General features: G+C 45.0%; 4 protein-coding genes across 8 annotated transcripts; 2 read left to right on the forward strand and 2 right to left on the reverse strand.

Annotated features, from left to right (window-relative positions):
- The first annotated feature begins 209 nt into the window (after positions 1-209).
- POM121C (POM121 transmembrane nucleoporin C) lies at positions 210-23,340 on the forward strand. Of its 4 annotated transcripts, none has more exons than XM_036408995.2 (13): positions 210-810; positions 2,690-2,905; positions 3,277-3,435; positions 7,013-7,093; positions 8,664-8,835; positions 13,256-13,347; positions 14,135-14,208; positions 14,621-14,745; positions 14,843-14,945; positions 15,191-15,364; positions 16,254-17,903; positions 19,329-19,451; positions 19,742-22,131. In XM_036408995.2, exons 1-13 carry the CDS (start codon positions 248-250, stop codon positions 19,825-19,827), a joined length of 3,618 nt encoding a protein of 1,205 aa, XP_036264888.1. In that variant the 5' UTR covers positions 210-247; the 3' UTR covers positions 19,828-22,131. The 4 variants fall into 4 exon arrangements, with proteins under 4 accessions (XP_036264888.1, XP_045427134.1, XP_036264887.1 ...); XM_045571178.1 differs by lacking the exon at positions 19,742-22,131 and adding an exon at positions 23,202-23,340 and having other exon boundaries at positions 211-810; XM_036408994.2 differs by having other exon boundaries at positions 211-810; positions 19,907-22,131.
- Positions 22,125-31,229, reverse strand: NSUN5 (NOP2/Sun RNA methyltransferase 5). Of its 2 annotated transcripts, none has more exons than XM_036409000.2 (11): positions 31,090-31,229; positions 30,883-31,005; positions 30,120-30,294; positions 29,928-30,036; positions 23,922-24,060; positions 23,718-23,833; positions 23,225-23,403; positions 22,813-23,023; positions 22,590-22,730; positions 22,390-22,519; positions 22,125-22,261 (listed from the first exon to the last, which is right to left on the reverse strand). In XM_036409000.2, the coding sequence occupies exons 1-11, from the start codon at positions 31,180-31,182 to the stop codon at positions 22,250-22,252; spliced, it is 1,428 nt and encodes a 475-aa protein (XP_036264893.1). In that variant the 5' UTR covers positions 31,183-31,229; the 3' UTR covers positions 22,125-22,249. The 2 variants fall into 2 exon arrangements, with proteins under 2 accessions (XP_036264893.1, XP_036264894.1); XM_036409001.2 differs by having other exon boundaries at positions 22,813-22,901; positions 23,265-23,403; positions 31,090-31,214.
- Positions 31,230-35,465: 4,236 nt separating this feature from the next.
- TRIM50 (tripartite motif containing 50) lies at positions 35,466-44,648 on the reverse strand. Its single transcript, XM_036408997.2, has 7 exons — positions 44,486-44,648; positions 43,415-43,825; positions 39,968-40,063; positions 38,905-39,135; positions 38,778-38,800; positions 37,431-37,555; positions 35,466-36,215 (listed from the first exon to the last, which is right to left on the reverse strand). Exons 2-7 carry the CDS (start codon positions 43,811-43,813, stop codon positions 35,626-35,628), a joined length of 1,464 nt encoding a protein of 487 aa, XP_036264890.1. The 5' UTR covers positions 43,814-43,825; positions 44,486-44,648; the 3' UTR covers positions 35,466-35,625.
- A 774-nt stretch (positions 44,649-45,422) lies between these two features.
- Positions 45,423-56,566, forward strand: FKBP6 (FKBP prolyl isomerase family member 6 (inactive)). The gene is made up of 8 exons (XM_045571726.1): positions 45,423-45,563; positions 50,600-50,717; positions 51,665-51,817; positions 52,604-52,806; positions 53,929-54,048; positions 54,473-54,667; positions 54,788-54,897; positions 56,464-56,566. Exons 1-8 carry the CDS (start codon positions 45,423-45,425, stop codon positions 56,552-56,554), a joined length of 1,131 nt encoding a protein of 376 aa, XP_045427682.1. The 3' UTR covers positions 56,555-56,566.
- The last annotated feature ends 13,241 nt before the right edge of the window (positions 56,567-69,807 follow it).

The raw sequence follows: 69,807 nt of genomic DNA on the forward strand, positions 1-69,807 counted from the left end.
GGCTCACCTCTGGATGGGTGCTGTGCGGGTGGATTGCCAGGATGCCTGGAGAATCAGAACTCGGTTTCCAGGGAAGCCGCATTTTTCGAATCGGATCGGGTTACCGCGTCGCCCGGCAGTAGCGTATCCCGCTCCGGGTCTCGCGTCCCAGTCGCGCGTGCGGTGACGCGACCGGCGCCCCAGTGACGCAGGGCGCGGCGCAGTGCACGCTGGGATATTTAAGTCTTCTCCGCGGCGCGGAGCCGCGATGTCTCCGGCGGCTGCGGCGCCTGGAGGAGGCGAGCGGCGGCGGCCCATAGCGAGTGCCAGGGACTGCCGGGGCCGGGGCTGGGGGTGCGGCGGGGCGGCGCTCCTCGGCCTGTCGCTGCTCGGCCTCGTCCTGTACCTGGTGCCGGCGGCGGCCGCGCTGGCCTGGCTGGCCGTGGGGGCTACCGCGGCCTGGTGGGGACTGAGCCGCGAGCCCCGCGGTTCGCGCGCCTTCTCCTCGCTCGTTCGGAACGCGCGGCGTCAGCGAATACTGTTCACTCCGTCTCCGGCCAAGTCGGCGGTAAACGGAAACCTCCTAGAGCCGCGGACCCCGCTCCAAGGACCCGACCCCGCTGAACTGCTCCTTATGGGCAGTTACCAGGGCAAGCCCGGCCCCCCGCAGCCGGCCCCGGTTCCGGAGGCCAGGAACGTGCGGGAGAGGCAGACCCGCCTCCTTCCCACCCGCACCTCGCCGCCGCCGGGTTACTCGGTTCATCGCGTTCATCACATTCACTCCTCTCACCCCACTCCTCTTTTTGGACCCTCCAGGAGGCCCACCCACAGGTAAGATACGCTGATCTTTCCCAGACCCCTCCTCTCTCTGTCGACGGGCTTTGAATTGAGGGCTTGACGTTAATTCCGGTTTTCTTTCAAGTCCAAGGTAGATTCTGTGTCGTTTGACCTCTTTTAAACCTCTTTGTGCATGTCAACCGTTCCCCATCATCACCCCCCTCCCCCCATTTAACCTTGGGAATGAGATGGGTTGCCACAGCTGATCCCTTCCTTCCAATTCTTAAAACTGAATTTTAGTACAGTATAGATTTAGCAGAATACTTGCTAACATTAAGATACCCCTACTTCGGGGAAAATATCTTTATCTTTCGAGTGTAGTCATATAGTAGTGTGTGTGTGCGCTATATATTATACATTGTTATATAAATTACATATATGTGTCACATACATATATGTATTATAAATATAGTATATATATTTTGGACCCATAGAGAAATTTAATCAGTTTAGCTGAGCTCAAAGAGGAAACACTTCGTCCATTGATAAAATTTGATAAAGATGATCAAATTAAGACACTTTCATTTAATCTCAATAGCGAAGAATACAAAAAATTTGATGAGAATAGGTTTTTTTTTAATGTTTTTTATTTTTAGAGAGAGGGATGTATCATATATATGTATATATAATCTATATATATATAATCTGTATGTATAATCTACATATATAAAATCTATATATATAAAAGGCTAATATGCAAAGTGACCCCTCTGGAGTTCCATGGCTCGCTATGATATGTGCTGACCAGCAGGGGCGGCACGGAATGGATGGACGGCCCCAGCCAGCAGTCAGAAGGCCCCAATTGGCCCCAATCACCAGCCAGGCCTAGGGATCCTACCCATGCACAAATTTCATGCACCGGCCCTCTAGTAGAGAAAATTACCAGTGATCAATGGGCTGCCTCCTGCATGCCCCCCACAAGGGAAGGAGCCTGCAACCTGGTCATGTGCCCTGACCAGGAATCAAACCAGTGACCTCTTGGTTCCTGGGTTGACTCAACCACTGAGCCATACCAGCCAGACATAAGGTTCTTGATAAGTAAATTTAGTTGAGAAGATGAACATTTAGGTGTTGAAAAATATTTTTTTTTTAAATATATTTTATTGATTTTGTACAGAGAGGAAGGGAGAGAGATAGAGAGTTAGAAACATTGATGAGAGAGAGTCATCGATCAGCTGCCTCTTGCACACCCACCCTGGGGATGTGCCCACAGCCCTTGACCGGAATCGAACCCGGGACCCTTCAGTCCCCAAGCCGACGCTCTATCCATTGAGCCAAACCGGTCCCGGCCTAGGTGTTGAAAAATATTTAACTTTAGTACATTACTGATGATTTATTGAAAAAATTGAAGGATTTTTGAAGTGTCTCCCTACATGTCCTAATACACACTTTTCTTCCATTGTAGTTTTGCTTGTGTGGGCAAGGTTTTCAATTTCCCTCTCAAATTGTTGAAGTCCATAGTAGGGATGGCTTTTAAACAGCTGCCACTTTCTGACTCTAGATGGAATGATGTGGGAAGTTACTGTAAAAATTCTGTGCTTTGTATTGCTTAGAGTAGGGGTGTCGAACTCAATCAGAGAAGGGGCCAAAATCTAAAATCCAGCCTAAATCACGGGCCGAATGGTTTACTGAACAGTCATAAACTGTCATTGTGATGGAAACGCAGGGGAGTGCAGTGATGACAGCGCGGTGCGGGCCACATTGCAAGGCCTGGCGGGACGGATTTGGCCCGCGGGCCTTGTGTTTGACACATGTGGCTTAGAGGTTTAAGCTTTCTAGAAAATATCTGAACCCACATAGTTTTTTAGTCAGTTAATTTTCTGACATTCTTTTAAGCATTTTGGTTCCATAATATGTCTCCTATTCTCCACAGGGATTGTGGAACTTTATCAAATCGGTTTTTAATAACACCTCGAAGACAGTATCCAATTCAACAGGCCCAATATTCCTTTCTGGGGGTACTTCCCACAGTGTCCTGGAATGGTTATCACAAGAAGACTGTGCTATCGCCTCATAATTCCAAGATGGTGTGCAGTCCAGTGACGGTGAGGATTGCTCCTCCTGATAGCAAATTGACTCGTTCTCCCATGTAAGTATTATTGTTGGAAAAATAGACTCCTTTTTGTGTCCACTTTATTCTTCCATGATTATTTCTTTGACAAGTACTATTAAGAAAAAAAAAGGGGGGGGGGTGGGTACCTGTGTGTTTAAATGAGAAATCTCAAATTTGAGTCATTGAACTATCTTATTTTCTTGTTTTTCTTTTTCTTTTCTTTTCTTTCTTTTTTTTTTTCTTTTTCTTTTTTCCTTATATTGTAGCTTTAATTGCTAAGGGCATTTTCTGTGAATGTATAAATTACACTGTTGCTTATAAGCTAGCTTCTGATTTTCAATGAAGATTGTGCTATATGACAAGGTAATTAAAATATCTTAAGACTAGAATCTTGTCTTTCATTGCAGAACAGAGCAGTTAATTAGCTCAACACTGTCCTCACCATCAAGTAATGCTCCAGACCCATGTGCAAAGGAGACTGTACTGAGTGCCCTCAAAGAGAGGAAGAAAAGAACAGTGGAGGAAGAAGAACAAATAGTCTCTGATGGCCAGGAAAATAAAAGAAGGTAACAGGCTCAGCAGAGTACTAACCAGGCCTCCCACATAGATTCCTGTGGTTTGTTGAAATGCAGATTACTCGCAAAAAAATTACAGAGACCTGCTCCAGTTTGTGAGCCTTAGTAGGTCCCCTTCTTTGGCTTTCATGGAAGAGCTTAATAATGCTGACAGTGAGGCTTTAATGCTGTTCATTTCAGGGTTAGGCATAGGTTAGGTGAATTTATAATTTACCTTTCTCTAAGTCAGTGGTTCTCAACCTTTCTAATGCCGCGACTCTTTAATACAGTTTCCTCATTTTGCTACCCACAGGTTGAGAACCGCTAGCAGGGTCGCCTAAGACCATCGGAAAACATACATATTTACATTACCATTCATAGCAGTAGTAAAATTACAATTATGAAGTAGCAACAAAAATAATTTTATGGTTGGGTGTCACCACAACATGAGGAACTGTATTAAAGGGTCGCAGCATTAGAAAGGTTGAGAACCACTGCTGTAAGTATTGGGATAAGCCAACAACTATTCGTCATGTTAGCCTCATACTTTTGATACAGATGTGTTAAATTCTGTTTTTGAGAAAAAATGTTCAAAGGCTTACCCTCCTAATCTTGTGTTGTTTAGTTATCTGGGTAACCACCAGTTTATATGTGTGATTGTGCTGAAGGGAATGCTTGACAAAGGAAAGTGTAAACTAGAGTATGGTAGTTTTATCAGTAGAGTAAAACCGACTTCATTATTTGGTGGTCAATAACTTAAGGAAAATGAAATAAGGACTCTTTCCTTAGTATGGTAAGAAAGGAGTTTGAAGTCACTATTGAGAATGCAGAATTGATTGTGGCTTTCTAAGTAGTTAAGAATTCCACTCATTTTTTTTAATATAATTTTAAAAATATATATATTTTATTGATTTTTGTACAGAGTGGAAGGGAGAGAAATAGTTCGAAACATCAATGAGAGAGAGTCATCGACCAGCTGCCTCCTGCACACCCCCCACTGGGGATATGCCCGCAACCAAGGTACACGCCCTTGACCAGAATCGAACCCGGGACCCTTCAGTCCCCAAGCCGACGCTCTATTCATTGAGCCAAACCGGTCCCGGCCCACTCATTTTTTTAATATAATAAATTGAGCAACCACAATGTGCCAGAGCCTATTCCAGATACTGTGGATAGAGCAGTGAACAAAACTAAGTCCTCTTGGACCTCTTTGAGGGAAGAAACAAAAAGGGGGAGGATATTAAAACAAGGTTTAGATTATAAGTATTGATATATAGAAATTTTAAAAAATTGGGTGATAGAAATTTTAAAAAGGGGGGTGATATATATATATAAATAAAACATGGTAATGAGAAGGCAGCTTCTTTATATGAGGTGGTCAAGGAATTGCTCTTCTGTATATGAGTGAACCCTTGAAAAATATAATCATTATTCCTATTACCTAAACCAAATTATTCATATCCTACAGGTTCAGGGTTGTCCATCTTTGCTACTTTAGATACCAAAATTAAGTAAGAGAAATATTAATTAATGCAAGTGTATTTAACACTAGGGGCCTGGTCCATGAAATTTGTCCCTCAGCCCAGCCTGCTCCCTCTCACAGACTGGGAACCCTCAGAGGATGTCCTACTGACGGCTTAGGCCCACTTCCCATGGGGAGCTAGTCTAAGCCACAATCTGGCCTCCCTCTGTGGGAGGCAACTGAGCTGATCCGGGGAAGGCACTAGCCCCATCACCCCACTGCTGCAGCCAGCCATCACAGCTGCCAAGGTGTTTTCATCAACATGGACTCCAGTCCTTTCACTGTGAAAAAATAACGTTTTTTAGACATTTTTCAAACTGTGTCTTTCATAAGATATGGCATTTCTTTTTTATTTTTTAATCCTCACCTGAGGATATGTTTCCATTGAATTTTAGAGAGTATTGAAGAGAGAGAGAGAGGGAGAGAGACAGAGAGAAACATCAGTGTGAGAGGGACACTTTGATTGGTTGCCTCCTGCATGTGCCCTGACCTGGGCCTCAGCCAGGGAGGATCCTGTAACCTAGGTACATGACCTTGATCAGAATTGAACCCAAACTCTGTGGTCAGCAGACCGAGGTTCTATCCACTGAGTCAAACTGGCTAGGGTAGGATACGACATTTCTTAGTCCCTCCAGCAGCAGACCTTCATTTTTTTCTCCAGGAATGTGGTGGAAAAACCCTATATCACCTTCTTGGATTCTTACTACCCAAGTTACCAAGAACACTGCAAGTGGTGGCGTACAGGGAGCTTAGCCAATGAGCAGTCAGAAAAGGTGTTTATGCTCGAACTGGTTTGGCTCAGTGGATAGAGTGTTGGCCTGCAGACTGAGGGTCCCAGGTTTGATTCCTGTTAAGGGCATGTACCTTGGTTTGGGGCACATCCAGTGGATAGTGTGCAGGAGGCAACTGATCAATGTTTCTCATCGATGTTTCTGACAGTCTATCCCTCTCCCCTCTTCTCTGTAAAAAGTCAATAAAATATATTTAAAATAAAAGAAGGTATTTCCTCTGCAGCCCATGTGCAGAAAATCCCCTGCATTGTGTCCACAGGGCTAGGAGCATGTCCCCCCGCATTCACTGTGTCCACCAGCCTGGGAGATGTGGACCCAGGCTGCTTGGCACCCCCAGCCACTTGTCCTGCTCAATGCCCATATATGCAAATTGACCCACTATCTTTGTCAGATTAATTTGCATACTCCTGATTGGTTGGTGGGCATCAGAGGTACAGTCAATTTGCATCTTTCTCTTAATAGTGTAGCTAGGAAGATCAAGTTATGATGAATAGAGATGTGATTTATAAGTGAGCAATTTGAGCTAATGTCAACTAGCTAAGCAGGAATGACAGGAGGCAGGGGTGTGGAGATGGGAGAGGAAATAACCATTCTTATGGTCCCAGTAGGTTTTTCATGTTCTTAGGAATGGGTAATTTTACTTGACCCTAGTGAGTCTGTAACTGAAGATTCTATAGTTATCCTTCCCATACTTGGAATAATCAGTGATTATGTGCACCATGCATAGCCCTTCTTAAATGTGAGACGTAAAGTTTTCCCCTAACATACTTACCATATTAACCTCTAGATAACTATGGGATGTGTGGATTGGTTCCTAAAATGTTTTTTGTTTTGTTTTGTTTTATTTTTAATTTGTGAATGTAGGGTGTTAAATTTGTGATTGTAATAATTAATACACTGAATAGTTCTAAAGGTCTTGATGTACAGTAAGTCTTAACATTATTGATAGGTTCTTAGAAACTGTGACAATATATAACAAAATCTATTTTCCCCTAGGCTAATTGATATAAACAATAGTTAAATTCTAATGGTCATCTCATCAACATTATAATGAAATGCCATTGAATGAAATCATGTTATTCAAGGATTTTATGCTTTCCTTATTGCCAGACAATCTTAGAATAAATTTACCTTTCGGGGAATCTTTGGGATTTAAAGCAAACTTTTTCTAGACTAGCATGGAACCTGTCCTCCATAGAAATAGTACCTGCCCCAGGAATATGCTTTAAGGGGGGGAAATGTCATTTCATTTAATTGAGTTTTTGATTTATCACAGGCGCCATGACAGCAGTGGGAGTGGACATTCGGCATTTGAGCCCCTGGTGGCCAATGGCGTCCCTGCTTCTTTGGTGCCTAAGTAAGTGAAAGCCCATTTGGTCGAGTTATACACTGTTTAGAAAGAGGGCATTGCAAAGTTATTGTCCTATAGATGTTCCTATTTGTTTTTTGCATTGCTTTATTTGTTCAAGTTCAAATCTTTTTTAAATCAGAGGGGAGCATTTGAGTAACTTGCCACAATAATGCTCTTATAATTCCTTTTAATATTTTTTAATAACAAAGTATGTAAATAGAAAGATCACAAGGTTTGCACGATGGATAACATATAAAACTGACATTTAAGATAAGAGTTAAGTTTGTACATTTGAGTTTAAATACATTTGAAGAAGAAATGAATTGGAGGGAAAGTGCCTCAGAAATGTGTGGAAAATCTTGGGGTAACTTATATGCTTAATTTGAGCCAGCGGTATAATAGGACTGCCAAAAAACTAATGTGCTCCTATTCTGTGTTGATAGAAAACTAGAAGTGGCAGGTAAGTGGCAGTGCTGCTTTCGTTAGTTCTATTCAGATTGTCCATGGAGTATTGTATTTGCTTTGGTGTACTACACTATAAAAAAAGATATACACAAACTGAAATTCATTTTGAGTGAAGCAACTAGTATGTTAAAGGATGGTGGTGGTAGGTAAGGAGGGTTTGAAGGTACTTAGGTACTAGCCCAGAGGAGAAAAACCTCAAAAGAATAAGGAAATTAGGAAGGGAAAGATAATGGCCTCCAAAAAACTGGAGCACTATCAAATGAAAGGACGAAAACATCTTGCTTGGTATGGCACCAAATAGGCTCCATGGGTGAAAGTTAGAGGAAAGATTTCTCATCCCATATGAGAATAAACTGGTCCACATTTGGCATTCATCACTCTAGGACAGGAGTGGGAAACCTTTTTTTTTTTTTTTTACCAAAGGCTATTAGGATAGGTATAGCATCATTTGTGGGACCACTTAAAAAGTAGCCTGCTATATTTGGTCAAACATTTAATTAACTCCAAATGCCTTGCAGGGCCAGACCAAACGAATTCGTGGGCTTTATATGGCCCTGTGGGCCAAACATTCCCTACCCCTGCTCTAAGAGATAATGAGTTATCTATATTTTAATAGAGGTTGGATGACTATTCTATAGGAAGGATATACAGGAATTTCTATTTCAGTTGGAAACTTAGAAAAAATGGCTGGTTCCTCTTAACTGATTTTTTAAATAGCTTTATTAAGGGATAATTAACATATACTAAATTGTGTCTTTTAAAGAGTACAGTTTAAGTTTTGACGTGTATACACCTATGAAACCATCACCATAGTCAAGATAATGAACATAACCATCACCTCCAAAAGTTTTCCAGTGTCTCTTAGTAGTATCTCCCTCCAGTCTTGCCCCCATCCCCAGGCATTCAGTAATAATACTTTCTATCACTGGAGATAAGTGTGTATTTTCCAGAATATTATTTAAGTGAAATCACACATTTAATTTCAAAATATTTGGCTTTTTCTTCTTGACTTTGTCAGATATATTTAAGAAAGATTTTGTGACCATGGATGAAACCTTAAAAGAATGTTGCCTTCAATAGCACATCTAACTATCTTTTTCCCTTTTATTAGGCCTGGGTCTCTGAAAAGAGGTCTCAATTCCCAGAGCTCAGATGACCACTTGAATAAGAGATCGCGCACCTCCTCTATGAGCTCCATGACGAGCACATACACAGGTGGCATCCTTAGCTCCAGCCGCAATGCCATCACCAGTTCTTACAGTTCTACCCGAGGTTTCTCTCAGGTACATTATTCTTGTGGGTGGCGTGGGCAAAATGGATTCCAAGCATCAATTAATTAATTGATTAGTCAGTGTTTACTAATTACCTTTCTGTCAGATATTGGGATTACCTCTAAATTAACAGAAGATACAAATCCTTGAATAAAAATCAATGGAACAGAAAAGAAAGCTGGTAAAGTAAACCAGTGTATATGTGGGAGCCTGATACAAGACAGAGCCATTGCACATAAATAGGCCAAGGATGAATAATTCAATAAACAGTGTTAATTGGATTGAGGAGGTAGACTGAGTTCAACTTGCATTGGGTCATAAAAGAAATTTATCCTAGGTTGCAAATTTAGTGAAAGTTTTAAAAATAAGAAGTGGCTGTATTTTTGTTTGTTTGTTTGTTTTAGAAAGAGAATGTTGTATAGCCTACAGCAGATCAGGCTTTGTTACCAGACAGACTTGGGTTCAATTTTGGCTCTAACATTTAATCACTATAGGGCCTTGGACAGGTAAATCACATAAATTCCTTTTCTCATCTCTGAAGGATTGTTGGAAAGATTGAAGGTAATGTTCGAAATGTACCCATTACAGTGCCTGTCAATAAGTGGCTACCCAATTACATAGTACAAAAAAAAAAATCATGTGTTGAGGAAGATTTTTGAGGGGAGAAAATTTTTTAGATAAATTTATTCATAAGGCTCTTATAGTTAACATAATTTCAAGATGAAGGCCCAAACCAGAGCAGTTGTGGGAATGCAAAGAAGAAGATAATCATAATAACCTTTACCTCCAGTACTTTCGGCCAGACCCTACCTTAAGCACTTAATGCCTATTTCCTCATTGAATGGTCACAGTAGGCCTATTAAGTATATCGCCATTATCCTTATATTTAAAATGGTTTTTATGTTAAATTTCAAATATACATAGAAGGAAAGAAACTAATGAACCTCCATGTAGCTTCAGTAGTTAGCATTTGACAGTCCTGTTCCATCAGTACCACCCCCAACTACCACACCACCTTTTGGTTTTGCTCTTAAGTATTAACCTGTTAACCGGGGAGTTCCCTTTTTAATTACGCAACCTGTAACGGGCACGTACTCTTTCACTAGGACGTGTCAGTACGTCACACCTGGAGGACCTAATTTCATATGATTATTATTATTTTTTTATTTATACTTAATTAAAATAAATGAAATATATATATTTTTTTGTTTATTTACATATATAAAGCACAAAGGAAAATACAAACAAATAGAAAAGAATACCAACAAAAAAGTGGAAACATCGAATTAAAAAATTATAAATTTGCCAAAACCAGTTTGGCTCAGTGGATAGAGCATCCATCGGTCTGCGGACTGAGGAGTCCCAAGTTTGGTTCCAGTCAAGGGCATGTACCTTGGTTGCGGGCACATCCCTGATGGGGGATGTGCAGGAGGCAGCTGGTCGATGTTTCTAACTCTCCCTCTCTCCCTCTCTGTAAAAAATCAACAATATTAAAAAAATAGAGGTACTTCAGTGTGTTTTTAAACTTTCTTAATATTAATGGTCACTATTATACCATTACTGGAGGCCCAATGTACGAAAATTTGTGCAAGGATGGGCCTTCCTTCCCCTGGCTGTCAGCATTGCCTTCCCTCCGACCCGGAGCCACCTTTCTGCCTTTGCTCTGGCCTGGAGCCGCCTTTCCGCCTTCCCACGCTGCCCAGAGGCCTGGAACTGCTGAGGTGGTGCCATGGCGACAATGCAAATGTCCCGCTGCGGGTCACTTGGTGCCTGCATATGCAAATTAACCCACCATCTTTGGGTTAATTTACATACTCCTAATTGGCTGGTGGGCATCACGAAGGTACAGTCAACTTGCATCTTTCTTTTTTATTAGTGTAGATTCCACTCAAACGGTAATAATTATTTAGTACTAGAGGCCGGGTGCATGGATTTGTGCACTGGTGGGGTCCCTCTGCCCGGCCTGCTGGGATCAGGCCAAAAACCAGTTCTCCAACATCCCCACAAAGGTCCCAGATTGCGAGAGGGCAGTTCTCGAGTGCCACACCTGGGAATTGGGCTCCCTCCTCTCTGGTTCTGGTGAGTCAGCAGAGAACCACAGCTGACAAATCACCGCAGATCAGCAATTCCTGAATTGAGCGTTTGCCCCCTGGTGGTCAGTGTGCATCATAGCTATCGAACGGAGCGGCGGCTTCCTGGTAGTCATTGTGCATATAGCTAAATTGACTGCCATCATACACAGATTGGCTATCTCTTTTTGTGACTTGCTTTGTTATATCTTTAGGCCACTTATTATTTTATATGTTCATTATATTTATATGGAGTTGCAAATTTTTTAGTTTTGACATGTTGAAGATATCAATTCATCACTTTAATTGAAAATACTTACCTTTTAGTTTGTTTATACTTTTTTGTTTGTTTGTTTCCTGCCCATAAAGATTTTTATTTCTAGATTATGGAAATATTAGTGTCATTGAAAATACAAATGGTATAGCCGAAACCGGTTTGGCTCAGTGGTAGAGCGGACTGAAAGGTCCCAGGTTCGATTCCGGTCAAGGGCATGTACATTGGTTGCAGGCACATCCCCGGTAGGGGGTGTGCAAGAGGCAGCTGGTCAATGTTTCTCTCTCATTGACATTTCTAGCTCTCTATCCCTCTCTCCTCTCTGTAAAAAATCAATAAAATATATTAAAAAGAAAGAAAGAAAAGAAAATACAAATGGTACAAAAGATATACATATAGTAAAGCTTCCTTCCACATGGTAATATTTTTGTGTGGAGAGATTCTTAGTTTTTATGTAACATTCTGTCAGTTTTCTTTCTTTAGTTTCTGGCATAAAAAGTCTTTTATTCTATCCCATGTTATTTAACAACTCATCAATGTTTTTATAGTTCTTTTGTTTATTGCACTTTTTACATGTAAATTGCTATTGCATTAGGATTATGTGTGTATGTACAGTTTAGAAGTAGAGATACGTTTTTACCGTGGCAAAACATTCAAATCACCATTGGCACTTTATTAAAAATGTAAGGTGTGAGGCCCACGATTGATTTATTCCCAGTGACCATCCTTTCTTATTCTATATCAGAGAATAACATTTTCTTAAAAATGTTATTTATTTCAATCTAATTCTGAGCCTTGGGTTTTCTGATATTATTAGTTTATGGAACTCTATTGTTTTATCACCTGTCTTTGATTTTTAAATCCTTTTTAACTTTTAAGCATTGTTTTCTTCCTTTTGTGTTTATATCATGTAACTGTTACAGAGTAAAAAATCACTAGAAGCTTCCCAGTAGGAAAATGTGATAGTTTAGTACCATTGTATTAGGCTAAAGACTTATTTACGGAATGTTTGCTCTTTTTTTTTTTTTTTAATATATTTTATTGATTTTATACAGAGAGGAAGAGAGAGGGATAGAGAGTTAGAAACATCGATGAGAGAGAATCATCGATCAGCTGCCTCTTGCACACCCCCTACTGGGGATGTGCCTGCAACCAAGGTACATGCCCTTGACCGGAATCGAACCCGGGACCCTTCAGTCCCCAAGCCAATGCTCTATCCACTGAGCCAAACTGTTCTCGGCGAATGTTTGCTCTTTGTCAGTTACTTTGCTGCTAGCCCCTTTTGAAGGAGGTGGAGATGAAAACAGACCATCTTTGCCCTAGCCAGTTTGGCTCAGTGGATAGATCGTCAGCCTGCAGACCAAAGGGTCCTGGGTTTAATTCCAGTCAAGGATATTTACCTTGGTTGCAGGTTCCTCCCCAGACCAGGCCCTGGTTGGGCGCGTGCAGGAGGCAACCAATTGATGTTTTTCTTGCACATCAATATTTTGCTCTGTCTTTACCTTTCTCTTCCACTTTCTCTAAAAATCAATGGGAAAATATCTTCTGGTGTGGATAAAAAACAAACAAACAAAACAAAACGCTATCTTTGCTGCCAAGGGACTCTGCCTGGCAGAAGAGACAGATGTATAAATAATTATCATATAATGATAAGTACCATAGATGTTGTAAAAGTCATAAATGTCATGACAGCATATTTTTAAAAAGTTAATAAAGTAAAGCTGAAAATTTAATGAAGGGAAACTAAGTTTATGGGCTTCTCTTCACTAGAACAGTTTCTTAATGTACTCTATTTCTACAGACAATATAGAGTAATTTATGCATCATTCAATTAAGTCATTGAATGTAATGTTCCTTTTTAATATATACAAAAAGTACATTGATTCTTCCTACACTTATTAGCATTCCATTACTTTTCAGACTTTTTTTTATTCCAACTGACTTTCTTTTCAGGATCCTTCCTTCACCAAGAAATATTTTTTAGTCACTTACAAAGGGGACTTTATATGCAATATGAATAGAACCACAAAGTTATATTAAAGGTTGAATGCTGAAGTATCACCTAATGTTACTTTTATTTGACTTTTAGCTGTGGAAGAGAAGTGGTCCAAGTTCATCACCCTTTTCCAGCCCAGCCTCATCCCGCTCCCAGACACCAGAGAGGCCAGCAAAGAAAATCAGGTAATCACTTACTTGCTGTATGGATTATTGGTTAGGAAATGAGGGAAATTTACTTGGCTCTTAGGCTTTCTGATTTAGAGAGTCAAATTAACATCTAGAAGGACAGGCAAATACCAAGCAGAATTGCTCTTATTTTTACAGTTTGTTTTTTTTTTTTTAAATATATTTTTATTGATTTTTTACAGAGAGGAAGAGAGAGGGATAGAGCTAGGAACATCGATGAGAGAGAAACATCGACCAGTTGCCTCCTGCACACCTCCTACTGGAGATGTGCCCGCAACCAAAGTACATGCCCTTGACTGGACTGGAACCTGGGATCTTTCACTCCACAGACCAACGTTCTGTTCACTGAGCCAAACCGGTTTCGGCTTACAGTTCTTTATGCACTGAGTGAGCAGAATGAATAATATCAGTGGGCAGTAATCTTCATGTTCTTGACTGCAGCTGACTCTCCAGGCCTACCTACAGTTGACTAGAATGCCACTCTCTTAGGGATTATATCTGTGCCTAGAACACTCAGTAACATGGAAGGTTGTAAGGAAGGTTTTGAAGATAATTGATTTGTATTTGTTTTAAGACAGTGGTTTCTCCATGGTTTCCATTAACTACCTCCCTTCATTTTTGTGGGAATTTTCTTTTGACTCTTTTTTTTTTTTGTCCTGGCATACTTAAATCTCAAGTCATGGTTGTTCTAGACTTTGGCCAGTTGGGAATTGGGAGGATATGTTATTCAGTATTTATTGTCAGGAAGTCTTTATAAACTTAATTTTGTGGTTTTCTCCTACAGAGAAGAGGAACTTTCCCATCATTCTAGTCCTTCAACTCCATTAGTAACCGACAAGGAGTCCCAGGGAGAAAGGGGTAAGTTAATAAACAGGCAAGAGTGGCTTGTGGTGTTTATGAAGGATGTATAGACTAGTACCTATTCAAACCACACTTTGAGCATTGCTGTATAGAGGGCCTGGTATATACAGAGACAGAAGTTCCTGTACTTCGGATGTTTGTAGTCTAGTAGGGGAGGAAGGGGATAAACAAATGCAGTATGACTCGGGGTAACTGGGATGGGGATAAGCTTAGGTTGAGGTATCTGTGAGCAATCCAGGAATTATTGCCCAGCAGTTGTATGCATGCCTCTGGAGTAAGTCTCTCTGTACAGCCTCCTGACTATTAGAAATAATATTGTAAACTCTATCCACGAATCCAGACTATGGAAGATGAAATCTTTCAGAGATATCCAGTGAAAATTCAGTGTTACAAGACTATATTTCTTTAGTTGTAGATACAACCACATGGAAGAAACAGAACTTGAGGAATTCCCCATCTACACCTGGCAGCTCTGGGCAGCGTAAACGGAAGATTCAGCTGCTGCCCTCCAGGCGAGGGGACCAGCTGACATTGGTATGGTCTTGTCCATTTGCCCCTGCCCACCTTCTTAGCTCTCTGAGGTTTCTCCCAATTTCTTATGACTGACTTGGCTGCTTCTTCTGTCGGGTAGCCTCCACCTCCCCAGCTTGGTTATTCAATCACTGCTGAGGACCTAGACTTGGAAAAGAAAGCTTCATTACGATGGTTTAACCAAGTCTTGGAAGATAAGACTGGTAAGGAATAAAGATGTTTCACATTCTCGGGAGGATTTGGGGTTTTTTTTTGGGGGGGGGGGGGCCGGTTTGGTCTATTCCTTCTGAGAAACCCCTGTGGGTCCTCAGTAGAATCTGAAGAAAGTGAGCGCTGAGGTTGAGGGCAAGCATTTCTAAATGAGTTATACTGAGACACTGAGCATTCCCATGCTCTGCGATGGGGATTCCCAAACCAGGGAGGACAACTGAATCTTTTTCTTCCTTAGATGCTGCCTCAAGCTCAGTCACTGAGAACCCACCTACCACTCAGCCTTTTACTTTTACCCTGCCTACTTCTGGGACTGCTCCCTCCCCAACCTCTCTCCCAGCCCCAAGCACTAATCCACTGTTGGAGAGCTTGAGGAAGATGCAGGATTCCCCGGGCCTAACATCCTTCCCAGGTGAGTGAGAGTTTCCCTTAGCATATGACATCAATCTTTGTTGAGGTTGAAGTAAAAGCATTATTCCTGTCAGTCAATGGAAATTATAAGGATTGAACTTATTCTGGCTGACCAGGCCTGAGCTGGTGCAAGCTTAAGAGCTTCAGAATTCTGTAATCAGGATATTTTAGAGAAGGGGAGCTGTAACATTTAAGCTGTTTTGTTAGTCATATGGCTCTTGATTTGAAACCTACTTCTTTAGCTGCTCTGAGCCTTGAAGTTATTTGTAAAACAAGAATAATGCTTTCCTCATGAGGTAGCGCTGAAGTGTAAATGTGATTACATGGTTGAGATGTCTTATCACATGCTTATTAGACCAAAGGCACAAGATAATATGAATTATTTTTCCCTCTAGGTTTCCAAAGGTCTGTTGATTGTTCCTGCCCCCTGCTTTTATAGCATTTCATTTAAACACACTACTACTATTTCACTTTATCGTGCAGTAGTAGTATATGTTAGCTCTCAGCCTGTCCCAGGGCTCAGGGGCAGGCTGTCTCATTCATTGTTATATGCTCTGCACTTAGCATATGGTAGTCAAGTATAGTAAATCTTTGTTAAGTGAGTGAGGTGTATCTGGGTTATTAACTGGACTAAGTTTCCACACATTTAACCCAATTAGGGCAAGTTTTATCTCCTTCTATATTCCTTATGACCTATGAAGAGTGGAAATAAATACTTCCTTGATTTTTAAGTAATGAATACTTTAAGAGCCAGTGGTACAGATTTAGTCATATTTGTTAACTGACCCTTAAATCCCCAGCACTGTGCTGGGCACAGGGAGGATACAAAAGCATTGACTATGATTATGTTTGAGATATTCAGAATTCACTTTCTCTGCTCTTCTCCCCAGATGATTCAGCTGGAGTGGCAATTCCCGCGGCCCATTCGCCTCCGAAGACACCCAGCCTTCTGGGCCCTCCTAGCTCTTCACAGTCAACACCCCTTCCAGGCACCTCCTCAGACTCCAAACCCACAATATCTTTCTTGGGGCTGTCCCCTACTTCTGTACCAGTCACTGACACCACCAAGTCACCTCAGGCTGAGACATCTGCCCCATCCCAGGCCCTGTCTGCCCCGGCCCCCAGCCCCAAGCCAAGTCTTCTGTTTGGAATGCTGAGCACTCCCCCTGCTAACCCTTCTGCCTCTGCATCTCCTGCTGTGTCTTCAGCATCCCCCATGTTCAAGCCCATTTTTCAGGCTCCACCTAAAAGTGAGAATGAGGGCCCCTTGCCATATAGCCCTTCCAAGGTCACAACCACAGCATCTTTTAGCTCTACCCTTCCCACGACTACCAGCACCTCACCCATTCCTTTCAAACCTCTTTTCGGCAACATGGGGCCATCTACATCTGTGTCCTTGCCAACTCCCTTCTCCTTCAATCAGACACCTACTACAGCCACAACCACAAACGCCCCTCTCTTCACTGGCCAGGCCAGTGCCACCTCAACAGTGGCTTCTGTGACCACAGCCAGCACCTCCACAGACTCAGCTTCGAAGCCTACTTTTGGCTTTGGTGTGAGCAATGTGACCAGCACCATGAACAGCACGACTAGCACCACCACTTCCACCTCCCAGCCTTTCCTCTTTGGGAATCCTCCTGCCTCTGGTGCCAGCTTTACCCCAGCTATAGGCCCCATATTCCAATTTGGCAAGCTTTCTGCCATTCCTACTTCAACAACAACGACAACCACCACCACCTTTGGCCAGTCCCTACCCGGTGCCGTGCAGGCAGCCACCAGCAGCAGCACCACTGGCTTTAGTGGTTTTGGCAGCACCCTTACAACTTCGGCCCCGGTCACCACCAGCCAGCCTACCCTGACATTCAGTAGCTCTACCACCCCGACATTCAACATTCCCTTTGGCTCAAGCACCAAGGCCCCTCTCCCATCATATCCGGGAACCAACCCCCAGCCTTTTGGGGCCACTGATGGGCAGCAACAGGGTGCTACCAAGCCAACCCTTGCCCCTAGCTTTGGCAACTCTTTCACTTTTGGAAACTCTGCAGCCTCGGCCCCAACTGCAACTCCAGCACCAACCCCACCCCAGCCAGCCTTTGGCAACACTGCGCAGCCAGCTTTTGGTGGTTTGAAACCCACAGCCTCTGCCTTTGGCACCCCTGCCAGCACCCAGCCAGCCTTTGGCAGCACCACAGCTGCCTTCTCCTTTGGTGCAGCCACCACTTCTGGCTTTGGAGCTACAACCCAGACTACCAGCAGCGGGACCAGTAGTTCAGTATTTGGCAGCACAGCACCATCGCCCTTCACATTTGGGGGCTCAGCAGCCCCAGCTGGCAGTGGGGGTTTTGGGATCAATGTGGCTACCCCAGGCACAAGCTCTACCTCTGGAGCATTCAACTTTGGAGGAGGACAGAGTGGGACCACTGGCAACACAGCCCCCTTTGGGGGAGGCTTGAGTCAGAACACACTGGGAGCACCCAGCCAGAGCACACCCTTTGCCTTCAATGTGGCCAGCACGCCTGAGAGCAAGCCTGTGTTTGGAGGTGAGACTGGGAATTGATTTGGTTTGCTGTGCCAGGCACTGTTTTAAGTGCCAGCATAGTCTCCACTCTTACGCTTTACATAATGGTGGTGGAGAGAATATATAAATATGTCAGATAAGTGTCGATAAAATAAAACATAATTACTGACTGTAAAGGAGCTAATTAGGTAATCAAGGAAGGCCTATCTGAGGAAATAAGTTTAAGCCAAGACTGTATTTGTGACAGAATGGTTGCAAGTGCAGGTGGGTAGGTGTGTGTGTAAGAGCTTTGCAGGCACAGGAGATAGTGCAAAGACCCAAAGGCAGAAATAAGCTTGGTATGAACAGATAAAAGCAAGGCTAGAAGTTTGAAAGTGTAAATGGTATGAAAAGAGATTGAAAGGTAGGCAGAATTGAAGATCATCCATTGCCAGGATTTAAATGTTTGGATTTTAAGTACTAAGGGAAATAACAGTAGAATTTCAAGTAGAAAAATGAAGTGATCTTACTTGCGATGTGAAAGATGAATAATTAGAATGATCCTGATAGTTTGTTTTCTTCATTAAATGAGAGATCTTGGGGAGCTGATTACAGTAAAATCTGTACAGAGGAGAACCTCTTAAAATAGTCATTTTGAAGAGTGGAAAGGAAGGTAAATGAGAAAGTGTGATAGAACTAACTGCCATGCAATTTGAGGGCTGGAAAATTGTGGTTATGAATTTAAAGTGAGACTAGTTAGCACTGTTTCTCCAGCAACTTCTGTTGTTGAAGTATAGATCTAAAATAGGTAGATAGCTGGTAAAACCCTACCTGTTTAAACTCAAGCAAATATAGCAGGAGGGGCAGTGAGCTTGGAGGTCTTGATGAGATTAAGGAAATGGAGGACTACTAGAAACAGTGAGCCAGGAGAAAGAGTGCAGTGGTTGCAGTTAAGCTATGGAAGCTAGAACAGTTCCTGGTGTTGATAGGTGTAGGTGATAGAGGATGGATAGAGGAATAGTTTGGGGTAGCAAGGTCTGGGCCTCAGGGATCAAGAAAGATACTTATACCACATCGGGCTGAGACAAGTACATGTGAGAGAACCAGCCTTCCCTGAGAGGCTGTAGAGAAAGCAGAATCACTACTGAGAATCAGGATTCAGTGAGAGAGCAAGGGAGTTTGCTGATGACTGACCCTGTGGGCAGATTAGTTGATCTACAGGACAGATTGGAATGGGGTGAGTTTGGTAGAAGGCTCTGGTTTCTGGAGGGGAGGGTATAACTGGTAAAACCCAACCTGTTTAACAGAAGAGGAATAACATTAGTCCTGATAGTGGTTCAGAGCTAGGATGGCCTGTGGGGGATGCCCATACAGAGAACAGATCTCTGCGAGGTTCATTACCGTCTGCTTTGATGTCCTCTGCTCACTGGCCTAGTCTCTACAGTTCTCTGCTCTCTCTTCATTACAGGTACCTCCACACCCACCTTCGGTCAGAACACCCCTGCCCCTGGAGTAGGCACATCAGGAAGCAGCCTCTCCTTTGGGGCATCCTCAACGCCCACCCAGGGCTTTGTTGGAGTCGGACCTTTCGGTAAGTTTAGCAAGTCTCTCTGTTGCCAGCATGGCCTGCTTATTCTCTGAAGAGGGAGTAGGGTGGGGTAGGCTGGTAGCTTCCTCTCTGAGGCCTTCTCCAGAAAGTCAGGCTGAAAGCATGAGAAACGTGGACAGATTGAGAGTCCAGCACAACCAAGGTTTGGAGTTGGCTGCAGACAGCAGAGGAGCCTTTTTGGGCTGAATTTCCTGGATCACTGGAAAGCTGGGTAAAACTGTCGTCCGGGGCCTCTCCCAGACTATGATTCTGGGGTTTCATCTTTTCAATAGGCCCCTCTCCCAACAGAATTGATATACAGTTTGGGAAGCGCCCCCCCCCCCCCCCCCCTCAAGCACCCAGAGTCCTATTGGCCTAACTTTCCAGAGATTGGGGCAACAAAAAAAATGGCTTTCAGGCAGCAGCTGCCCTGATGAGATTTTGTTGAATCTTTCCAGGATCGGCGGCCCCTTCATTTTCCATTGGTGCAGGATCCAAGACCCCAGGGGCTCGACAGCGACTGCAGGCCCGAAGGCAGCACACCCGCAAGAAATAGCGTTTGTCCCTTGCCTCCATTCCTCCTACCCCTTACCCAAATCTGGACCTTGGTACCTGCTAGAAAGAGCCTCTAACCCTTCTAGTTCCATAAAGCAAACCTGGCTTCAGCCACCTGGGAGGTAGTAGCAGCCCTGGGGCCATTTCCCTCTCTCAGGAAGCAGAAGCCTCAGGCCTCTTGGTGGAGGGGGATGCAGGATGTGGCAGGGCAGAAGCCTAATACCGTTACTTGAACAGTTCCACTGGGGAGGCTGGAGAGAACTAAAGAAACATCTGTACATACTGTCCATTTACTTCCCTCACTTGTTTAGTATATAAGCTTAGTCAGGCAGCCTTCCTTCCCTCCTTTTCCCCAGAGAGCCGTCTTTGCTGGAGGGTAGGAGGTAGAGCCCTGCCCACCTCTCCCCCCTGTATGCATTTGGTAGAACTGGGGGAAATGGATTATCCCTAAAGCTTTACCTTGCTTGGCTTGGCTATAAAAAGTGGTTCTCTGGTTCCTTTAGGGGACTGTTTCCCCATTCCTTGCTTTGATCCTCAACTGGTTCCTTGCAGGATCTATTGCTTTTTAAATGATCTTGAATCAAGCTTTGCCTTGAAGATCCCAGTGGATGCTGCTCCTGCTATTTCACTTCCTCTTGCCAAGTGTGAGTCAGTGTTTTGTCCCCAATCCTATCTGCCAGTTTGGCCCCTAAAAGCTTGGTGGCTCAAGACTGTTAGCCTGGCAGATCCAGGGGTGAATCCTCACTCCATGGAGGAAAGCTCTTAGAGCAGACAGGATGCCCACCACTGCTTTCAGCTGCCTCCTCGCCCACTACCCCTGCTGGCCTCATTGGGCACGTCTGCCTCTCTGGCATTGTATGTTTAAAGCCTTGTCCTGTGTAACTTTGTCTGATGCTCATGTCTATTTCTCTTTGAATCGAGTTTGGAGGAAGAATTGAATTGTATGAGTGGCGGCATGTTGGTAGTGCCGGACTTATCTGTTTCAAGTTTCTGGGACTTAGCTAATTGAATGTGGAAAGTAGCACCACTTTATGGCTACAAGTGCCAACTCTTGGATTTTGAAATGGTGTTTTGACGTTAAGGGCTGGCAGCCCAGGAGGATAGGGCCAAGGGGAAACAAAGACCTCTTCTCTTCCCTCTGCTGTTTCTCTCTCCTACCTACCTGACCTCACTAGATCACCCCTAATATATGTTAGAAAACCTAAATTAATGAACTACACCCAAATTCTTAGTTGCTACCCCCTTTCCCCTTCTTTTCTTTGTTTCAAAGCCACATACCCCGGCCTAGGAGCCTTGCTGCCATGCCCATCCTCTTTGGGAGAAGTATGAATGCGTGTGTCTAAATTAAAAGAAAAAAATATTTAAACATTTTTTAACAAAATAAAAATTTATTTTTGTATTTAAGCTAAATTGCCTTTTAAATTCCTTCAAGCTTGGTTCATTGAGGTGGTTAAGTATAAATGCTGTTGATTAGGAATTAGCTGTATAGTTAAGTTATGCCTGTGTGAAGAAGAGGCTCTAGTGCTGCCCCAGGCAGCTCTCCTGGGGTGACTAGAGCTCCTTCTGGACACATTATGTAAAATGTAATTTTTTTTTTTTTTTTTTTTTTTTTATAAATAATGTGATGTAGATGTAACTAGTCCCCCTCACCCTTCTGTGACTGAGGTTGGAAGTTTTGTGGCAGGGGAGTGACTGCTCCCCACCTCCTGAAGAGCTCTGGTAATACTTACCTGTCTGTGGAGCTGAGGAGGGAGCCTGAGCCTCAAGTCTCAAATACCTGCTAGAATTGGAGGGGCGTGGTGGGGCATGGGCCTAGAAGTCAAGCTTCTACCTGTACCTTATGTAAGGTAGACCCTCTTAGTTTTAGTACTCTACGCTAGTTTACCTCAGTTCCACAGGCGGGACAGTTGTTCAGGAACCCCCTGAAGAGGGTATCCTGGCACGGCCTGAGTGTGAGAGTGTTTGTATGTGTACATGTACGTGCACTGGACAGGAACGGGAGGCTGGGACTTTCCATTACAAATAAAGACTTAATTCCTGTGAGTCTAGTTGGAATTTTTAGTATGAATGTGAGATTTTTCTCCTTGCTTATGTCATTAAGAATAAAAAAAAACTGTGATCTATCGTAGACCATGTCCTGCCTTTTATTTTTGTGGGTAGCACTTCTCGCAACAAGAACATGGCTCAGGGAAGGTACCCAAAGGACGAGGCATTCCGCTCCGTCTTCCCAGCTGGAGAAACGACTATCAATTTCCTTCCTATAGCAACAAAAAGAACAGAACCTTTCAAACACTAAACTGATGCCTGGGGCCGAGGGCCCAAAGCTAAGCCGAGGGAGAACCAGTGTCATCCCTTCCTCCACCCAAGAAGTAAAAGTTTTGAGCACCTGCTTTGTGCAAGGTAGTGTGCTAGAAGCGGCTGCTGCCGCTGCGTTTCGCCGCCGCCTCTTTCTCTTCGGAGCTGGGCTGGGGCTGGACCTAAGTTCTGGTGCTGATACTTTGGCCTGTGAGACTGAGCTAGAAGGAAAGTATAAGTTAGATGTGTCCCAATCTTCTCAGTCATCTTCCCAGCAGGCCCCCTGCTCACCTTGGCACCTCTACCCGTTCAAGTACAGCAATGAAGAAGCCACCAGTGAGTGTGGTCTCGGGGGAGGCCCGGAGACAGTGTTCTGCCCCTGGGAAGATGTTAAGGCCTCGGTGAGGCCAGGAGGGTAGGACAGGAACTAACCTGTGGAGAAGAGAACACAGACTTCTGGGTAAAAGAGAGCAGCCCCCTCCCATCCCCGAGACCCTAGTGGAAAGCCAACTACCTAAAGGTTCCTGAACTCTGCTGTAGGGCCTCCTGTACCACATCTTCATTCTCCTCTTGACAAATGGAACATGTGGAGTAGACCAGGCGTTGCAGGGAGGGGAAAGTGAGCGCATGGCACAGAGCTCGCTGCTGGAACCCTGCTAGGGCACGCAAACGTTCCTTGCTAGGTACACCTGTCCCAGACTCCTCCAGCTGTCTAGTCAACATACCTAGGGAAAAGAGTGTTTTAATTAAACTGCCTCGTTTCACACTGAAATCCCCACTTTATAAATGAGGACATTTGCCCAGGGTCACAAGATAATTTGAGTTAGAACTAAATGAACCCAAGACCTAAACGAACTGCTACCACTTCCACTCTAAGGCTGCTCTCGATCTGTTGGTCCCTAGGCTAGGAGTTCTCCCCATCTCACCAGAACCACTACACGAGGGATCCAGCAAAATGTACTGGACCTGCCGATAACGCTGGTCTGAGGGTGAAACTGCCAGAAAGTCCTCTTCGGCTAGCTGGCAGCAAGAGACTCCAGCCCGGGCCAGCAGAGTAGCCATAGACGCCAACCGCTTGGCATCCAGGTCAAAGGCAAAGATCTTCCTACAGACAAGGCCAGAGTTGAGGTTAAATGAGTTTATACACCATCTAATGAAGTTTATACACCATCTAATTAAGTTGGGGCATACAGAATATTTACAGTCTGCAAGGACTAAGGAATTCACTTCTCACATCTGCAACCCACTGGGAAGCTTAGTTTGGGGCTATACCAGGAGCTGCTCTAAGTGCAGAAAAAAATATTTAAAGGAAAAATCTTCCTTTCAGCCTTCAGACCTATTGGGAAAACGAGTCCCTTATTTCTCACCAACTACAGGATCCAACCCCATTCCCTCCTTTTGTCTGACCATGGCACTCACCCTTGGTTCTTTAGAAGAGCTGCCAAGTGACTGGTCTTATTGCCCGGGGCAGCACACGCATCAATGACATGGGAACCTGGGGGCGGGGCCAGCAGCATGGCTGGGAGACAGCTAGCCTGGCAGGGCAAAGCACAACTGCTGGGTGAACAGACTCCAAGCTGGTCACTCCTACACACTCTTTCCTTTTCCACCCACCTTCCCTACCTTGTCTTGTAAGATGAGATGACCAGCTTGGTATAGTGGATGTTCATGCAGATCTGTTTGAGCAGGAAACACAAGCAGCTCTGGCAACAAGGGGTCCAGAAGAAAACACTTCCCTTTGAGGGCCCTTAGATCCTCAAGGCTGTCAGGGAACAAGAACCATTTACTCAACATTTCTTGAATTGTTCCATGCCAGGCACCAGGTTGGGCATTTTACATGTTACCTAACATGTTAACTATTCATTCATGCAACAAATGTTTAAGGCTGAACTAAACAGTCTCTCAGACCAGACTCTGGTTTCAGGATCCCTCAGCCATTTACCAGGAGTGGAAGCACGAGCAAGTGCCTTTATCTCAGCCTGTTTCACTTCTAGAAAATAGCACCTGTGAAGATTAACCCTTTGCACTCCGAACCATTCTGGACATTGGCTACCAGCTACTTGACGCTACTTTGCGGCGGACACATCCGTTGAATTAACTCAATTCCCCGTAATCACTAATTAACTGCCATGTCCCCCCTGAGAGGGGACATCCGAGTGATATGCTAGAATTCCGATGTCCCCTGAGAGGGGACAGCGGAGTGCAAAGGGTTAAATGAGTTAATGCATGCGAAATACTAGGTGAAATGTTAATTCGGGTTTTTTTTTCCAATAGATGGCATTATACGTAGGTTGATATATATGCTATTTGATATGTACCAGGTGTACCGGTTAATAATGCGGATTTTTTTAAATGGAGTTACACATATGTTGATATATATGCAATTTGATATATATGCTATTTTGATGTATAATATTGACAACAAGCTTCAAAACTTCATATGTCAAATTTGCTGAAGGTGTTAACATCATAATTATTTTTACACTTAAAAATGTTGAATTTCATGCCCAAAAAAGAGCATTTGCAGGAAGTTTTCATTATTTTGAAGAAAAGTGCTGCTGAATACTTTGGGAAGCTTATGCTGAACATGCTCCATCTCAAGATACTTGTGAATGCTGGTTTAAACGCTTGAAAAGTGATGATTTTTATGTGAAAGACAAAGTACATCCAGGTCATCTAAAAAGTTTGAAGACCAACAATTACAAGCATTATTGGATGAAGATGTGTGTCAAACTAAAAAACAACTTGCAGAAAGATTAAACATTGCTTAGCAAACAATTTCCGATGGTTTACAAAGATTTTAAAGGAAGAAAATGGGTGCCACATCAACTGAATAAAAGACAAATGGAAAACAACCGAAAATTCGTCAGTATAATACTGCTTCAACGGCAGGAAAGAAAGACTTTTTTGGCCAAGACCGGTTTGGTTCAGTGGATAGAGTGTCGGCCTGCGGACTGAAAGGTCCCGGGTTCGATTCCAGTCAAGGGCATGTACCTTGGTTGCGGACACATCCCCAGTAGGGGGTGAGCAAGAGGCAGCTGGTTGATGTTTCTCTCTCATCGACGTTTCTAACTATCCCTCTCAATTCCTCTCTGTGTAAAATCAATAAAATATATATTAAAAAAAAAAAAAGACTTTTTTGCACCGAATTGTGACTGGTGATGAAAATGGATTTTGAGAATCCCAAATGCACAAAATCATGGATTGATCCAGGTCAACCATAAGCATTGACTGCAAGGCCAAATCACTTTGGAAAGAAGACAATGCTCTGCATTTGGTGGGATCAGGAAGGTGTGATGTATTAGGAGCTTCTAAAACCAGGTGAAACTTAATACTGATGGCTACCGACAACAAATAATCAATTTGAACCACGCTTTGATTATAAAACGACCAGAATAGGCCAGAAGACAAGGCAAAGTAATTTTGCTTCATGATGACGCACTATCACACACTTCAAAACCAGTTAAAGATACATTAAAAGATCTTGCCTGGGAAGTATAAACCCACCCGCCGTATTCACCAGACCTTGCTCCTTTCAGATTACCCCTTGTTCGAACTGATGGCACACACACTTTCTGAGCAGCACTTCAAAACATAGGAAGAAGTGGAAAATTGGGTCTTTGAATGGTTTGTCTCAAAACAAGGTATCCACAAATTACCTAAAAGATGGGGAAATGTGTAGCTAGCGACAGGCATTACTTTGAATAAAGCACTTTTGATGTTTCTCTTGAAATTACCGTGTTTTTCTTTGATTACAAAATCCACTATTATTAACCCGTACACCTAATGTTTAGAAAAATATATGGCACAAATTAGGCATTCAATAAATGTTAGCCATTACTGCTAAAACCTTAAGGAGAGGTTATTTTGGGGGGAATTGAATGGAGAAGGGCAGCTGGAGGGGAGATAAGTATTGAGCTGACTCCTGGTGGATGAGCTGGTAATGTGAGAAGCTAAGATGAAAACTACATTCACTAAACTCTGTAAAGGAGCATTGTCCCCTCCACCCTGACCCACATAGAAACAGGCCAGAGAATAGTGTCTCAGTTCAGAAAGCTATCAAGCAGCAGAGCTGGAATTCAAACCACACACAACCATTCTCTACCTCCCTGGTTTCTAAGCAACATGCTCCAGGCAGAAGGGAGAACATCTAAAACAGATGTGGGGAGGGCCAGAGGTGCATCCCAGAGCTGTTAAAGGACGGGAGGTGGGAAAGCACCAGAGCAGAGAGGGAACAACAGGTGCAGAGTGCCATGGCAGATGAGCCTGGAGAGGAAGCAGGGGGCCCAGCACAGTGGAGAGTCAAGAGAGGGTTTTCAGCAGGGAAGTAACAAGTCGGGTATGGTTTCAGATCTTTCGGCAGCCAATCAAATTAGGATAAGTGCCTAAACCTAGGTAATGTCCAGGAGGACAAAAAGAAAGGAGCAGATTTGAGAAAAATGCTGAACGCAGAGTAGTGAGTGACTGGAGAGAGAGAAAGAAAGCATCTAGGATGACTCAGTGTCTGGTTTGATCAAATAAGGGCATAATTATATCTGCTAGGTTAAAATAGGGAATGCAGAAGGTGCAAAGTTCAGGGATACAAACATGGTTCAAATTAATGATATAGCACATTAACAAAATGAAGGGTTGCCCTAGCCAGTTTAGCTTAGTGGATAGAGCATCGGCCTGCAAACTGAAGGGTCCCGGGTTCAATTCCAGTCAAGGGCACATGCCCACGTTGTGGGCTTGACATCCAGTGGGAGCCGTGCAGGAGGCAGCCAATCAATGATTCACTCATCATTGGCGTTTCTCTCTCTCTTCCTCTCTGAAATCAAGAAAAAATATTTTTTTTAAATGTAGGGTTTATCACAAAAATTCTAAATAAAGTTGGTATAGGAGAAATGTATTTCAACATAATAAATGCCATATAGGACTAGCCCACAGCTAATATATCAATGGTAAAAAGCTGAAAGCTTTTCCTCTAAGATCAAGAACAAGACAAGGCTACTTTTATTCAACAGTATTGGAAGTCCTAGCCAGAGCAATTAGGCAAGAAAATAAAGGCATCTATATTGGAAAGGACGAAGTAAAATTATTTGCAAATGACATATATATAGAAAACCCTAAAGATGTCTTGCCATAATAGCAGTCAGCAGCTGTGTATCTCTGCAGGTTGCCCAGGACCAAACCAGAGAGGGTCGGACCTGCATTACCACCATTTGCCCACCATCCAGAACTATCATTGCTGACATTTACACATAAGGAACTGTTTGACATTGAAATTGGGACTCAAAAGAACTGGTGGACCAGAAAGACATTCACTACAGACTGATTCATAAACAATTATTGCTAGTCTCATTTTTTATTCTTATAAGTATATTTCCAGTAGGACATGATCTCACTCATCTAGGGGAAATGGTGAACAACATAGACTGATGAACAAGAACAGACCCAGAGATAACTGAGCCGTGGGTCAGATTGTTGGACCTCAAAGGGAGGGTGGGGATAAAAGGGAGAGATCAACCAAAGGACTTATGTGCATACATATGAGCCTAACTGTGGTCAAGTACAATAGGGGGGTGGAGCATGAGTGGAGTGGGGGTTGGGCGATTGGAATGGGGGGACAAGTATGTGATACCTTAATAAAGAAATTTTTTTTTAAAAAAGGACTCCACCAAAAACATCTTAGAATTAGTAAACAAGATCAGTAAAGTTGCAGGATACAATATCAATATGCAAAAATATGATGCATTTCAATACACTAATAATGAACTATCAGAAATTTTAAAAGCCCATTTATAATTGCATCAAAAAGAATGAAATACCTCAGAATAAATTTAATCGAGGAGAAAGACCTGTAACTAAAAACTATATAAGATATTAATGAAAGATATTCCATGCTTATGGGTTGGAGGAATATTGTTATAATGTCCATATTATCCACAGCAATCTACACATTATATGCAATCCCCATCGAAATTCCAGTGGCATTTTTTCACAGAAATAAAACAAATAATCCTAAAATTTGTATGGAACCACACAAGACGCAAATAGCCAAAGCACTCTTCAGAAAAAAACAAAGCTGGAGGCAGCACGCTCTGACTTCACAAGATATTACAAAAGTCTATGGTATTGGCATAAAAACAGACACATGGATTAATGAAACAGTACAGAGGGCCCAGAAATAAACCCACACATATGTGGTCAATTTATGACAAAGGAACTAAGAATATACAGTGGGGAAAGGACAGTCTTTTCAATAAATAGTGTTGGGAAAACTGGACAGTCATATGCAAAATGAATGAATGAAACTGGACCATTCCCTTTTACCATATACAAAAATCAACTCAAAATGGATTAAAGATTTGAATGTAGGCCAGAAACCATAAAACTCCTAGAATAAAACATAGGCAGTAAGCTCCTTGACATGGGTCTTGGTAATGATAGTTTGGATTTGACACCAAAAACAAAAATAAACAAGAAGGACCATATCAAACTAAAAAGCTTCTGTACAACAAAGGAAATTATCAACAAAATGAAGGTGCAACTTACTAAATGATAGAAAATAGTATATGCAAATCATATATCTGATAAGGGGTCAATATCCAAAATATATAAAGAATTCAATAGCAAACAAAAAAATATATATATATAAACACACACACACACACACACTGAAATATTCAGTCATAAGAAATATTTTGCCATTTTCTTTCTTTTTTTTATTTAGTGTAAGCTGAAATCTTGCCATTTTCAACTGCAAAGTCAGACAGAGAAAGACAAATACCTTATGATCTCATTTATATGTGGAATCCTAAAACAAAACAAAAAACAAAACAAAAAACCCAGAGCTCATAGATACAAAGAACATATCTGGGAGGTGGGGGACAAAATGGGTGAAGGGAGTCAAAAGGTACAAATTTCCAATTCAATAAATCATGAGAATGGAATGTGCAGCGTGGTGACTATAGTTAATACTGTACTGCATATTTGAAAGTTATTAAGAAAATAAGTCTTAGAAGTTTGCATCACAAGAAAAAAAATTGCAGATGTTAACTAGACTTGCTGTGGTGATCATTCTGCAATATATACAAATATCAAATATATACATTTAACTGTACCCCTGAAACTGACAATATTCTAGGTCAATTATACCTCAATTTAAAAATACTGCAAAATAATCCAATAACTTGTTAAGCATGTTTTTTTTGAAGAATATCTTTTAAATTTTGAATGTAATTGAACAACAACAAAGGTGCAAAGTTCAGAGGATGGATGAATTCAGTTTGACATGTGCTGTGACTGTGGTGTCTGTAAAGCATTGATATGAACCCGAGGGAATGAATACAAGAGAGAAGTCTAGACTGGGAGACAAGAATCATCAGGTAAGAATTAGGAATTAGAGCTAGAGAAGAAATTGAAGGATAGATACATTAGGAGAACGTCAATGGGACTTCCAGAACAATCAATGTTTAAGGAATGGAGGAAAACAGGCCTTGGAAGGATGGAGAAACTGCTGTAAAAATATGAAAAAAACCAGGGTGCAGGCACAACACCCCACCTCTCTCCATCCATTTCCCAAGCGCGTCCTCCCAACCCCCCCGCACCTCCCGAGATTAGGGCAGCTAGTCAGGGTTCTGTGCTCACCTGGAAGCCCGACCCTGATAGGAGAAACCCTGTCTCTTGAAATAATCGATTGCATCATCAGAGCAGGTCTTGAGAGTGTTCACCCGCACAAATCGAGGCACCTGGGAGGCTAGGAAGCAACCAGCCATCAGTGGGCAGGGACATGGCATTTGAGGACCGGATGGTTATCCCCCACCCCACAACTCAGCTCACCTGCGCCAGGCCCACCTCCCGCTTCCAACAAGTCCTCATTCCGGCTCACGCCTCGATGAACCTTCAGCCGGGCCAACTCAGCCTTCAGCCGTGCCTGGTGTCGGTTCAGTAGAGGCTTCCATCTGCCCCCACCCCCTCTGAAGCCTCTTCCCAGCAACAACTCATATACCAGCACCTGGAGTTGTAGAGACCAGGAGGTAACAAAAACAAAAACCCTAAGCATTAATGCCTCCCAACACCATAGTGTTGGAACTGGAAAGGCTAAACAAACCATCTGTCGAGACAGTAACAGGTGAAAGTGATTTTTAAACAGATCAACTGTCGAAACAGTAACAGGTGAAAGTGATTTTTAAACAGATCAACTGTCGAAACAGTGACAGGTGAAAGTGATTTGCAGATCACACAAAATCCATGGCAGATACAGGATTTGAACCTGAAGTCTTTGCTTCCCCAGTTCTGAACCCACTACGCTCACCAGCAGAGCTCAAGATCTCAACCCCCCTCCTCGTCAACGTCACCCTTTTGCTTTACCTAAGCCGCCCCTGCCATTGCTACTTTGTGCTTTTGTTCTTATTTAGTCTTTCACACAGCCTTGAAGTCAAAGCATTTGCATCTCACCTCACTTCATAACTCAGAAGCGGGCTACGCGTCATTTCAGAGGAGCTACCGTCCCACGGCGGGCGGACCGTAGGGAGCTAGGACCAGGTTAGGAGGGACTCTCTGCCCGCCCCCGCCGGCCCCCGCCACACCCGTCGCCCGTCACCTTGGCCAGGTGCGGCCGAAGCTTCTTCTCGGCGCGGAGGAGGCCGGCGCTGGAGATGACCGAGTCCAGCACCGCGGAGTAGCGCTGCGTCTCGCACACCAGCGCGTACAGCTGCTTCACGTTCTGCGCGCGGCCAAAGAGACACCAGGTCAGGTGGGGCCCGGCCCAGGCCAGCCTCCCGCCCACCCGAACCCCGAATCCCGCTACCTGGAAACTGCTGGCGTACACCAGTCCCTTGATGGAGCCCTGGCGGCTCTCAACACCAGCCAGGACCGCCGCCGCCGCCGCGTACAGCGCCATGCACGCACCACTCCCAGGCGCCTTTACGGCTCTGTCGCAACGTCCCAGGCGCCTTTACGGCTCCGTCGTAATACGGCCGCCCAGACTTCCGGGTTAAAGGGCGCAGAGGTGCGGCACCGGAAGCCCCAGTGCCGTCTGAGTCTCCCAAGGCGGATGCCCGTTAGGTTAGAGTAGGGAATCGGGCCGTAGGATCCCATTTCTCCGCTTCTTGTTAGGTTTTCACTTTTTTTCTTAACATTTTTCCGATCTAATAGCAAACAATGGAGTTTTACTGCTGTTACTCAGGTTGAATGTCTTCGTACTTTGTACTTCTGTTATCATAACACTAAAGGCCCAATGCAAGGAATTCGTTCAAGGGGCTGGGGCCCCACCTCCGAGAAGGCTGCCGCGGCCCCTGGCCCGGGGGCCACCTCTGCCTGGGCCCGCCGGCCCCAGCTTTGAGAGGAAGGTCGTCAGGTCTAATTTAGCATATTATGCTTTTATTATTATAGATTATTATAGATGTTAATGTGTTGCCCTGGAAGTCAGTTCACTTTTTTCCCCCCAGCTCACTCTTATGCCATTTTTCTCTTAGTGCCCTTTATATATTAACATTATATACTGCCCACGTAAAAAATATTCAAGCCTGTAGAGAATTTTCGTGAGTTTATTTGAGCCAAACTGACAATTTCCCAGAAGCAGTCTCAATGGATTGAGATATGCTCCAGAGAACGGCAGTTTCACAATTTATTTTATCCATTATAATCGTAAGAGGAAATATGAGTGGTTTACATTAAATCCATTGATGATAGATTAGGGAGGCAGGAGAAAGCAAAGTGGGGAAACCTCTGGACATGAGTAAAAAGTAAAATGATGGTAATTCTGAAACAAATGTATGTGTATTGTAAAATTGAGCATTAAGAAGTAAATATATTGATTTTGTTGGGATCCAGGCTCCTTGAGGGTCCCAACAAAATCAATATATTTGAGAAAGACGCAACCAATATAAAATGGTGAAAGGTAAGAATTATATGAAATGGCAATATTTTCTCCAGTCTGTCCACAGGAAGGGTATTCACAATAACGCCTCAGTGGCCATGAGCACACCTAGCTTCCAGATCTTGGGCTCTAAGATCACTCCCCACTAAAAAGAATCAGGGTCCTTAGCAACATGGCTGAGTCCAGGGCTGGGGCTGGGAGAGGAACCTGGACCATCTTGTGCCAAAAGTAAGAATGTGCACAAAGAATGGCAGGCACAGAAGCCAGCTTGAAGGAGCTCCCACTGACCAAATCTGGTACAATCTGAGCATAAAAACAAATTATGATAGTAATGGATTATAATCCATTAATAAAATCAGAATCCATGGATTCATATTGACAGAAATAAAAATAGGAGGGAAGGTTCTTACAATAAAATGTTAAGTAAATGCAGAAAGAATGATTGTTTTAAATCACTATATGGCAATCATAACAGTAATTTGATTCAAGCAAAAGCCATCAATTACTATAAGAAACAGGATATTCACATAATCTCTCCACATGTTACTTTATTTAAAACAAAGTGGGGAGCCGAAACCGGTTTGGTTCAGTGGATAGAGCATCAGCCTGCGAACTGAAACGTCTCGGGTTTGATTCCGGTCAAGGGCATGTACCTTGGTTGCAGGCACATCTCCAGTAGGGGGTGTGCAAGAGGCAGCTGATGGATGATTCTCTCCCATCGATGTAAAAAATCAATAAAATATATTTTAAAAAATAAGTAAATAAATAAAACAAAGGGGGGAAAGTAATTGTACAGTAGAGAAAGTTGGAGGACATGTCCAGGACTTGGTGATCAAAATTAACATTTCCAGCCTTAGCCAGTTTGGCTTAGTGGATAGAGCACTGGCCTTCAGGCTAAAGAGTTCTGGGTTCAATTCCAGTCAAGGGTACATGCCTTGGTTGTGGGTCAGGATCCCCAATGGGGGCCGTGCAGGAGGCAGCCAATTAATGATTCTCATCATTGATGTTTCTCTCTCTCCCTTCCTCTCTGAAATCAATAAATATATTTTAGGGGGAAAAAGTAACATTGCCAATATGGAGCAAGTCACAATCTCAGGCCAGTTGGTAGCATCTTCCGGAGTATTACTGCCATTTATGCATAATCTGAATTAAATGAAGTATTAAACACACCCAAATCGAGGGACATTCTACAAAAATAATTGGTCCCATCTCTTCAAAATGGCAAAGTTGAGAGGACAAAAAAAAGACTAAGACTGACCCAGATGAAGGAAAGCTAGAGACATGACAACTGAAATGTAACTAGTGATCTTGGATTGGATCCTGGACTTGAAATAGTCTTACAACAGAGGACAAGTAGGACAATGGGTGGCATCTGAATAATATCTGTAGGTTGGATAACAGCGTTTTATTAATGTTAATTTCCTGATTGTGACACATTTGCATTGTGGTTAAATAAGAGAATGTCTTTGGTTTTTTAAAACAATTTAATTTAAAAAAAAAAAGACCTTTTGATTGCAAACACTAACTCTGGCTGGCCAAATATAATTTGTTAAATAGGTAGGAGAAGCATGCCATTGTGTCTGGCTGGAGGCAGAAAGGTGCACACAAGAGAGTAGTTGAGGACATTTTAAAGAAGGGACTGGTTAGAGTTAAGAGAACTTACAGGGGATGGAGCAGTACTCAGGACTAGCAGCACTATTCACCACCAGGTCTGAGGAACAAGGAAAGCGTAATAGAAGGAGGGAGCCACCTGCCAGGAGTCTTAAGTAGAGGGAAGCTGCCAACCCATAGCCCAGCAGGCAGAAAACCAGGAAAATAAATACCTCAACCCCCCTCTCCTGCCCTTGGATCTCCTGCCAGTCCCTCCTATCAGCTGAGCCCAGCAGAAGCCAAAGAGTTTTGTGTTTCACCAGGGCCAGCCTCCCAGGACACAGAGCAGGATGAAGAAGAGTGGAGAGTGACTCTGGAGGGGTGACATTCTTCAGCCCAGTCCTAGGACTGAAGGAATCGCTGCATAACAAAAACAAGGTCTGAAAGGTTTCAAGCGCACAGCAACCAGGGCCAACACCCGGCAGATTCAGCCAGTAAGCTACAAGCACCATTTGATTCAGACAGGTTACATCAAAAGCAGAAGGAAGATTAGCCAAAAAGTGCCAGTTCCAGAAGGTCCTTGTACACACAAAAACAGATGCCATGGAAATCAAAGGGTCGATGACTACAACACCAGTTGTGGGATATGCTGTGGCTGAGGAGCCAGTTCTACACGCAGCTAAGCTGTTCTGTAGTCTGCAACTCTACTTGGAGGGAGATGGAGCAAAAAGCCTCATTCTTCATCAGAGCCTAGGAGGTGATATCTCCTGATAGTCTCCTGTGGGATAAGAAGGGTGGGCATGGCCTTGAGGTAGCACCTCACAAGTCTCCCATCCTCTCCTGTTCCTGGAGCATCTCTCAGGCTGTCAGTCAAGCCTTGGCATGTGTGGCCTATGTGGATACTTGCTACAGCACCATAATGGAGCTCTTCCCCCTGAAGGCTCTCAGGTGGCTTCACTGACCTCAAGTCTGGAGAGCTCTCTAAACTTTTAGAGTCCAAAGCACCAGGTCTCAGATGACTAGGTTCTCAACCATGTTCTCTCTCCCAGTGTTCAGATTCTTGGTAGAGAATTCAGCTGGACACCATCAAATATGGCCAGGAGTAGACTCACCATGAACATTCATGGGCTCTGGCCCCCCTCCATGTGCAAGGCAGCTTTTAGGGATGGGCTAAACCCGTCTGGTTCCAGCTTGCTTCTGCTTTAAGGGAGTGCCATTTCCATCTCATCTCACAGAGAGGGAAGTCGAGAGTCTTTAAGGACAGAGCAGTGATGGAATGGTTGATGTGACTCTAACCACAAAACAATGGTCAGTGGGTGGAATCAAGCTCTGGTCCCACTAGAGATTGGAGACCCAAGAATAAAGCAATTCTGTACAGCAATTAATATTTGCAAATCAATTAAAGAGAAGTAGGGATGGGAAGGTGGAGGTGAGTGGAGGTGAGCAAAGGGCAGGAAAAAGGGGAACACCTGCAATTTTGTCAACATTAAAAATAATTAAATTAAAAATAATTTTTTAAATAAAGAGAAATAAATAATGTCAAATTTATTGTCTTTGAAGTTATTTTAAGTTCACAATGATAATGAAAAAATTATGGATGGGAATGTTTCCACTCTCAGATGGAGGAGTAAGCAACAAGCATGGTAGGAGGGACCAAGGGAAGCCCAAGGCCCAGTTCTGCTGGTTAAGAAGCAGGTTAATAATCTAACAATAGATAAATAAACACGCTGTTAGCTGATGGGAACTGTGGTCCTTTTCTCCATATCACTAAATGTTTCCAGGGTCACAGAGGCATGAAGACCATCCAAAGAGTTGCTGGACCCAGCAGAATCCCTGGAGTCCCCATGCCCAGATGGGAAGGGCCCATGAGCACCCCTACAGCTTGGTGGGCTGTAGAGAACTGAGATGACTAGGCCCACTGGGTGGGGGCAGCACCATGGGCAGTGAGTTGCTGCCCCTTTCATGCCAGCATGTGTCCAGGATGGGGTAGAGCTTGCCCTGGAAGTCAGCCTGGAATGTGTAGAGTGGTCGCAGGTCATCCGGGCGGTCAGCATCGAAGAAGGTGAGCTCTCCCTGCTCATAATGCAAATAGACGCCAATGCGGTGGGGGTGTCCAGCCACAGGCAGGGGTACCCTCGGGCAGCCAAAAGCCTCATACACCCGGCCTTCCTTCAAGCCAATGAGCCATATGCCATGCTCGGGGGACTTGCTCAGCTTGCCCTTGCGACTGGCAGTGCCCTTGATGACGCCCAGGCGCCAGTCACTCTTGATGCCCACCACCACCTCCCAGTAGTGGCGGCCACAGGAGAAGCCCCGGCTGGCCAGGACACAAGTGCTATAATCAAAGCGCTCAGGCTGGCTGGCGCACCGCTGGGCCAGGAGCCCACACTGCACCACTGTGTTGCCCTTGGAGAGTTCCAGGAGTGGGTGGGCTGTGGCGGGATCCAGCTTGAGAGACTCCGGGGCTAGGAAAGATCAGAGAAGGCAGTTTTCAAAAGGCAGCAGACCCTGCTCCAAGGAAGGTTGATTGGAGGCCCTGAGCTCCTCAGGAGAGGAACTGCACTGGCCTCATCTCTGTATCCTTGGGGCACAGAGTAGGCACTCTTAGGTTGTTGGCTGAATGAATGAATGATGCCTGAAGGGTAGAAAAAATAAACAGTTGTGAGCCGAGACCTTCTTGTAAGGGACATGGTATAGACCTGCTTAAGGTAGAGGAGCTGATGCAAGGACCCAGAAGACAGCCTGTCATGTGTGGTCCACAGCTAAACTCTCCAGGTTTTCTGGAGAATCCATAACAACTGCACTTGGTTTCTTTGATATCCTAAGCAGCCTATTCAAGGACAAACTCCCAACTGACTTCTTTGCTAGCTGCCAGCTAATCAGTTTACACCAAAAATGTGCAAACAACATTCAGAGTTCAGAATGTTTCTCTCTCCCCTACCCCCCTTTTCTATTATATAAACCCTGTATGTCTTTGTTGGATGAAATCAGTCTATTGTTTTTTGTTTTTTTTTACATTCTTTCTTTTTTTAAAAAAAATATATTTTATTGATTTTGTACAGAGAGGAAGGGATAGAGATAGAGAGCTAGAAACATCGATGAGAGAGAGTCATCGATCAGCTGCCTCTTGCACACCCCCTACTGGGGATATGCCCGCAACCAAGGTACATGCCCTTGACCGGAATCGAACCCAGGTCCCTTCAGTCCCCAAGCCGACGCTCTATCCATTGAGCCAAACCGGTCTCGGCAAAATCAGTCTATTGTTGATAGCCTTTATGTTCCAGTAATGAAGACGATAATGAAATGTCTGAGTATTTTTTGACAAAGTAACAGCTACATTTATTAAGCACTAAACTACACACACACACACACACACACACACACACACACACTAATAAATATGCAGCCTAGGAAGGTAGGGGTTAATAGCCCTTTACAGGTGAGGAAACAGAGACTCAGAAATTATACAACTTGCCCAGTTAGTAGGAGCTAGAGTTGAGTTTGACCCAAACTCTTTGGTGGATCCCCTTTCCCGTGCTCTCCCCACTAGCCCATGCAGACCTCCCAACTCTTTGGTGGATCCCCTTTTCCGTGCTCTCCCCACTAGCCCATGCAGACCTCCCAGCGCTCTGTACTTTACACCAGCAGTCTCCAGGAAGGAGGATGGGTTGGGGCCGCACCTGGCAGAACCTTGCGGAAGAGCCTTTTCCACACAGTCAGCTTGATGTCAGCCTGGTGGAGGCCTGGTTTGAAGGAGATGGGGTTGAACGTGTTTTCCAAAGGTCGGGCTGGCTGGAGCTCTGCTCTGGAGACAACAGGGTGCAGTGTTGGCAGAGCTGTGTACCATGCACCCTACCTATAGGCAAGTCCCATTCCAGCTCAGCAGGCTGTGCACTCAGTTCCATCATTTCCTCCCCTCCACCTCCTTCTCCGAGGGCCCGCCTCCTTCCCGGAAGAGGAAATACTCTACATCAGTGGTTCCCAAAGTGCAGGTCCTAGACCAGTAGCATCACCTGGAAGCTTGTTAGAAATGCAAATTTCCTTGGGCAGCACCCCAGACCTGCTGAATCAGAAACTGACTACTGGGGCCCCGTGATGGTGTGTTGTGAGCCCCCTGGGTGATTCTGGTGCAGCCTAACATCTCAGGACCACTTCTCTGTAATGGATGACCCTGACACAGAGCCAATCAGATTCTCTGTCCACCCATTTAAACGAGTGTTCCCAATCAAATTGTCCTGGAAACTAAAGAAAATCTGAGGCTCTCCCAGGTTGAGCATTGTCCCAATATGCCAAGGTTACAGGTTCAATCCCTGGTCAGGGCACACCAAGAATCAACCAATGAATGCTTAAATAAGTAGAACAACAAATTTATGTTCCTCTCTCCCACCCCACTTCTTCTCTCTCTCTCTAAAAATCAATCAATCAATAAATGTTGGGGGGAAAAAACTTGAGAAACAAGGAGACTCATAAATAGCATATGAGAAAGGCTCAGGAACTGCATTGACTGTTCACTTGTCAGGACTAGAACATGGATCCAATCCCTTTACACAAGCCGAAGTGCAGATGTCAAGGCCCCTCATTCTCCCACCCCATTTCCCATGTCAATCTGTGTATGATTCATAGCCCAGCAATGCGGAACTTCTCATAATACAGTACTCCCAAGTCCACATACTACTTTGCCCTTTCAAGCTATTTGGCTTGCCTGGCAAACTCCTATCCTCTTTCTTCTCAGCTGCCCGACCTATACACTGTCTTTGCCAATTTCCCTCCACAGTCACCTCCTCCTCTGTGTATTTCTGCAGCTTCTCTTGTTCTAGATACCCTCCATGACGTAACCACAGTTCACTGGCCCCCTCCCACCAGGCTGTAAAACCCCTGAAGGCAGGGACCTGACTTCATCTCTGTTTTCGCCTGCCCCAAGTACAGAGCCAGATGTGGCCAGCGGCTCCTGAGGCACTGGTGAAACTGAGGGGAGGAACTAATAGAGAAGAGATGCCTGTGCCCGCAGCACCCTCCCAAGTTATTACCTGGAGGCCATGGAGTGGTACTTCTGGAAGACAAGAGAGAGGTAGGTTAGGGCATGGCAGCGGCTATGCAGAAGCCCTCACTTAGGAAAGGGAGGCTCTTGAGGCCCTGAGGGCCTGAGCCACTCACCCGGATGAAGTCATGGTGATTCTCATTACCAAACTGCTCCAGCACACACTTGGCTTGGACCAGCCGCTCCCGTGTGCGGTGGGCCTGCTCCAGCTGCATGTCCAGGGAGGCCACAAGGCCACGGGTGTGACCTTCCACCCCTTCCAGGCAGCGGGCCTTCTCCTCGTCCACTAGGTGGTGCAGTTCCTGGAACTCACGGCGGATCACCCAGCTGAAGACATCGGATTCATTCTAGAACAGGGAGGGCCTGTCATGGCTGGTACCCAAATCCCAGGGCTGAATCCTGCCCACCTGTTCACACTGTGCCTGGAGGCCCCATGGGGACATGGGAGTGGACAACAGTGGCAGGGCAGAGGCAGGGTCCCCAGTTCCCATTTCAAAGCAGTGGCTCTGCTTTCACTGTCTTAACTATTATGTGTGCAAGTAAGATTTTGCTTTAACACAGGGTTTTACAACTGAAAAAAAAAAAAGCCTGAAAAGTCCCAGGAGAGCAGTATTTGGAGTGAGATAGCCAGGCTTCCCGTGTGACCCCAAGTTTATCTCTGTTGATCGGGGTGATGCTGCCTCCTTCTCAAAAGTGAGGGATGTTCTGGGGATACCACTGCTGTTTCACAATAACCTGCAGGGCCTGGGCTCTGCACCTCCCAGACCCAGTGTGCCTCTCACTAAGGAAAATCAGCCAGCCACCAGGAGCTTCAGGCCTTCCCATGCCTGTGTTGCAAGGTCCTGAGAAGGTGCCACACAGACTGTCAAGGTCAAGCAGACACGAGAGGCAGGGGCTGGGGAGTCATGCCCACACTTGGGGCTGTTTACCTCTGGGACTTAGCTTCTGGCTTATCTCGGTCCCAAGGACTCTAGGAACACAAGCCAACTTTGAGACAGTCCTGACAACTGGGTTGAATTCCCCTGAGATTTGCACCTTCCCCACCCTGCCCTGGAATGCTTTGAATGCTGGCTTTATATGGAAGGCATGGATTCCTGTAAAGGACAAATGAGCACTGGGCTCTGTAGGAAAGGGAAGGTGGCTGGTCCCAGCCTAGGGGCAGAGGGAGAGGGCACTCACAACAATCCGGGTCCTGTTGTTCACCAGCTTGCCGATATGCTCATCCACCTTCTTCTGCTCCTGCTTCAGGTCAGAGATGAGGGTTGCAAGCTCCTCCTAGAGGCAATGTGCCATGGCCCCCGTGAGTGGCTGATCCCTTTAGGCTCTGAGCTCCTTGGGGCCAGCCCTGGGCCTCACACTTCTAGGGAGCATCTCAATGGCCACTAGCACTCCCAGTGGAACCGTTTAGGCACCAGAGCTACCCCAAGTGCCCTTGACCTCATAATAGTTAAAATTACTCAAGAATGTTCCATACTGATGGTAGGAACTGCCCAGTCAGCAGAGGAACTCTAAGTCATCCCTCTCCTGATGCTAAACGTGTCACAGCCACCTGGAAGTCACCACACAACATCCAAGAGAAGTGATTGCTGGTCTGAAGCCAATACCCCCTGCATGGAATGCCACCTGTAGGTTCCCCACCAGGTAAATTCTCCAGTCACCAGGGGGTCCAGAATCAGTGAGCATTTGATCAAGAGTCATTACAAAAGGGCTGTCCCCCAGGTGAGGCTAGTAGTGCATGTGGTGGCCCAAGTTATACCTGGTGAATCCCTAACACCTTATAAAGATCTGAATCCATCTCTGGCAGGTTTGATCTGAGCCTAGATTTAGGGGCTCCCAAGGGTGAAATAAACTCACTTCCCGCCAAAACCAGTTTGGCTCAGTGGTAGAGCGTCTGCCTGCGGACTGAAAGGTCCCGGGTTCGATTCCAGTCAAGGGCATGTACCTTTGGTTGTGGGCACATCCCCAGTGGGGGGTGTGCAGGAGGCAGCTGATCGATGATTCTCTCTCATCGATGTTTCTAACTCTCTATCCCCCCTCTCTTCCTATCTGTAAAAAATCAATAAAATATATTTTTTAAAAATAAATAAATAAAAAATAAACTCACTTCTCCTGGTATGCTCTGGCCCCAAATCTGATCTATCTTAGGCGTCCAAGCAGGACCACCTAGACCACAATCTACGCTACACTAGCTGACTAGGGCCCTGTGGGTTTATGCCCATGGTGTGTACTGACTCTCGATTAGAAAATTCCCAAGGAGAAGTCGCCCACAAGAGCCTTTCAGAAAGGGAGCTGGGTAAAGAATACATGGATACAGAGCCCTTGCTCCGGATAAGGAGGCATAAAATTTCACAGCAACCCAAGAAAGGGCATTCCAGTGGTAACCCTCACGAGGCAGAAAGAGATGGGACTAGTTCTTTCTCAGCAATGGGCCGCAGTGAGGGGAAACACAATTGTGGAAATAAATAAAGTATCTCAAGATCTCAATCAACAGGAAAAATCAGGAAAGTTGACAGAGATCTGATAAAAAAAAAAAACATAATTGAGTCACATCACACAGAAGAATCTTGGGAATACAAAAAACAAACAAACAAACAAACAAAAAACCCACATCCAAAACCAGGACCCAAGCCCTGACTCTTTGCCAGAAATGATGAGCAAGCTCCCAAGTGTTTCCTTCTCTCTTGAGCAGCCATCTGTTCATAAAACATGGGCTCAATTTCATTATATTACAATTGGATGCCCTCTTTCCGCACCTCCCCAAAACTACTTTTGCCAAGGTAACCAGTTTTCACTGTTAAAGCTGACTGTTCCTGCCAAAACCGGTTTGGCTCAGTGGTAGAGTGTCGGTCTGCGGACTAAAGGGTCCCTGGTTTGATTCCGATCAAGGGCATGTGCATTGGTTGTGGGCACATCCCTGGTAGGGGGTGTGCAGGAGGCAGCTGGTCGATGTTTCTCTCTCATCGACTTTTCCAGCTCTCTATCCTTCTCCCTTCCTCTCTGTAAAATATCAATAAAATATATATTTTTAAAAATGCTCTGTTCCTCTTATTTCTAGGAAGCCAGATGCAGCCAGTGTCCCTGCTTCCTCTATTGATTCTTTCTGTCCCCTTCCTCAGGGTTCACCCCTCTCCCCAAACTTTAAACCCTGGTGCTCCTTGGAGCATTATCAGTGTCTTCCCTTGTCACTCTGCAGGCTCTGACTCCCAATCTCTTATCTCCAGCCTCACTGTCCAATTTACCCCTTTGGCAAAGGGAGAGGACGCCATCACAACTCTGCTTAAAGACTTCCAGTGCCCAAACCACACCACCATGGTTCTCTGAATAAACTACAAATCTCAACACGTGTCACACAGGTCTTCCCATGACCTGGCCCCTGCTTTCCTCAGCTGCCCCATCTGGCTCCCATGGGCTTCATGCAGTGACTTATAAATCCTCCAATGTGCCATGCTGTTCCCCTCCTGGGCTTTTGCATGTGCTGTCATTACACTTGGAATGCTTTTCCTCCCCTTCTTTTCTTACTTAACTTCCTTGGGATTCAAGTCTTGGTTCAGTAGTCTACTTCCTCCAGGAAGCTTCCCTGTCCACCTGAGGCCATGCAGGAGCCATGTTCCTGAAAGTCTCACCTGGAGACTATTTAACTTTGACAGCAGCACCTGACACACCAGGTGACATCCGGTCTGTGAACTCCCCAGGGGTGGCGTGCTGTTTGATGGGCACTAGCACATCACCTCGCACAGATAAGATGCCGGGAAACGCCTGCGGGGAGGCGGGGCTGGCGGATGACCTGGCTGGCCCTGTGCATGTTTCCTACCTGTCTCCCAGGGTTGAAGGAGCAAAGAAATGCTGCCCAGAGCACCTCGCCACCCTGCCTGCAGATCGCCATGTTCTTTCTTTTCTTGACCACATCATTTTTTATTTTATTTTATGTCATTCCTCACTTTTATGCCCACTTCCCCTCAAACACCAGGCCACGAGCCCTATAATAATTCACTTCCAAGGGCCCTTCCTGCCCTCTCTTGATCTGTTGGCAGTGCGAAGAAAACTGGCCTTGGGAGTCCTGGCTCTGCCAGCCAAGCTGTGTGACCTTGTCTGAGCCTGTTTCCTCATTTGCAAAATATAACCTTTCACAAACCTTAGATCAACATATTAACCTAAGAAGGTATCACCATTATTGTTGCTGTTATGTTAAATAATGATCTGCTAGACTGGAGAGGCAAAGGTCAGGAGGGCAGAAATCCATTGATTCCATAAATACATTTTGAACATTTACTAAGCCAGGCACGGCTCCAGGCACAAAAATACCCTAGGGAACAAACCAAAGTCCCTGTCCTCATGTGCCTGAGCCTGCAGTCCCAGGAGCGTTCAAGAAACCGACCAGAGCCACAGAGAGAAATAAAGCAGAGAGAGGGCTAGCACGTGACACAGGGCCTCTCCTTCTTCTACCCCTTTAATCCCAGCACCTGCTCGGCGGCGCGTGGGGTGGGGGTGAGTGGACGCTGCGGAGTCCTGCTCCAGGACAGGGCTGGAGGGAACTCGCTGTCTCAGGGCCCTCCTGCGCCCGCGGTTCTGTGGGCCCCGGGGTGACCTGTCTGCCCTCCACCCCCACCCTGCAGCCTCCGGACCCACCTTCATGCGGCTGTACACGGTGGAGACGGGCGTGACCCGGTGGTGCTGGTGGGAGCCCAGCAGGCCGCAGAGGCCGCAGATGAGCTCCCGGTCCTTCTCACAGAAGAGGCTGAGCGGGTTGCGGTGCTGCGCGCAGATCTTGGGCTCCGGGTCGCGCGGGAGTCCCAGGGCTTCGATCACCCGCGCCAGGGAGAGGTTCGGCGGGGAGCTGCTGCCGTCCACCTCCAGCCGGCACACAGGGCAGCGCAGCTCCGAGTCCAGGCGGCAGAGCAGGGACAGCAAGCAGCCTTTGCAGTAGGAGTGGCCGCACTGCAGCATGAGCGGCTCCTTGAAGACCTCCAGGCAGATGGGGCACTGAAGGCGGTCCTCCAGCTCCGTCATGCTCACCAGCCTCGCCATCCACCCTGTGGGCAGTCACACGGGGCCTCTCTGAGAGGGCTCCCTCCGCTCCCGCTGCCCACAATTCCCTGGAAAGGGCCTCTGGAAATTAGAGGTCTTATCAGACTCCGGTAGTGGATTCCAGTCCTGACCCTCGATAACCTTGGGCCTGTTTAAAACAAAGGGCTTAAATGGGGGGGGGGGGGGGCAGGGGAGGTTATTTGAGATATATGATTCTAACTTATTTAAACTCAGATTTGGAGGTAAACATGAAAGCATCATTTAGATGACATCATTTGCCTGAGCTAGAACTGGACGGCAAAATCAAGCAAAGGTCCTTCCCACCTCCCAGATAAGTGTTTACATTGGCGAGCAATGTTGGAATCCTAGTTAAAAACAGATTCTTGAGTCACCCCTTCCCACATCTCCAGTGAGACCCAGAAATCTGCATTTACATTAGACTCTCCCAGGTCATCCTAAAGTGCAGTTCTGTCTCAGAACAACATTGTTCCGGACAGTCTGGGACTTAGGAAAACTGTATCTCAATCTCTCACCCTGTTCCTCTTTGAAAACTGATTGGCTCTGAACGAGAGAAGCACCGAGCTACAAGTCAGCAGCAGAGCCAAGAAGAGGACTCCCCTCCCCTCCCTATTCGCCCCCCCACCCCCGCACCCCCTCCAGCCTTGAAACTACCTGGCTTCTTAGAATCCACTGAGCCTCCCACCAGGGCCTCAGACCAGCATCACTGACCTGATGGGCTTGGCCTCTTCTCCCCAGGAGCAGAGACCTGAAGATTGCAGCTGGAAGCTTGCTCCACCACCTTGTCACTACCCTTTCCTCCTCCCCTTTCCCAGCAACACCCCCATGTCCTCAAGGTCACCCAGAATCAGGTGGAAATTGGGTTGCATCACGGGATGGGGGAGGCAGCCTGATAACTGTAACGTTCAGGTGCTTGCTTTGGCCAGGCAAGGGGAAGGGGTGCAGACAGAGAGACTGGGTACCCATTCACACCTCACAGACCCCAACGGGGCAGATTTGTGCTTCAACACAATCTTTCTGAATCTCTCTCATTAAAAATATTTTTATTTACTTAGTTAGATGTTTTAATTGGGGTATAGCTTCTACAATTGCTCAAATCTTAACCACACACTTAAAGTAAACTTAATATATAATCACTCTCAAGATCAAGATACAGACATTTCCAGTACCTCCTCGTGCTGCCCCCTAGTCAGAACGTCTAACAAGAATAGCTGCTCACATGACTGATATCATTGCAGATTAATGTGGCCCAGTTTTGAATTTCAAATGAACAGAATCATATAGTATGTGCTCTTTCGTGTCTAACTTCTTTATTCAGTATGCATTAACAACTTTTATATGTAGTCTTTCAAAGGTTTAGAAGTTCAGTGACATTTTGTTATGTAGTTAATAATATACTATGTATGCTGGATATGTGATATACAGGTCATAGGACACTATACATACCCCATAGGACACTACACATTCCCACCAGGGGTGTGGTGGGAAATTACTGATGGGAAAGGGTAGGATGGAGAGGTTTCCGGAGTGTTAAGAAACAGGAGCTCTAGAGCTTCTGGTGGCAGAGTCTGGGGAAGCAGCAGCAGGTGCCATGTCTTGCCTCAAAGGTGGCAAGAAGAAGCCCCTACAGCAGCTGAAGAAGCAGGCCAAGGAGATGGATGAGGAGGGTAAGGCATTCAAGCAAAAGCAAAAAGAGGAGCAGAAGAAACTCAGGGAACTAAAAGCAAAAGCTGTGGGCAGGGGTCTCCTGGTCACAGGTGGAATGAACAAATATAGCAAATAGTGAGTTGTTCTGTGTGCCTGGGGCAATGGTGATCCTTAATTCCATTTCTGCTTTAACTTCTGGATTCCCTGTCATACCATCTGTTGCCATCTAGAGCTAGAATGAAGTGTTGTCTTGGAGCCTATGGTATATTTAAGAATTAACTTTTGTAAATAATAATCTACACTAATAGCCGGGACCGGTTTGGCTCAATGGATAGAGCCACGGCTTGGGGACTGAAGGGTCCCGGGTTCGATTCCGGTCAAGGGCATGTACCTTGGTTGCGGGCATATCCCCAGTAGGGGGTGTGCAGGAGGCAGCTGATCGATGACTCTCATCGATGTTTCTAACTCTCTATCTCTCTCCCTTCTTCTCTGTATAAAATCAATAAAAAATGTATTTAAAAAATAATAATAATCTACACGAATAAAAGAGAAACATGCAAATTGACCATCCCTCCGCTATGCCCACTGGCCAATCAGAAACAAGTATGCAAATTAACCCAACAAATACGGCAGCTGACGTGGAGTTGAAGCAAGCAGGAGGCTTGGGTTGCCCCAGGCAATGGAGAAAGTTAAGCTTCCCGCCTGCCCTGATTTCCACTCAAGGAGGGGCTAGGGGACTGGGTTGCCAGGGGGTGTGGCCAGCCTGAAAACAGCCCTCAGCCCTTTACCCAGGCTGGCCACACCCCACAAAAGGGACCCTCACCCCATGGGGGTGTGTCCAGCCTGCAAACCATCACAGGCCTCTTGTCCAGGCTGCCCCACACCCCAAGGAAGCCACCACCCTGATCTGGGACACCCTTCAGGGAAAACCAGTTGGCCCAGGAGACCTTCTGGGTGTTCTTCTGGACAAAGCCATGGTGGCAGGGCCGAGGTAGAGGTGTTTAGAGGGCAAGAGGGAAGGGCAGTTGTGGGTGATCAGGCCAGGATGGGACAGCAGTTCTGGGTGATCAGGCCAGTGGGGGAGGCCATTGGGGGTGATCAGGCCAGCAAGGGGGGGCAGTTGGGAGTAAGCAGGCCAGCAGGGGGGTAGTTGGGGACAAGCAGGCCAGTGAGGAGGGCAGGTAGGGGTGGCAGGCCAGCAGGGGGGCACAATTGGGGGCGATCAGGCTAGTGGGGAGGCATTTGGGGGCAAGCAGGCTGGCAGGCAGAGTGGTTAAGAGCAATCAAGCAGGAAGGCAGATGAGCGGTTAGAAGCCAGCAGTCCCAGATTACGAGAGGGATATCTGACTGCTGGTTTAGGCCTGATCCCTGTAAACTGGCAGTAGGACATCCTTCGAGGGATCCCAGATTGGAGAGGATGCAGGCTGGGCTGAGGGACACCCCTCCCCCCGCACGAATTTTATGCACTGGGCCACTAGTAATAATAATCATTATCATGCAATGACACATCGCTTTAGTTCTTTTCAATCAATCATTTCAACTTAGCTGTGAGGTCAGAGTAAGCCCAGAATCTTGCTAAAGTGTGTTCTTTGGTCTTTGTATTATCCAAAATTCAGTACCACCTGGCATTAAACCAACTCATTGGAAGAGAGAGAGGAAGGGAAGGAGGGAGAGAGGAAGGGAGGGGGGGAGGAAGAGAGAGAAAGAAATCTAGAACAGGAGCTCTATAAAGGAAGAAAGAGAGAGAGAGAGAGAGAGAGAGAGAGAGAGAGAGAGAGAGAGAGAGAGAGAAAGAAAGAAAGAAAGAAAGAAAGAAAGAAAGAAAGAAAGAAAGGAAGGAAGAAAGAAAGAGCGAGCTCTAGAACATCAGGCCACAACTCCCACAGTCCTAAGCACCCATGTCTGCCAGCAGGGGTGATCTCCACCCCAGTGTCAAGCGAGACTAAGGTCTGGTATAGGCAAATAGCAAGCTAATTTTATTTGTTAATTCAAGAAATAATTATTGAGAACCTGCTATGCATCAAGCACTGAGCTGGGTATGAGGCATACATTAAAGAACAAGACAGACAAGGTTTCTGTCCTTTTGGAGTTTATGATGCATGGAGGTAGGAGTGGTGTAAGGTCATAAATAAACAAGTTAATATAATAGATTTAAATGCTATGCAGGAAGTAAACACTGTGGTGGAAAGTAGGATGGGGTGACAGGATGAGGTGCACTTGAGCAAGGGGCAGGGCAATGTCTTTGCCGAGGCCAGAAGGATACACAGAAGCCGGCCACCTGAAAGGATTCAGGAGGGTAGACCAGGCACTGGGTCTGCAAGTGCCAAGGCCCTGAGGCTGGAAAGCACGTAGAGAGGAGACGTGTGCAGCTGGGGCACAGGAAAAGAGAGGAAATATCAGAAGGTGAGGCCAGAGAGGTTGGCAAGGAGGGCTGTGTAGACTAGGGCCAAGGTCTGGATTTCATTTCAAGGGCAGTGGGAGCTGTTGAAGAAACCGGTTTTAAGGCAAGGGAATATCATCTCATTTATATTATTAAAATATCATTCTGGCTGCGGCATACATAATGGATCACAGTAGTGTGAGCACTAGGTGGGATGGATGATGAAGCTGAATGACTGATACAGAGAAGAAGGATGTAAACAAAGCACAAGGGGGATCCAGAGTCAGAAGCCTGAGGACATCCAGGTGGAGGAACTGAGTAGCCCACCTGGTCCGCAGACAAATGTCCAGGCCTGGCTGCAGAGTTTCTGACTCAGGAGTCCATGGAGGGACCCATAAGAAATTAGCATTTGTAGCAAGCACTGATGCTACTTTTGAGAACCATTAGAAAAGGCAGTTGGACACAGGCGCCTGGAACACTGGCACTTGGGAGGCTCTAAGCTAGCCAGGTATGTGCCGCCTGTTTTATAGCACATATTTAAACAAATGGCTGGGATCTCTTAGGGACTGAAAGCAGAGAAGGGCAGGGATCCTAGGACGGCCCTGAGGTTGCTGACCTTTTGAGGTCAGGAAGGGGAGGATGGCTAGGAAGGTAAGAGGAACATCAAGGGAGTGTGGTGATTAGGAAACTGTGGGAGCTAGAATGCCCCCACCCAGAGATATCCGTGCCCAAATTCCTGGACCTCGGTGAACATGTTACCTTAAAAGGCCAAAGGGACTTTGAAGATGGAATCACGGTCATAAACCTGAATTATGCAGGTGGGTCCAATTTAATCACGTAACCCCTTACCAGCAGAGAACTTTCTCTGCTGGAGTCACAGAGAGATGCCATAGATTTAGAAGAAGAAGCAAGAGGATAGCAAACATAAGCACTTGGCACCCTGTTGCTGCCTCTGCGACGGGGCCCGTAGGCAAGAATAGGAGAGGAGCCTCTAAGAGTCAAGGGTGCCTCCTGGCTGGAAGCCAGGTCGGACATGGGGACCTCAGGCGTAGAGCTTCAAGGATCTCGATTTGCCAACAACCTAAATGAGCTTTGAAGTGGATTCTTCCCCAAAAGCTCTGTCGGGCTGATGCCTTGATTTGAACCCAATGAGACTGCTGTCAAGTCTCTAGCCTACGAAAATGAGAAAGAATAAACAGGTGTTGCTTTAAACAGCTAGGTTTGTGGCACTCTGTTTGTTACAGCGAACTGGAATAAATCAAACAATGCTCAGAGAGTTTGGAGTCACACTTTATGCATCGGTGGGCTCAGAGAAAATGAATTCAAATTCCAAGCAAGGCTACAAGCAGAACTTCCCATTTTATTAAAGAGCCAGCCCTATGTGCACTTTGTGGTTATCTCGCTGCTGGCCTTGAAAACAAGAAATACTTTTTGCACAGTTCTAGCCAATTAAAAATGCACCTGGCATGGCATTGAGAGTATGGACAGATCTAGTCTCTGGCCTATAAGATCAGACAGGTAAGTTTATCTTTCTTGTTATTCAAGCAGGCTAGAAAGCAAAGTTATTTATTATTATTATTATTATTATTATTATTATTAAATTTTTTTTTGGAATAAGAGGCCATCTAAAAAAACAGCAGAGAATTCCAAACAGTAGTTTTACAAAATAGAGGTTAGCCTTCTCATGTTATGACAATGATGGGAAATGAATATTAATGCCAAAAGGAAAGTGTTCAAAGGTGAGAGATACCAACTTCACCAAATGCTGACAAGAGGTGCCTGATGGGTTTGGCGGCAAGAGCAGACTTTTGTCCACGGAGCAAGGAAAAGTGGTTACATGAAGTGGGTTGAACAGAAAATGAAGGGTGAGGAGGGAGAGAAAAGCCTTTGCAGCAACTCTTTTGAGAAGGTTCATGGGAAGAGCCGCCAGAGGGCGCTGTGGGACCAAAGGAGGCCTGTTCCTTTTAACTTAGATTTTCCTACACATCAGAAGGAAATGATCCCATATTCGAGGCAAGATGGATGCAGGAGAGAGAGGGTAACTAACGTGCATGAGCAGACAGGAGCGGGAGGATCCAGCGGGGACCTAGGACTAGTCTCCCTTTGCGCCAGGAAAGCGCTAGTGCAGCACAGATTTTGTAGATTTGCTGATAGAAAGTGAGGGGCATCAGGAGCTGGGCACTTTGACTCTAAAGACCTTGATCTGGCCTGAATTTCGGGGGGGGGGGGGGGATGAGAAGGAAGGAAGGTGGAAATAACCCACTGCAAGTAGTCGGTTTCTGGGGCCTTGTGCTCACTAGGGTGCTCTGGCCACGTGACCTCATCGAGTGCCCCTCTCCCATCACATCCGCCACGTGCCGCACCACGTGCTGCCCCCCCCCACCCCGTCACGAGCCTGGCCACGCCCTCCCTGGCCCCAGAGCCGGGGCCGTTGGCTGCAGTTGGTGTGACTCCCTGAAAGGGATGCCCGGGCCGGGGGCAGGCTGCAGGGCATAAAGGGCGGCTGGGCGCAGCCTTCGGGAGGGAGTTTCCGGGAGTTTCCAGGAGTTTCCGGGAGTCTCGGGCGCGGGGCGGGCGCCTCGGGAGGGCCACGTGGCCATGGTGGGGGAGGTCCGGACCCCGGGAGCCATGCGAGGGGAGGACGCCCCCGGCCAGGTGAGGACCCCGCACGGGCGAGTCGGGTGGGGCACCGGCGTCAGGGCCAGTGTGGGGCTCTGAAGTCTGTGTTCCTTTCCCCAAAGTCTCCTTACCAGAGGCTCGGCCAGTGGATGCAGGACATCTCCGGGGACCAGGGCGTGCTCAAGGACGTGATCCGCGAGGGCGCCGGCGAGCTGGTGGTGCCCGATGCCTCGGTGCTCGGTAGGCCGCCCTCGGGCCCCTGTCTGTCCTGGGGCAGCTGGCGGAGCCAGGGGACCGGCGGCCCCGGGGCGCTTTGCTCTGCGGGGAGGAGAGGCACTTGGATGGGGTAGAACATGCTTTGTTAGAATTGGGTTGTGTTTGTTTTTTTTTAAATATTTTATTGATTCTTTACAGAGAGGAAGAGAGAGGGATAGAGAGTTAGAAACATCGATGAGAGAGAATCATCCATCAGCTGCCTCTTGCACACTCCCCACCGGGGATGTGCCCACAACCAATGTACATGCCCTTGACAGGAATCGAAACCGGGACCTTTAAGTCCGCAGGCCACGCTCCATCCACTGAGCCAAACCGGTTTCAGCTAGAATTGGGGTTTTTAATAAGGCGACCAGACGGTCCCGCTTTGGACAGTCACGATTGGGACTTTTTATTTATTTTATTTTTATTTTTAAAAAATATATATTTTATTGATTTTTGTACAGAGAGGAAGGGAGAGAGAGAGAGAGCTAGAAACATCGATGAGAGAGAGTCATGGATCAGCTGCCTCTTGCACACCCCCTACCGGGGATATGCCCGCAACCAAGGTACATGCCCTTGACCGGAAGCGAACCCGGGTCCCTTCAGTCCCCAAGCCAACGCTCTATCCATTGAGCCAAACCGGTTTCGGCCCGATCAGGACTTTTTTAAAACGCCGCGGGATGCGGACAAATTGTTCAAAATTGGGATGCCTGGTCACCTTAGTTTTTAAGGGAAAGCCAGGGAACCCCGTGTCCCTTTGCATGGCACCTCTGTGAACTTGGGACCTCTGTGAACTTCGAGGCCCACCGGCCACGTTTCTGAACCTCAAAGCCCAGGGGCGGCCATCCAAATGGTTAAGCAAACGTTTGTTCCCAGCAGGGTGCAGGCCAGTGGGAGGGCATCTAATTCTGTTGCTTTTGTGTGATAATTAGAGAGACTGATGTTACAGAGGGGAGGGTACTGGTCCATGTGTCTGTCTGTGCCCTCTGTCCCAGTGAAATATTCCGGGTACCTGGAGCACATGGACAAGCCTTTTGATTCGAATTGCTTCAGGAAAACGCCCCGACTCATGAAGCTTGGAGTGGGTAAGTTCACATTAGGAGCTGGAAACGAAGGCTTTTTTTTCGGGGGACAAGCACTAGGCCTGGAAAACCGTCCAGGGCACAGACAGTTCTTGGCCTCAGTTTTTTGAGGCTGGGTTTTGCTAAACCAGCCAGCTCTCTCCTACGTTTCCCCTGGAGACCTAAATGGTAGGGAAATGGCCTACCTGGCAAGGATACCTTCGCATCCTGACTTAACCACTGGGCATTGTGTTTTTGTTTGTTTAAATAAACATCTGCTGAATGCTTTCTACCCACAATGCATGCTGAAAGGAGAGGGTGTGCCCAGGTGACTAGAACGTGGAAGCCGGTGTGGGGGTGGATTGACTGGTTTCAGACAACTAACCTGGTAGAATGGTTAAAGCTCCTGGGAGGTGTAAGCCCAGCTGCAGGAGTCCTTACTGAAGGCATCCTTAGCTCCCGCTGGGAGCGTCCGGGAAGGTGTCTTGGAAGAGGCAGCATCTGAAATGAGCCCTGACGCTTGAATAAGATTTCTGTCAGGGCAGATGCTGGGCATGGGGAGGAAGACGTTGCCAGAAGACAGAAGTGTGTGAACAAAGATGTGCAGGCCAGAATGCGGCGGAGCCTGAAGAAGTTAGAGTTGGAAGGGTGGTGGTGGTGGGAAATAAGGCTGAAAAGTGAGTTGGGGCCGCAGTACAGAAGGCTTGGAAGATGGTATGGAGAGATTTGGGCCTAAGGAGGAAAGAGATTGACAGTACGGGAACAGGATACTGGGAAGATTTCAACCACATTCTTTGTCCCTTCCTCCAGATATTACCCTGTATGGCATGGAGCTGGGCCTTCTGAGCATGCGGAGGGGAGAACTGGCCAGGTTTCTATTCAAGCCGCCCTATGCCTACGGAACACTGGGCTGCCCACCCTTGATCCCCCCCAACTCCACCGTCTTATTTGAGATTGAGCTAATCGACTTCCTGGATTCTGCTGAATCGGACAAGTTTTGTGCCCTGACCGCTGTAAGTTCTGGGGTACAAATGTCAGCGCTTCACAGAGAGAGGGTTGGGTTTGTGTTTTCAGTAATTATAATGCCATGCTGATGCTCCTCTGGCCCGGGTTCCACCCCTGAAACTCCTGGGTGGTGGTGGTGGGGTTCCCCCACTTCCTAGTCCTGTCCATATTACTGGTTCTTAGGTGTAGTCACTGTGCTAGGCCAAGGTCAGGCTGTGGGTTAGTTATGGGCCAGCAGTTTGAGTTGATCTTTCAGTCTGTCACCTTTGCCTACTTCTCTCTGCAAGATAGTGGAATTTGCCTCTCAACATTAATGTTGGTTTTCAGCAAGTCAAGCCTTGGTAGTTCATAAGTAGCGTGACCACCGAATTTGTTGTCCAAGCCAGGACACTTGAGAGTGAAATGGGCTATTGACTGGATATATCTGATACAAGGACATCAGGTGTGAATGGGTTAATCCCAGGAAACGTGGGGCATGCGGCCTCTGTTCTCATCATTTAAGTGTTGCCATTTCTTTGTTGCCTTTACTTAACCCTTCCTATAAAGGTAGGGCTTCAAATCTCCTTAATAGTCAGATACACATTGTCATTCTATCTCACACTGACTATATATGTGCTCTTAAGATGTCCACCCTAGATTTACATCTGTATTTGATGTCTCCTCAGCTAAACTGTCAGCACCCTTTTTTCATCTTTACACAAAACAGGTTCTTGCAGATGCCTGGGTTGGGGGGACAAGACACCTGCGTTTGAAAAGAGGTGCTGTGGTGACTTTGATATGAACCCAAGGTGGTGCATTGTGGCTATAAAGACCAGTACGGCCCTGGGCAGACCAAGACCTGTTAAATTTTGATTGATAAATAGTTCTGATTTCTGTGCTTGACAAGTTCCATCAGTTTCTAATTCCATGAAGGTTGCTTTAGGGAATATCTCTGGGAGGACTATAGAAGATCTCCTTTTGGCTCTAGCTGTAAAGTGGGGGCCGTGATAACACCGACCTGCTGTGGCTTCTATTGGAATTCACGCAGATGATCTGCAGAGGCACCTCGCCCCATGCTTGGCACACATACAGCAATAAACAGGTGTAATTATGGCATCGTAGCTTTCAGTGTCCTTATTTTTGGTTCTCAGGAACAACAAGATCAGTTTCCACTTCAGAAAGTCCTAAAAGTGGCAGCTACTGAACGGGAGTTTGGCAACTACCTTTTCCGCCAAAATCGTTTCTATGATGCCAAAGTGAGATATAAACGGGTAAGAATGCTTAAGAAGTGAAATTTTTCTTGTTTAAAAGACATAGACATTGTCTCTTTAAGAAATATCTCATTAAACCTTCTCATACTAGATAGCTGGGAGAGAGGACAAGGTATTTGGGAAAGCCTGGTGTTCTGTGTCTGCTGCTAGATACTGACTACGTGCCCTTGACTGAAATTCAAGCCATGACCCTTCTGTCTAAAGGCACTGAGCCAAACCAGCTAGGGCTGGAATTATTTTCTTAATTTCATTTTTGGATTGTTTATTGTTAGAATACAGAAATATAACTAACATATATTGATCTTGTATCCTGAAATTTTGCTGAACTAAATTTTTAGCTCAAAGGGTTTTTTTGTGTGGATTCATAGCATTTTCTCTATATAAGATTGTCACTCCTCTTACAACCTGTCTTTCCTCTCCACAGGCTTTGTTGCTTCTCTGCCAGCGATCAGCACCCCCTGAAGAACAGCACCTGGTGGAAGCCGCCAAGCTTCTTGTTCTCCTTAACCTCTCCTTTACATACCTGAAGCTGGAGCATCCCAGCAGGGCCCTGCACTATGGAGAGCAGGCTCTGATTATTGACCAGAAGAATGCCAAAGCCCTCTTCCGGTGTGGACAGGTGAGTTGGAGGACAAGCTCTTGAGAACAAATGCCTAAGCAAAGGTGGCAATGGTGTTCAACTTGGGCCCTGCAAGAAATGCTCTTTGCTAACTGTGCTTTTAAATTCTGTCATTTACAGGCCTGTCTCCTCATGACTGAGTACCAGAAGGCTCGAGATTTTCTAGTCCGAGCCCAAAAGGAACAGCCCTTTAATCATGACATCAATAATGAGCTGAAGAAACTGGCCAGGTGAGACCTGTGTTTGCACTCCCGCTAACAGAGAAAGAGAGGTATGATGCCTTAACAGTTCTGATCTCTCCACCTGGGGATGTTGCCCGGTAGGTGTTATGAGACAGCGCCCCCTAGAGCTAGTGTTTGAAGTGCTCAATACTCTAAACCAGCAGCTCCTAGTGGGGAAGTGGGACCAACTCCAAACTACACCTGTCTGGATCATTATCCATCTCCCTGTTTCACACCTTACCCTGCAAATAAGCACCTCTAAAGGGGAGGGCTAATGTGATTTTTAAAAGGGACTTGTTCTTCAGGTACTCTTCCTGTTTGGCACCAACTGTTCTCAACTGACTTCAGAAAGGTGCCTTATTGACCCTGGTTTGATCTGAAATTGATCTTTCAGGTCTGATTCATACCCAGAGTTACTTTTTTGTTATCTAAGTAATATATATCAATCTTTCAGTAATATAACTATTTATTTTTTTGTTTATTTTAATCCTCATCTGGGGGTATGTTTTTATTGATTTTTAGAGAGAGAGGAGTGGGAGGGAGAGAGCAAAACATTGATGTGAGAAAGAAACATCAATCAGTTGGTTGCTTTCTGTACAAGCCCTGAATAGGGATCGAACCTGCAATCTTTTGGTGCATGGGATGATGCTCCAAGCACAGCCCCCTAGCTAGGGCCAGTAATGTAACTTTTTATGATTATAGAAATTTCATGTTCATTGTAGAAGATTTTGAAAATAACATAAATTGATATTCTATCACTTCATAATATATACACCATTTGTTTTTTCATATATTTTTATAGATTTCAGAGAGGAAGGGGAAACGGGGAGAGAGCAACGATGAGAAAGAATCATTGATCAGCTGCCTCCTGCATGTCCCCTACTGAGCATGTGCCTACAACCCAGGCATTACCCTGACGGGGAATAGAACTGTGACCTCCGGGTTCATAGGTCAATGCTCAACCACTAAACCACGCTGGCCAGGCTACATCCACCGTTTTTTTAAGATGGCTTGTTTTTCAGAATTGGTGAATTTATCTACTGTTAACATTAAACATTTAATCCAAATTACTTAGTTAAAGTTTTCTTGACATTAAAAAAAAAAGCTGATGTATGTGTACCTCTTTATATTTGGGTCCAGTTGTATTTTGGGCCTTTTAGAACTTTCCAACAATTTCCTTTCTGCTATTTATAAGTATCCTATCAGGGTAAATGCAGAAATTTTGGAATCTAACCATTCTTTAGCAAAATAAAATAAAATAAAATAAAATAAATCTCAGGGTAAGTTAGTGGTTACTGAGTGTGAGATGTCACTGGCAGCTTCATTGACAGTGGCTCCTAGCCTTCAAGGCTGCCATCTTTTCAGAAATGGGCTTTTTGTCAAAAGGCTTCCTTATCAGCTCTTGGGAGCCTCCGCTGTGTCACCTACTTCTCCAGTATTGCTTCCACCCCTCCTGGTTGTGTTTAAAGCCCATTGAATTTCCAGTGCTTTGAAGCTGATGGAGAATTCCAGCCACCAGATGTCACCTCCTACACAGACAGGCCTTCTCTAACTACTGTGTCTTTCACTTCACAGCCACTACAGGGACTACACAGAGAAAGAGAAAGAAATGTGCCATCGAATGTTTGCTCCTTGTGATAATGGCTCTGCAGTAGGAGAAAAGTAAAGGTAATAAAAGGACTAAAGTATAAGAGGATTTTGTCCAGTAAATATAAAAATGTGGTTCTCATCAACCCACCAGTGGATATTGGCTATCTACAGTTCCCGTGAATGGGAGTAGCAAAATTCCTATTGAAGATAGTGATATAAGTCTAGTACAGAAGGCACACACTGTGGGTCTTCTCATAGAGAAGTTTGGAAAGTCCGTCCAGAGCTTGTGGATAAATGCATAGGCTTGTGAAGCCTTAGGCTTTAAAATGAAAACAATTTTTCATATTTTATGTTAATCTCTCCCTCACAGAAGCTTAGAACATGAAATGTAATAGTCATTAATGTGATGATTTATCTGAGTTTTTAAATGAACAGTAATACTTTTCTTATCTGGTTTTTCCTGAAGTCCTCCAACTTCACTTTACATCTAATACATCATTAAAAAATACTACATACAAATGTCAAGGGGTAGGAATGAGCAGTGACTCTGAAGTTTTGCTTGCTGTTAAAATTAGAGATTTGAGGATTTCAGAACCAACAGGGAGCAGAAGCTCACATTTCTGCCACAGCATATACCTTGTGATTTAGCAGGCACAGGGTTAAGGTTTCCCATGAGTACATGAGATAACCTTCTAGTCTGGTTTACTATTACTTAAGAAAATTAATGGAAACAAAATCACCTGCCTTAAACACCTGCTTAGCTGGGTAGATAACTCTGCTCTCTCTGGAGAGAGAGAAGTTAAACAAGGGACAACAAGAAAACAGCTGCCCAACGGGCTCTTGGTGATAAATCTCTCCTTTGTTGCTACCTCCATCCCTCTACAAAAGAGGCTTGAGAGAAGAAGGCAGTGAAAAGGCCTATTCATCCCAGACTTTTTCACAGGTGATCTACAAACTGCTGCTGTCCGCCCTGTCAGAAACAATCTATCAGTATCAGAAATAAATGTTGCCTTCCTCACTGACCCTGACCCTGTGACCCTGGCCTTCAGGTCTTTCAGGGACATTGGAGTATTTGAACGGAGCTGCGAGCCAGAGGATTTCTCTCATTTGGCTGCTGTTAATGTCCAGTACAAATGGAGGTGGGGTGGCTTTTTGCAAGACATTTTAGACTGTGACCTGGTATATCCTGCCATTTAATGAATATCCACTTCTTTCAGAGTCCATCCTAGAAACAGATCTTAGAATACCCAGCAGAGCGGCAAGTTCCCTTTCCATCATCTTTCCCTCTCAGTTTTCTCAGTCTGTCAGATTTTTTGAGCCTACTGATTTTTAGATGATATCCCATGCATTTCTAAATCTTGAGTGTTTTATCACCAGCGGTGACTGGGGTCGAAAGTGGTTGATTGTCATATTCCTGTGCTGTTGTAGTTGTAACATATTGTGGCTTTCGTGTCATTGGTATTCTTCCTACTCCACCTTTTTACTCTGTTGTACTTGTGCTGAGTTAGTCACTTAAAATGTCTAGGTCTTGCCGAAGCCGGTTTGGCTCAGTGGTAGAGTGTCAGTCTGTGGACTGAAAGGTCCCAGGTTCGATTCCGGTCAGGGGCATGTACATTGGTTGCGGGCACATCCCTGGTAGGGGGTGTGCAAGAGGCACCTGGCCGATGTTTCTCTCTCATCAACGTTTCTAGCTCTCTATCTCTCTCCCTTTCTCACTATAAAAAATCAATAAAATATATTTTAAGCCGAAGCCAGTTTGGCTCAATGGTAGAGAGTCGGTCTGCGGACTGAAAGGTCCCAGGTTTGATTCCAGTCAAGGGCATGTACATTAGTTGCGGGCACATCCCCGGTAGGGGGTGTGCAAGAGGCAGCTGGTTGATGTTTCTCTCTCATCGATGTTTCTAGCTCTCTATCTCTCTCCCTTCCTCTCTGTAAAAAAATCAATAAAATATATTAAAATATATATACATATATTTAAAAAATGTCTAGATCTTTTGAAAATACAACTTTAACTGAGTAGGAGCATTTAAAATTTGTTCATCTCAGATGTTAGGCATTCTAGACTTGTCTTCATCTCGTCTCCTAATACATTAGACCGTTACCTTGGTGGGGTGAGTGTTCTAAGCCTCTGACTGTAATAAACTGAATTTGTTTTTAGATCAAAGGCCATGTCTTTTTTATCTTTGTATTTTCTAGTACCTGGAACTATGCCTGGCACATGATTAACACTCAGTAAATGTTGGTTGGATCAAGTGTAAAATAGCGGAAATGCTAGACCAGTCTCTTTGAAACCATACCCTCCAGGCTGGCTCTTGTATTGGCTGTCAGGACTGTTGTTTAGTACCAGTGACAGAAATCCATCTTTATCTAGCATCAGCTAAAAAAGAGAATTACAGAAGGAAACGTAGGAAGCTCACTGATTCAAAGAGGAGTTGGACAACCAATACTCAAGCAGGTACCTGCAGTTCTGAGGGCCTCGGGGTCCCGATCTCATTGCTGCTTTATTCTTTTCCAATATATGGGGTGCCCAGACATCCGTTTGCACAGTCTTTGTATTTGAGAGAGGGCTTTCCTTATCCCACACCTGCCTCCTCTTCCTATACCAACCATAGCTCCAGTTTGAAAATCTTAAGACATGACTCTGGCCTGGTTTTGGGTGTGTGGAGTCCCATGAGTGGCTCCCCATCCTAGCACCACAGATTCGGGGAGCAATGGTTGTTCGAAGAAGGTTGCTGCTCCCCAAAAGCAAGGGGATGAAGACAATGGGCAAAGGGGAAGGGGTCCATCAAAGGGTATTTAATTGTAGCAGCCACTTATTGTTCTGCTGAGTTGTGTCCTTTAGTCTTGCTGTTACAGAGCAGTGGGTCATTTGCCAATTTGGTGAATTAGGAATCTCTTGCAGCTCCTTTTGCTAAGAGTCCAACAGTGGAAAGATCAAATACATCCATAGTTCTGCCATAACATCTTTTTCCTTAGTTTGGATTTTCAGAGAGAATGGAAAAACACAGACTTCTATATGGAAATATTCCTAGGGATAATCTAAAAAGTCAATATGGCAGTCAATGTGTTCACTCATGTACACCAGAAGACCTAAAATTTCATAGGAAACCCCGTAGCTAATATTTGATAAGCTGCTTTGAAACTGCTTTCCCGGTGGTTTGCAATGCAGTATTCCTGTTTATATATTGTACATTCAAACTTTCATAAATGGCATTTTCTAACTACCTACTTGGTTAAGATCTCACATATATCCATCCATAGTAGTGATTTTACCAGGGGCATCAAAGAGCTTTTGTAACAGATGCTGTCATACCAGGGGCATCAAAGAGCTTTTGTAACAGATGCTGTCATAGTTGGAAACATTTGGAATAGTGTTTTAACTTTTTTCTTTTTTAAATTTAATTTTATTGTTGACAGTATTACAGATGTCCTCCTATTACCTCTCCCCCCTACTTAAACCCTTCCTCCCATCATCCTGAATGAGTGAAGAGGAGGGTCCCACTGCACGACCTCATTACTCCTTCCCCAAGTGCCTCTTGAGAACTGGTGGTTTCCATGTGCTCTGGCAGGTGCTGTGTGGCACTGCCAGTCGGCAGGGATAGTGCTCTCTTAGGGAGGACAGGACCAATCAGTTGGATCACAGAGTAACAACAGAGGGCTATAATGGGCAGCATCCTGACCAGATAAAAGCCTTGCTGAGGAAGTCCTGAAGCTTCAAAGGGTAGCACTGGACACAAGGAGGGAGTGGGGGGGGGGGGGGGTGGGGAGGTAAATGAACAGACAAGGAATCCAGTGCTGAAGTCAGTTGTGGACCAGGTATTGTCTTGGAATTTCAGTCTTTTTTTTTTTTTTTTTTTTTTTTTTTTTTTTTTGATTGTGGACTGTGTTCTGTAGGCATCAGAGGAGGGAAAAGATGTGATTGAAGCTGAGATGATCTGATAGGCTCATGTAAGCGGCTGAAGGGCCATGTTGGAAGCATCAAGTCTGGCAGGTAGAAGATGTTTGAGGGGTGATGACAGCCTAGAAGTAAAGCACCAGCAGAAATGGAAAGAAGGCAGGAGTATGAGGTCTCCCATCTGGAATGGATGGGAGGGTGCTTTCAGTCAAAATAATTCTAGTAGCAAATGAGAACTTAGTTGATAAAGAATGACCATAGAGGGTGTACAAGGTGACCTGTGGGCAAAGGTGGAAGGAACTGAAGCTATATATTCTGGAGAAGAGAAGCTTTAAGTGGTGTGTGTTAGCTGATGGAGAGAAGTGGCTTGGAGTGGAGAGTTTGCAGAATTAGGAGTTAGAGATGATCACAGTGAACTAGATGTGATAGAGAGATCTTCTGGAGGAGAAAGCAGAACTTGAGTGAGTTCACAAGACTAATTGGTAGGCTTGGCTGGACATAGGGAACTCACCCTCTTGGTTTGTCATATTTTATTTTAATAGCATTGCTCACCATTTATTCATTTTATTTTATTTTTTTAAATAAATTTTTATTGTTCATAATATTACAAATGTTCCTTTTCCCCCCTCCATTGCTCTCCTCCACCAGGTTCCCACCCCACCCTCTGCCCTTTCCCCACCCCCCATTGTCCTCATTCGTAGGTGCACAGTCTACAACCCTTTATCCCCTTTCCCCCAAGAATCGTCAGTTCACTCCCCTTCCATACCTCTGATTCTATTATATTCAACAGTTAATATTGTTCATCAGATTTTTTTTTTAAATTTCCTTGGTTTTTAGATTCACTTGTGGATAGTTACATATTTGTTGTTCATAATTTTTATCTTTATTTACTTTCTCTTCCGAAAGAACCCCCTTCAGCAATTCATATAATTCTGGTTTGGTGGTGATGAACTCCTTTAGCTTTTTTTTTATTAGTGAAGCTCTTTATCTGACCTTCGATTCTGAGTGATAGCTTTGCTGGGTAGATTATCTTTGGCTGTAGGTTCTTACTATTCATCATCTTGAGTATTTCTTGCCATTCCCTTCTGGCCTGCATGGTTTCTGTTGAGAAATCAGCTGACAATTGGATAGGTGCTCCTTTATAGGTAACTACCTGCTTTGCTCTTGCTGCTTTTAATATTCTTCTTTGTCTTTTGCTCTTGGAATTTTAATTATGATTTGTCTTGGTGTGGTCCTCTTTGGATTCCTTTTGTTTGGAGTTCTGTGCGCTTCCTGGACTTGTAAGTCTAATTCTTTCACCAGGTGGGGGAAGTTTTCTGTCACTATTTCTTTCAGTATGTTTTTGATATCTTGCTCTCTCATCTTCTGGGACCCCCATAATTCTGATGTTGGTTCGCTTGAAGTTGTCCCAGAGGTTTCTTATATTATCTTCAATTTTCTGGATTCTCTTGCCTTCTTGCTTCTGCGGAGGAGTGTCTTCTGGCTCTTTATGTTCCAAATCTTTGACTTGATTCTTGCGATCTTCCATTCTGTTTTTAGGATTCTGTATAATATTTTTCATTTCAGACAATGTATTCTTTATTTCTTGTTGATCCCTTATCATTTCTTGTTGATTCCTTATTAATTCTAGTTGATCTCTTCATATCCTCATAGGTCTTATCGATCTTTTCTAGGAAATTCTTGAAAAACCTTATAAGCGTAGATTTGAACTCTATATCCAGTCGCTTTTTGTCCTCCATTTCTTTTGTTTATGATCTGTTTTGTCTCAGTATTTTCGCAGCTTCCCTGATGGTGTGGGGTTTCAGGGTGGAGCCTACAGCCTTGGCTTCTGTCAGCCCCGCCCTATGCGGCTCCTGAATCTCAGGGTCCTTCAGTACTCGTTGCAAGCGCCTCTGAGAAAGGTGCCCTCGATTTTCGCCTGCTACCAAACAGTCTAGGCTCTCCCCCAATGAGCCCGGTATTGGGGTTCAGTTCAATTGGAAGTGGGATTGGAGGTGGCGTTCAGAGCAGTCTGGAGCCCCTGTCTCCTTCCTGCCAGGGCAATCCCGTGGCACAGCCAACTGTCCCTTCTCTGCGCGCAATGTGGGCGCTGCCAGGACCTCCTTTCGCTGCTCCCCCGGGATTCTGCCTTACAGCCCAGCTCCCTATGGATGAGCCTGGGTCCCTAGGGTCTGGCCTAGAACTGGGGTTCAGAGCAGTCAGAACTGGGGCCCAGCACAGTCGGAGCTTTTATCTCCTTCCTGCTGGGGAACGCCAGTCAGGCGTTCAGCCGCCCTGCCCTTCCTCTCCAGCTCCATCCTCTCTGCGCGCACCGGTGTCTCCGTACCTTAGGCTTTTTACAGCTCCTCCGCTTTTCCTTCTGGTTTTCTCCTTGTTTCTCATTGTAGAATTTCCAGTCAGTCGACTTTCCTGTAGTTCTGGGTAATGTCTATTTTATATTTTAGTTGTATTTTATTGAAATTGTTGTGTGCAGCTGCGGCTAGGTGTTTACCTGTGCAGCCATCTTGGATTCTCCCTATTCATTTTATTTTTAATGTGTTTTTATTATAAAAAATATATTAAACTTATTTTGAATGCCAGGCATTCTTTTATATGTTTTATGTAGATGGTTTTTAATATAACATGTCTATAATATAGATACTATTTCCCTTTTATAGACGATGAATTAGACATGAAGAAGCTAAGTAACTTGCCAAGGTCACAAAGCTAGTAAGCAATAGAGCCAAGTATTCCAACCTTGGCAGTCTGGCCCAGGTCCACCAAGTTGAAACAACCAATACAAAATGGTTCAACGGAAGAAACCAATTTTAATTTGTGCTTCTTCTGGGGATTCTTCAATATAGCTAAATATTATGTTTGTATTGCTGTTTGTATTGCCATTTTTTATTTTTATCAATTTTGGACAACTGTCTATAGACTTCCTGCTGTGATAAAATACATTACTAAGAAGGGAGAAAAGAGTAGGATATTATGAAAAAGGGAAATCTAAAAAGAGGTCATGAATTTGTATATTTCCAGAAAAAAGGGGGGGGGGGATTTTAAAGAGACATAAAGACTATAGAGGATTCCTGCAGGAGATCCAACATCCAACCAGTAAGAGGTCCCAGAACAAGAGGACAGGGAAAAAGGGAAACATGCCATTAAAAATATTAAAGAATTTTTTTAGCTCTTTAAGAACTTGAGCCTCTAGAATTGAAGTACCTATCTACCTAAAGGACTTGAATATCTGGGGGTACCTTGACATATTACTATGAAATTTTAGATGAATTAAAAATAAAGATATATTGAAAGATTCCAGACAGAAAGAAAAACAGATTTTTCTCAGAAGAGACCATCCAAGACATAGTCTGCTTTTAGATTTTTAACTAGCATCTGGAGGTGATGATGATGATAAGTTCTAAAAGGGGACAGAAGTACTGATGGGGGAGAGAAGTTCTAGTGAGGGAGTAGGGGTGTGAGCAGGGAAAATGAAAGGTCTTATCAGGAGACAGTCTGAGGTGGAAAGCTGTGAGGCAGGAGGTCTAAAGGGGAGGCAAGTTCTGAGTGAGGTGAAGTACTTAGTCTAAGGGGCGGGGACAAAGCCTAAGAGGGGGACAGCTTCTAATGGAGGAGGGAGCTTTTTACTGGATGAATGGTTCTAAGCAGGGAGAAGGTTCTTTTCTATATATATTACTAGAGGCCAGGTGTATGAAAATTCGTGCACTCAGTGTGTGTGTGTGTGTATGTGTGTCCTTCAGCCTGGCCTGCACCCTCTCATAATCCAGGACCCCTTAGTAGGGTCCCTAGGCCTGGCCTGAGATCAGGGCCTATTGGGGCTTTACTTCCCTGGGCTGCAGGCAGCCGGCCCCACCCCTGCCACTGGTTGCCATCTGTGCAGCACTACCTCCCCTTCCCTGCCACCCATGGCCCCCCTCTGCAGGCGACAGGATGGGATGAAATGGCTTGGCTGGCCTGGGCCTCCCTCTAACTTTGCTGGGGGGCGGGCCAGATATGCAAGGGCCATCTGCCTACCTGATTGCCCCTAACCATTGGCCTGCCTACCTGATCTCCTCTAACCGCTTGCCTGCCTACCTGATCACCCCAACTGCTGGTCTGCTTACCTGATCACCCTTAACTGCTGCCTTGCCTACCGCAGTGGTTGGCAAACCATGGCTCACAAGCCACATGTGGCTCTTTGGCCCCTTGAGTGTGGCTCAGTGTTAGAACTACTTCTTCAAAATAGACTCACCTAGGCTAAAAACCAACTTCTGTGCATGGGCCACGAAGTTTCAATCACATTTAAGAATGAAATGACTGCCGAAACCGGTTTGGCTCAGTGATAGAGGGTTGGTCTGCGGACTGAAGGATCCCAGGTTCGATTCCAGTCAAGGGTATGTACATTGATTGCGGGCACATCCCCGGTAGGGGGTGTGCAAGAGGCAGCTGGTCGATGTTTCTCTCTCATCAACGTTTCTAGCTCTCTCTCTCTCTCCCTTCCTCTCTGTAAAAAATCAATAAAAATATATTAAAAAAAAGAAAGAAAGAATGAAATGACTGAGTAGATGGGGACCAACCAAAATACTTCGGGATTCTTAGATACAGAAAGAAGAGGCTTTGCACTGAGTACCAACTCCTACATCATCTTCCCAGATTTCCCTCAGGTGGATTATTTTCCCTAAAGTAGTGGATACAGTGCTATATCATTTCAATCTGCATTTCCCAATTTCTAATGAAGTTGAGCATATTTTTATATAATCATTGGCTATTTATATTCTTTATGCAAATTGCCTATTGGTATCCTTTGCTCACTCTTCTCTTGAGTCTTTAATTGTTGATTAGTAAGAACCCTCTTCTAAGTAAAGGAGGCAAATTAAATGTTATGTAAGTTTAAATTTTCCCCAGTAAATGTTTTGAGTATTCATATAGTTACACATGTCACTGTTTCCTGTGGAATTCACATTATGCTGACCTTTGACCTATCTATGGGAGTAAGCAGGTGCACAAGAGTGCTTGGGGTACAGGGTTTCTTAACAGTTCTTCTAGAGTCTGAGCATCTTTCCATGTCTATAGTGCTTGATAAGGTTCATAAACCCATTTAATCTCCCCAATATTCTTTTTAAAAAATATATATATTTTATTGATTTTGTACAGTGAGGAAGGGAGAGAGATAGAGAGTCAGAAACATCCATGAGAGAGTCATCAATCAGCTGCCTCTTGCACACCCCCTACTGGGGATATGCCCGCAACCAAGGTACATGCCCTTGACTGGAATCGAACTCAGGACCCTTCAGTCCCCAAGCCAACGCTCTATCCATTGAGCCAAATTGGTTTCGGCAAATCTCCCCAATATTCTTTTGAGGAAGAAATAACTATTTCATTTTACAGATTGGGGGAAGAATAAAAAGCTCAGAGAATTAGACCCTTTTACTGTGGAGGTCTTTATGTATATGTGTAAACAACTGACCATTTTCATTTGGTTTGAAATGTAAATGCCAGATGATATCCGAAGCTTTAAATACATTCAGCTTCTTTCTTTAGTTGGAGTGTTACCTCTTGGGTGGCCATTGGTTTTTATCTCTCTCTTAGGTGTTTTGGAATTTACTTCCTCTTCTCTCCTTACCAATTTAAGAGAAGCTGAAGACTTTGGGCTGTAAAATTAAGAGGATTGAGCCATATTGCTTCGCCAGTTTCAGGAAAAGAGTATCTTAACAGACTAAAAAAAAATAATTTTTTTTAAATTTTTTTTCTGGGAAGTCAAAGCACCTCCCAGGAGGCTTAGAGAGAAATAAAGGCCAGGCTGGGAAGAGGACACTTTTACAGTTAAGATTCTGGGGTTTAGTCCTGGTTCAAAGAGCTGGCCGGAAGTGAGCCCTGGAGCTGCAGGCCCCACAGAGGTTGGTGCCAATGCTAAGGCTGGAGGTGTCCTCTGGGGTAAAGGTTCCTATGTTCCAAAACAGCCTTCCTGTGTCTGGGCCCAACTGGTTAGTTGCTAGGAAACTTTATGGAGCAGATCATCATCTCTCACAGTGTGTGACCAGATCTAGACAAATATTCCATTTGATCCCCTTTTCCTCAAAGAGATAAAGAAGAAACTCTTAGATGGACTATTGAGTCTATAAAGATACTTTATGCTTCCAGTTAGACTCATTTGAGTTCTAAAGAAATAACTTGTTTAATTGTATTTTTGAATTTTTATGTTATTAATTCTTCTGATTTTCTTTCACTGCATCTTCACTTTTTTTTTTTTTTTTTTTTTTCCTCCTCAAAATGGAGTTGTATTTTCTCAAGGGTAACTGGGCCAGGCAGGCATTCTCTTGTCAGATGATGGCCGTGTCATTTTCCAGGCAAACTTTTAGACACAGTCTCTTGATCTGGATATCTGTGAAATGCCTTTTCACCCAGCTCAGGAGGTGTCATTGAAGTCATCCCTTTGTTGTGTGACTATAAATAACTGCACTTAGGTTGACACTTTTTCATTATACCTCTTCCTGGGAAAGCATTTCCTCTGGTAGAGTTTCTTTGGCCCCTTTACCCCACTCTGCATCCTCACTCGGTAGCTGTAATGAGCTCCAAACCTGCTTCCTGCTAAGGTTTATGTTAGTGGATTCTGTGTTCTTTATAGGTGAGGTATCAAGGAGGGCTACTTAATTAAATTTCAGGAGATAACTAAATTTCTTTTTCTATACTTCAAAATCAGTATTGAAGTGTCCTTTACCACTCATAAAAGGGTTAAAAGATGGAAAATTTGGCTTCCCAGTCAGCTCTCTAGCTGTGACTTTAACCAAGTCATTTTACCCCTCAGGGCTTCCGTGTCATCATCTGTAGGATGAAGCGATCAGATCTTTAAGGTTACAGTGCACTTCCTTAGGTTCCATCAGATGTTCGCTTAGTCTGTTTTTAATTTCTTGGGTGCATAAACCCTGCTTCCAAGCATATGAAGTAAGCCCAGATAAAGACTTAGGTGAATAGGGAACAGACAAGTGGTGAAGGAAGTGAGCCTAAGCTATGAGTAATGAACATCAAGTGAGTGTCTTAGTGCCTTGAGCCTCAGGAGGGAGAAGATAAGGAATCTTAGCCTCGTTTTCTGACTGCCTTCTGTATGGTTTTGCCAGAGAAGTCACAGACCCAGGATGAAGCTGAAATGAACTGCAATGAACCTAAGAGTTTCAAGAACACAGAGAAGGGTTTGCAAATCTGTTAGACAAAGGGAGCAAATAGCTATAAGCAAAAATTGTTTCTAGCACAGAGGACAAGTGTGTATGTTCACAAGGATGTGTTCTGCCCTGTTACTATCACAGCAACTACAGTCTTCATTGTCACAGTCCAAACAAAAAAGACTGTGACAGATGCAGGCTTTTTAATTCTTTTTGACATCCTGATATGTTGTAAGGTTTGCACATTGGCAATCCACTAACGTAAACCTTAGTCGGAAGCAGGTTTGGAGCTCATTATGATTACCAAGTGAGGATGCAGAGAGAGGTGGCTGGGGAAATAATTGGTTATAAGGAGAAACGACTGGAACCAGAAGACGAACACATCTAATAGATGAGGGCCTGAACACAGACGTGAGGTGAATGGAAAGGAGAGGAAAAAATTCAGGGACTATTTTAGATGGCAGAGTCAAACCATTTGGTATTGGGATGGGGAAAGAATCAAGAGTGATCCACAGATGTCCAAATTTGATAGCTGAGTCAATGGAGGTATTGCCAACTGAAAGAAGTTTGGAGTGAGGTATTTTTAGTTTGGGGCTTGACCTTGAGGTGCCTGCAGGACCAGCTAAGAAGAGGCGGCTAACAGACAGATATGAGTCTGAGGATCAGAGAAGAGGCCTATCTGAAAAGCGTGTAGCAGCCATCAGTATATGCCACACAGTAACATCCAGGTACGTAAGTCACCCAGGAGTAGGGGTAGGAGGAGGAAGACAGAGGGCCAAGGATAGAGCCTGGGAACACCAACATGTAACTGAAAGAAGAGGTCAGGAACCAAGAGAATGAGCCACCATGAAAACCAAAGTAGAAGAGGGGGTTTAATTGGGAGTCCTTGGTGAGTTTCAGGGATCCATGAGTCACTGAATGATTATGTATATATACAGATTCCATGGCTGCCATCGACTTCCCAAATGGGGTCTCTGACACCAAAAAGTGTAAAGAACCTATAGAGGCCTGACTTTCAAATCCAGCTGCACCAAGGATTTGAAAGATAAGGACTGAATAGTAATCATTGGAATTGCCAGTGTTCAGCTAATGTTGACCTGTGGCAACAGTGGAGTGGTGGGAACAAAGATAAGACTGCCCTGGGTGAGTAGTGAGCAAGAAGTGAGAAAGTAAGGGATTCCAAGGCAGTGCTGCTGGGATCAGCCTCATCAGATTATCCTGGAGGGCTGGTTAGAACACAACTTCCAGGGTTTCCTCAGATTCAGTAGGTTGTGTGGGGAAGCCCAATAATTTGTATTTCTAATAAACTCTCAGGGGATACAGACATAGCTATTCCATGGACCTTAATAATGTAGGCTCCTTTATCAAGATGTTTTCATGAGAGGAGGAGGCATGGTTGGATGTAACTAGAAGCATCTACCCTGTTTCCCCGAAAATAAGACAGTATCTTATATTAATTTTTGCTGCCAAAGATGCGCTAGGTCTTATTTTCAGGGGATGTCTTATTTTTCCATGAAGAGAAATACGGTACATATTTATTGTTAAATGAAAATAAAGGAAATTTATTACCTGTATACGGTATGGTAGTACCGTAGTTATCAACACAAACCAGACAAACTGTGAATCCTACAGTATCAAGAATTTACTCATTTATTCAATGACAATCATGTCATCATCTTCTGGAACATCATCATAGCAATCCAATTCCTGAATTTCCTGGTGAATTTCTTGTGACTCCATTTCTTTCAGAATCAGTGGACCAAATCTCTTGTTTAGCCTAGGAGGGGGGGGGGGGCTTATTTTGGGGGGATGCCTTATATTTCACTCAGAAGGAAACCTATAAGTAGGTCTTATTTTCGGAGGATGTCTTATTTTTGGGGAAACACGGTATATGCCAGCCTAAGTGACCAGCCGACCACAGCTATTATGCACACTGACCACCAGGGGACAGATGGTCAACACAGGAGCTGCTGAGCTGCAGTGATTTGACAGCTGTGGTTCTCGGGTGATGCACCCAAAACCAGTAAGGAGAGAGCCCGATTCTTGGGTGCGTCGTCACCAGAGAACCACTCTCTCACAATCCAGAACCCCTTGGGATGTTGGAGAGCCAGTTTTGGCCCTATCCCCACAGGACAGGCTGATGGACCCCACGGGTGCACAAATCTGTGCACTGTGCCTCTTAATATTAAATACTGTAAACCTTGTTTTGAAAAAAGGGTGGCCGATGGTTGGTACTTCTGACCCCTCTTTGACCATATACATATCTTGCTGCCTTGACTGTGGCACTGTAGCAACTAACAA

Source organism: Pipistrellus kuhlii, unplaced genomic scaffold (genome assembly GCF_014108245.1).
Source record: "Pipistrellus kuhlii isolate mPipKuh1 unplaced genomic scaffold, mPipKuh1.p scaffold_m20_p_4, whole genome shotgun sequence".
NCBI lineage: Eukaryota > Metazoa > Chordata > Mammalia > Chiroptera > Vespertilionidae > Pipistrellus > Pipistrellus kuhlii.

Bases quoted from the DNA above. Each gene is read 5' to 3' on its own strand.
- POM121C (XM_036408994.2), top strand. From the start codon at position 248: ATGTCTCCGGCGGCTGCGGCGCCTGGAGGAGGCGAGCGGCGGCGGCCC. The intron at 7,094-8,663 runs GTAAGTGAAAGC...CCCTTTTATTAG, and splicing joins CCTGCTTCTTTGGTGCCTAA to GCCTGGGTCTCTGAAAAGAG. The intron at 14,209-14,620 runs GTAAGTTAATAA...ATATTTCTTTAG, and splicing joins GGAGTCCCAGGGAGAAAGGG to TTGTAGATACAACCACATGG.
- TRIM50 (XM_036408997.2), bottom strand. From the start codon at position 43,813: ATGGCGAGGCTGGTGAGCATGACGGAGCTGGAGGACCGCCTTCAGTGC. The intron at 39,136-39,967 runs GTGAGTGCCCTC...TCCCTGTTCTAG, and splicing joins ACAACAGGACCCGGATTGTT to AATGAATCCGATGTCTTCAG. The intron at 37,556-38,777 runs GTAATAACTTGG...TGTTGTCTCCAG, and splicing joins TACCACTCCATGGCCTCCAG to AGCAGAGCTCCAGCCAGCCC.
- NSUN5 (XM_036409000.2), bottom strand. From the start codon at position 31,182: ATGGCGCTGTACGCGGCGGCGGCGGCGGTCCTGGCTGGTGTTGAGAGC. The intron at 30,295-30,882 runs GTGACGGGCGAC...CTACAACTCCAG, and splicing joins TTCGGCCGCACCTGGCCAAG to GTGCTGGTATATGAGTTGTT. The intron at 23,024-23,224 runs GTGAGATGGGGA...TCTTTTCCCTAG, and splicing joins TCCCTCGTGTAGTGGTTCTG to GTATGTTGACTAGACAGCTG.
- FKBP6 (XM_045571726.1), top strand. From the start codon at position 45,423: ATGTCTTGCCTCAAAGGTGGCAAGAAGAAGCCCCTACAGCAGCTGAAG. The intron at 50,718-51,664 runs GTAGGCCGCCCT...TGTGATAATTAG, and splicing joins GCCCGATGCCTCGGTGCTCG to AGAGACTGATGTTACAGAGG. The intron at 52,807-53,928 runs GTAAGTTCTGGG...TTTGGTTCTCAG, and splicing joins AGTTTTGTGCCCTGACCGCT to GAACAACAAGATCAGTTTCC.